We start from the raw sequence: 71647 nt of genomic DNA, 5'->3' as shown, positions 1-71647 counted from the left end.
CTTTCTTTTCGACGTTTTAATGATCTAATGTTTTTTTTGTTTTTTTGTTTTTTTTAATTTATTTATTTTTATTTTTTTTAAGTCTCTCGTTTTCTCACTGATTATTTCTGTTTTTTTTAATCATGTAAAGCACTTTGAAATGCCTTGCTGCTTAAATGTGCTATACAAATAAAATTTGATTGATTGATTGCATCATCCTGCAGCCACTTGTATCATCCTGCAGCTACTTTCATCATCCTGCAGCCTCTTGCATCATCCTGCAGCCACTTGTATCATCCTGCAGCTACTTTCATCATCCTGCAGCCACTTGCATCATCCCGCAGCGACTTGCATCATCCTGCAGCCACTTGCTTCATTCTACAGTCTCTTGCATCATCCTGCAGCCTCTTGCATCATTCTACAGTCTCTTGCATCATCCTGCAGCTACTTTCATCATCCTGCAGCCACTTGCTTCATTCTACAGTCTCTTGCATCATCCTGCAGCTACTTGCATCATTCTACAGTCTCTTACTTCATTCTACAGTCTATTGCATCATCCTGCAGCTACATTCATCATCCTGCAGCTACTTGCATCGTCCTGCAGTCTCTTGCATCATCCTGCAGCCTCTTGCTTCATTCTACAGTCTCTTGCTTCATTCTACAGTCTCTTGCTTCATTCTACAGTCTCTTGCTTCATTCTACAGTCTCTTGCTTCATTCTACAGTCTCTTGCTTCATTCTACAGTCTCTTGCATCATCCTGCAGCTACTTGCATAATTCTACAGTCTCTTACTTCATTCTACAGTCTCTTGCATGATCCTGCAGCTACATTCATCATCCTGCAGCTACTTGCATCGTCCTGCAGTCTCTTGCATCATCCTGCAGCCTCTTGCTTCATTCTACAGCCTCTTGCTTCATTCTACAGTCTCTTGCTTCATTCTGCAGCTACATTCATCATCCTGCAGCTACTTGCATCGTCCTGCAGTCTCTTGCATCATCCTGCAGCCTCTTGCTTCATTCTACAGTCTCTTGCTTCATTCTACAGTCTCTTGCTTCATTCTACAGTCTCTTGCTTCATTCTGCAGCTACATTCATCATCCTGCAGTCTCTTGCATCATCCTGCAGCCTCTTGCTTCATTCTAAAGTCTCTTGCTTCATTCTGCAGCTACATTCATCATCCTGCAGCTACTTGCATCGTCCTGCAGTCTCTTGCATCATCCTGCAGTCTCTTGCTTCATTCTACAGTCTCTTGCTTCATTCTACAGTCTCTTGCTTCATTCTACAGTCTCTTGCTTCATTCTACAGTCTCTTGCATCATCCTGCAGCTACTTGCATCATTCTACAGTCTCTTGCTTCATTCTACAGTCTCTTGCATCATCCTGCAGCCTCTTGCTTCATTCTACAGTCTCTTGCATGATCCTGCAGCTACATTCATCATCCTGCAGCTACTTGCATCGTCCTGCAGTCTCTTGCATCATCCTGCAGTCTCTTGCTTCATTCTACAGTCTCTTGCTTCATTCTCCAGTCTCTTGCTTCATTCTACAGCTACTTTCATCATCCTGCAGCCTCTTGTATCATCCTGCAGCCTCTTGTATCATCCTGCAGCTACTTTCATCATCCTGCAGCCACTTGCTTCATTCTACAGTCTCTTGCATCATCCTGCAGCTACAAACTCATCATCCTGCAGCCACTTGTATCATCCTGCAGCCACTTGCTTCATTCTACAGTCTCTTGCATCATCCTGCAGCTACTTGCATCATTCTACAGTCTCTTGCATCATCCTGCAGCTACTTTCATCATCCTGCAGCCACTTGCTTCATTCTACAGTCTCTTGCATCATCCCGCAGCTACTTGCATCATTCTACAGTCTCTTGCATCATCCTGCAGCTACTTGCATCATCCTGCAGCCACTTACTTCATTCTACAGTCTCTTGCATCATCCTGCAGCTACTTTCATCATCCTGCAGCCACTTGCTTCATTCTACAGTCTCTTGCATCATCCTGCAGCTACTTGCATCATCCTGCAGCTACTTGCATCATTCTACAGTCTCTTGCTTCATTCTACAGTCTCTTGCATCATCCTGCAGCCTCTTGCTTCATTCTACAGTCTCTTGCTTCATTCTACAGTCTCTTGCTTCATTCTACAGTCTCTTGCTTCATTCTACAGTCTCTTGCATCATCCTGCAGCTACTTTCATCATCCTGCAGCCACTTGCTTCATTCTACAGTCTCTTGCATCATCCTGCAGCTACTTTCATCATCCTGCAGCTACTTGCATCATTCTACAGTCTCTTGCTTCATTCTACAGTCTCTTGCATCATCCTGCAGCCTCTTGCTTCATTCTACAGTCTCTTGCTTCATTCTACAGTCTCTTGCTTCATTCTACAGTCTCTTGCATCATCCTGCAGCTACTTGCATCATTCTACAGTCTCTTGCTTCATTCTACAGTCTCTTGCATCATCCTGCAGCTACTTGTGTCATCCTGCAGTCTCTTGTTTTTAATATCTTCTTCTTTCTTTTCGACGTTTTAATGATCTAATGTTTTTTTTTGTTTTTTTTGTTTTTTTTTATTTATTTATTTTTATTTTTTTTTAAGTCTCTCGTTTTCTCACTGATTATTTCTGTTTTTTTTAATCATGTAAAGCACTTTGAAATGCCTTGCTGCTTAAATGTGCTATACAAATAAATTTGATTGATTAATTGCATCATCCTGCAGCCACTTGTATCATCCTGCAGCTACTTTCATCATCCTGCAGCCACTTGCATCATCCCGCAGCGACTTGCATCATCCTGCAGCCACTTGCTTCATTCTACAGTCTCTTGCATGATCCTGCAGCTACTTGCATCATCCTGCAGCCACTTGCTTCATTCTACAGTCTCTTGCATCATCCTGCAGCTACTTGCATCATCCTGCAGCCACTTGCTTCATTCTACAGTCTCTTGCATGATCCTGCAGCTACTTGCATCATCCTGCAGCCACTTGCTTCATTCTACAGTCTCTTGCATCATCCTGCAGCTACTTGCATCATCCTGCAGCCACTTGCATCATTCTACAGTCTCTTGCATCATCCTGCAGTCTCTTGCTTCATTCTACAGTCTCTTCCATCATCCTGCAGCCTCTTGCTTCATTCTACAGTCTCTTGCATCATCCTACAGTCTCTTGCTTCATTCTACAGTCTCTTGCTTCATTCTACAGTCTCTTGCATCATCCTGCAGCCTCGTGTTTTTAATTTCTTCTTCTTTCTTTTCAACGTTTTAATGATGTAATGTTTTTTTTGTTTTTTTTTGTTTTTTTTAATTTATTTTTTTTATTTTTTTTATTATTTTTTTTAAGTCTCTCGTTTTCTCACTGATTATTTCTGTTTTTTTTAATTATGTAAAGCACTTTGAAATGCCTTGCTGCTTAAATGTGCTATACAAATAAAATTTGATTGATTGATTGCATCATCCTGCAGCCACATGTATCATCCTGCAGCTACTTGCATCATCCTGCAGCCACTTGCTTCATTCTACAGTCTCTTGCATCATCCTGCAGCTACTTTCATCATCCTGCAGCCACTTGCTTCATTCTACAGTCTCTTGCATCATCCTGCAGCTACTTTCATCATCCTGCAGCCACTTGCTTCATTCTACAGTCTCTTGCATCATCCTGCAGCTACTTGCATCATCCTGCAGCCACTTGCTTCATTCTACAGTCTCTTGCTTCATTCTACAGTCTCTTGCTTCATTCTACAGTCTCTTGCTTCATTCTACAGTCTCTTGCATCATCCTGCAGCTACTTGCATCATTCTACAGTCTCTTGCTTCAATCTACAGTCTCTTGCATCATCCTGCAGCTACTTGCATCATCCTGCAGCCACTTGCATCATTCTACAGTCTCTTGCATCATCCTGCAGTCTCTTGCTTCATTCTACAGTCTCTTCCATCATCCTGCAGCCTCTTGCTTCATTCTACAGTCTCTTGCATCATCCTACAGTCTCTTGCTTCATTCTACAGTCTCTTGCTTCATTCTACAGTCTCTTGCATCATCCTGCAGCTACTTGCATCATTCTACAGTCTCTTGCTTCAATCTACAGTCTCTTGCATCATCCTGCAGCCTCTTGCATCATTCTACAGTCTCTTGCATAATCCTGCAGCTACTTTCATCATCCTGCAGCTACTTGCATCGTCCTGCAGTCTCTTGCATCATCCTGCAGTCTCTTGCTTCATTCTACAGTCTCTTGCATCATCCTGCAGCTACTTTCATCATCCTGCAGCTACTTGCAGCTACATTCATCATCCTGCAGCTACTTGCATCGTCCTGCAGCCACTTGCTTCATTCTACAGTCTCTTGCATCATCCTGCAGCCACTTGCTTCATTCTACAGTCTCTTGCATCATCCTGCAGCTACTTGCATAATCCTGCAGCCTCTTGCATCATCCTGCAGCTACTTTCATCATCCTGCAGCTACTTGCATCATTCTACAGTCTCTTGCTTCATTCTACAGTCTATTGCATCATCCTGCAGCTACATTCATCATCCTGCAGCTACTTGCATCGTCCTGCAGTCTCTTGCATCATCCTGCAGCCTCTTGCTTCATTCTACAGTCTCTTGCTTCATTCTACAGTCTCTTGCTTCATTCTACAGTCTCTTGCTTCATTCTACAGTCTCTTGCTTCATTCTACAGTCTCTTGCTTCATTCTACAGTCTCTTGCATCATCCTGCAGCTACTTGCATCATTCTACAGTCTCTTGCTTCATTCTACAGTCTATTGCATCATCCTGCAGCTACATTCATCATCCTGCAGCTACTTGCATCGTCCTGCAGTCTCTTGCATCATCCTGCAGCCTCTTGCTTCATTCTACAGCCTCTTGCTTCATTCTACAGTCTCTTGCTTCATTCTGCAGCTACATTCATCATCCTGCAGCTACTTGCATCGTCCTGCAGTCTCTTGCATCATCCTGCAGCCTCTTGCTTCATTCTACAGTCTCTTGCTTCATTCTACAGTCTCTTGCTTCATTCTACAGTCTCTTGCTTCATTCTGCAGCTACATTCATCATCCTGCAGTCTCTTGCATCATCCTGCAGCCTCTTGCTTCATTCTAAAGTCTCTTGCTTCATTCTGCAGCTACATTCATCATCCTGCAGCTACTTGCATCGTCCTGCAGTCTCTTGCATCATCCTGCAGTCTCTTGCTTCATTCTACAGTCTCTTGCTTCATTCTACAGTCTCTTGCTTCATTCTACAGTCTCTTGCTTCATTCTACAGTCTCTTGCATCATCCTGCAGCTACTTGCATCATTCTACAGTCTCTTGCTTCATTCTACAGTCTCTTGCATCATCCTGCAGCCTCTTGCTTCATTCTACAGTCTCTTGCATGATCCTGCAGCTACATTCATCATCCTGCAGCTACTTGCATCGTCCTGCAGTCTCTTGCATCATCCTGCAGTCTCTTGCTTCATTCTACAGTCTCTTGCTTCATTCTCCAGTCTCTTGCTTCATTCTACAGCTACTTTCATCATCCTGCAGCCTCTTGTATCATCCTGCAGCCTCTTGTATCATCCTGCAGCTACTTTCATCATCCTGCAGCCACTTGCTTCATTCTACAGTCTCTTGCATCATCCTGCAGCTACAAACTCATCATCCTGCAGCCACTTGTATCATCCTGCAGCCACTTGCTTCATTCTACAGTCTCTTGCATCATCCTGCAGCTACTTGCATCATTCTACAGTCTCTTGCATCATCCTGCAGCTACTTTCATCATCCTGCAGCCACTTGCTTCATTCTACAGTCTCTTGCATCATCCCGCAGCTACTTGCATCATTCTACAGTCTCTTGCATCATCCTGCAGCTACTTGCATCATCCTGCAGCCACTTACTTCATTCTACAGTCTCTTGCATCATCCTGCAGCTACTTTCATCATCCTGCAGCTACTTGCATCATCCTGCAGCTACTTGCATCATCCTGCAGCTACTTGCATCATCCTGCAGCTACTTGCATCATCCTGCAGCTACTTGCATCATCCTGCAGCCACTTGCTTCATTCTACAGTCTCTTGCATCATCCTGCAGCTACTTGCATCATCCTGCAGCTACTTGCATCATCCTGCAGCTACTTGCATCATCCTGCAGCCACTTGCTTCATTCTACAGTCTCTTGCATCATCCTGCAGCTACTTTCATCATCCTGCAGCTACTTTCATCATCCTGCAGCTACTTGCATCATCCTGCAGCTACTTGCATCATCCTGCAGCTACTTGCATCATCCTGCAGCCACTTGCTTCATTCTACAGTCTCTTGCATCATCCTGCAGCTACTTGCATCATCCTGCAGCTACTTGCATCATTCTACAGTCTCTTGCTTCATTCTACAGTCTCTTGCATCATCCTGCAGCCTCTTGCTTCATTCTACAGTCTCTTGCATCATCCTGCAGCTACTTGTGTCATCCTGCAGTCTCTTGTTTTTAATATCTTCTTCTTTCTTTTCGACGTTTTAATGATCTAATGTTTTTTTTTGTTTTTTTTGTTTTTTTTTATTTATTTATTTTTATTTTTTTAAGTCTCTCGTTTTCTCACTGATTATTTCTGTTTTTTTTAATCATGTAAAGCACTTTGAAATGCCTTGCTGCTTAAATGTGCTATACAAATAAATTTGATTGATTAATTGCATCATCCTGCAGCCACTTGTATCATCCTGCAGCTACTTTCATCATCCTGCAGCCACTTGCATCATCCCGCAGCGACTTGCATCATCCTGCAGTCTCTTGCATCATCCTGCAGCTACTTGCATCATCCTGCAGCCACTTGCATCATCCCGCAGCGACTTGCATCATCCTGCAGCCACTTGCTTCATTCTACAGTCTCTTGCATCATCCTGCAGCCTCTTGCATCATCCTGCAGCCACTTGCTTCATTCTACAGTCTCTTGCATCATCCTGCAGCTACTTGCATCATCCTGCAGCCACTTGCTTCATTCTACAGTCTCTTGCATGATCCTGCAGCTACTTGCATCATCCTGCAGCCACTTGCTTCATTCTACAGTCTCTTGCATCATCCTGCAGCTACTTGCATCATCCTGCAGCCACTTGCTTCATTCTACAGTCTCTTGCATCATCCTGCAGTCTCTTGCTTCATTCTACAGTCTCTTGCTTCATTCTACAGTCTCTTGCTTCATTCTACAGTCTCTTGCATCATCCTGCAGCCTCTTGTTTTTAATTTCTTCTTCTTTCTTTTCAACGTTTTAATGATGTAATGTTTTTTTTGTTTTTTTTTGTTTTTTTAATTTATTTTTTTTTATTTTTTTTATTATTTTTCTCTCGTTTTCTCACTGATTATTTCTGTTTTTTTTAAATTATGTAAAGCACTTTGAAATGCCTTGCTGCTTAAATGTGCTATACAAATAAAATTTGATTGATTGATTGCATCATCCTGCAGCCACATGTATCATCCTGCAGCTACTTGCATCATCCTGCAGCCACTTGCTTCATTCTACAGTCTCTTGCATCATCCTGCAGCTACTTTCATCATCCTGCAGCCACTTGCTTCATTCTACAGTCTCTTGCATCATCCTGCAGCTACTTGCATCATCCTGCAGCCACTTGCTTCATTCTACAGTCTCTTGCTTCATTCTACAGTCTCTTGCTTCATTCTACAGTCTCTTGCTTCATTCTACAGTCTCTTGCATCATCCTGCAGCCACTTGCTTCATTCTACAGTCTCTTGCATCGTCCTGCAGCTACTTGCATCATCCTGCAGCCACTTGCTTCATTCTACAGTCTCTTGCTTCATTCTACAGTCTCTTGCTTCATTCTACAGTCTCTTGCTTCATTCTACAGTCTCTTGCATCATCCTGCAGCTACTTGCATCATTCTACAGTCTCTTGCATCATCCTGCAGCTACTTGCATCATCCTGCAGCCACTTGCTTCATTCTACAGTCTCTTCCATCATCCTGCAGCCTCTTGCTTCATTCTACAGTCTCTTGCATCATCCTACAGTCTCTTGCTTCATTCTACAGTCTCTTGCTTCATTCTACAGTCTCTTGCATCATCCTGCAGCCTCGTGTTTTTAATTTCTTCTTCTTTCTTTTCAACGTTTTAATGATGTAATGTTTTTTTTTGTTTTTTTTTTGTTTTTTTTAATTTATTTTTTTTTATTTTTTTTATTATTTTTCTCTCGTTTTCTCACTGATTATTTCTGTTTTTTTTAAATTATGTAAAGCACTTTGAAATGCCTTGCTGCTTAAATGTGCTATACAAATAAAATTTGATTGATTGATTGCATCATCCTGCAGCCACATGTATCATCCTGCAGCTACTTGCATCATCCTGCAGCCACTTGCTTCATTCTACAGTCTCTTGCATCATCCTGCAGCTACTTTCATCATCCTGCAGCCACTTGCTTCATTCTACAGTCTCTTGCATCATCCTGCAGCTACTTGCATCATCCTGCAGCCTCTTGCATCATCCTGCAGCCACTTGCATCATCCTGCAGCCTCTTGCATCATCCTGCAGCCACTTGCTTCATTCTACAGTCTCTTGCATCATCCTGCAGCTACTTGCATAATCCTGCAGCCTCTTGCATCATCCTGCAGCTACTTGCATCATCCTGCAGCCACTTGCTTCATTCTACAGTCTCTTGCTTCATTCTACAGTCTCTTGCTTCATTCTACAGTCTCTTGCATCATCCTGCAGCTACTTGCATCATTCTACAGTCTCTTGCTTCAATCTACAGTCTCTTGCATCATCCTGCAGCCTCTTGCTTCATTCTACAGTCTCTTGCTTCATTCTGCAGCTACATTCATCATCCTGCAGCTACTTGCATCGTCCTGCAGTCTCTTGCATCATCCTGCAGCCTCTTGCTTCATTCTACAGTCTCTTGCTTCATTCTGCAGCTACATTCATCATCCTGCAGCTACTTGCATCGTCCTGCAGTCTCTTGCATCATCCTGCAGCCTCTTGCTTCATTCTACAGTCTCTTGCTTCATTCTGCAGCTACATTCATCATCCTGCAGCTACTTGAATCGTCCTGCAGTCTCTTGCATCATCCTGCAGCCTCTTGCTTCATTCTACAGTCTCTTGCATCATCCTGCAGCCACTTGCTTCATTCTACAGTCTCTTGCATCATCCTGCAGCTACTTGCATAATCCTGCAGCCTCTTGCATCATCCTGCAGCTACTTTCATCATCCTGCAGCTACTTGCATCATTCTACAGTCTCTTGCTTCATTCTACAGTCTCTTGCATCATCCTGCAGCTACTTGCATCGTCCTGCAGCCTCTTGCATCATTCTACAGTCTCTTGCATCGTCCTGCAGCCTCTTGCATCATTCTACAGTCTCTTGCATAATCCTGCAGCTACTTTCATCATCCTGCAGCTACTTGCATCGTCCTGCAGTCTCTTGCATCATCCTGCAGTCTCTTGCTTCATTCTACAGTCTCTTGCATCATCCTGCAGCTACTTTCATCATCCTGCAGCTACTTGCAGCTACATTCATCATCCTGCAGCTACTTGCATCGTCCTGCAGCCACTTGCTTCATTCTACAGTCTCTTGCATCATCCTGCAGCCACTTGCTTCATTCTACAGTCTCTTGCTTCATTCTACAGTCTCTTGCTTCATTCTACAGTCTCTTGCATCATCCTGCAGCTACTTGCATCATCCTGCAGCTACTTTCATCATCCTGCAGCCACTTGCTTCATTCTACAGTCTCTTGCTTCATTCTACAGTCTCTTGCATCATCCTGCAGCTACTTGCATCATCCTGCAGCCACTTGCTTCATTCTACAGTCTCTTGCATCATCCTGCAGCCACTTGCTTCATTCTACAGTCTCTTGCTTCATTCTACAGTCTCTTGCTTCATTCTACAGTCTCTTGCTTCATTCTACAGTCTCTTGCTTCATTCTACAGTCTCTTGCATCATCCTGCAGCTACTTGCATCATTCTACAGTCTCTTGCATCATCCTGCAGCCTCTTGCTTCATTCTACAGTCTCTTGCATGATCCTGCAGCTACTTTCATCATCCTGCAGCTACTTGCATCGTCCTGCAGTCTCTTGCATCATCCTGCAGTCTCTTGCTTCATTCTACAGTCTCTTGCTTCATTCTACAGCTACTTTCATCATCCTGCAGCCTCTTGTATCATCCTGCAGCTACTTTCATCATCCTGCAGCCACTTGCTTCATTCTACAGTCTCTTGCATCATCCTGCAGCTACTTTCATCATCCTGCAGCCACTTGTATCATCCTGCAGCCACTTGCTTCATTCTACAGTCTCTTGCATCATCCTGCAGCTACTTTCATCATCCTGCAGCCACTTGCTTCATTCTACAGTCTCTTGCATCATCCTGCAGCTACTTGCTTCATTCTACAGTCTCTTGCATCATCCTGCAGCTACTTTCATCATCCTGCAGCCACTTGCTTCATTCTACAGTCTCTTGCATCATCCTGCAGCTACTTGCATCATTCTACAGTCTCTTGCTTCATTCTACAGTCTCTTGCATCATCCTGCAGCTACTTTCATCATCCTGCAGCTACTTGTGTCATCCTGCAGTCTCTTGTTTTTAATTTCTTCTTCTTTCTTTTCGACGTTTTAATGATCTAATGTTTTTTTTGTTTTTTTTTTTTTTTAATTTATTTATTTTTATTTTTTTTTAAGTCTCTCGTTTTCTCACTGATAATTTCTGTTTTTTTAATCATGTAAAGCACTTTGAAATGCCTTGCTGCTTAAATGTGCTATACAAATAAAATTTGATTGATTAATTGCATCATCCTGCAGCCACTTGTATCATCCTGCAGCTACTTGCATCATCCTGCAGCCACTTGCTTCATTCTACAGTCTCTTGCATCATCCTGCAGCTACTTGCATAATCCTGCAGCCTCTTGCATCATCCTGCAGCCACTTGCTTCATTCTACAGTCTCTTGCATCATCCTGCAGTCTCTTGCTTCATTCTACAGTCTCTTGCTTCATTCTACAGTCTCTTGCATCATCCTGCAGCTACTTGCTTCATTCTACAGTCTCTTGCTTCATTCTACAGTCTCTTGCTTCATTCTACAGTCTCTTGCTTCATTCTACAGTCTCTTGCATCATCCTGCAGCTACTTGCATCATTCTACAGTCTCTTGCTTCATTCTACAGTCTCTTGCTTCATTCTACAGTCTCTTGCTTCATTCTACAGTCTCTTGCTTCATTCTACAGTCTCTTGCATCATCCTGCAGTCTCTTGCTTCATTCTACAGTCTCTTGCATCATCCTGCAGCTACTTGCTTCATTCTACAGTCTCTTGCTTCATTCTACAGTCTCTTGCATCATCCTGCAGCCACTTGCTTCATTCTACAGTCTCTTGCATCATCCTGCAGCTACTTTCATCATCCTGCAGCCACTTGCTTCATTCTACAGCCTCTTGCATCATCCTGCAGCCACTTGCTTCATTCTACAGTCTCTTGCATCATCCTGCAGTCTCTTGCTTCATTCTACAGTCTCTTGCTTCAATCTACAGCCTCTTGCATCATCCTGCAGCCACTTGCTTCATTCTACAGTCTCTTGCATCATCCTGCAGTCTCTTGCTTCATTCTACAGTCTCTTGCATCATCCTGCAGCCACTTGTATCATCCTGCAGCCACTTGCTTCATTCTACAGTCTCTTGCATCATGCTGCAGCTACTTGCATCGTCCTGCAGTCTCTTGCATCATCCTGCAGCCTCTTGCTTCATTCTACAGTCTCTTGCTTCATTCTGCAGCTACATTCATCATCCTGCAGCTACTTGCATCGTCCTGCAGTCTCTTGCATCATCCTGCAGCCTCTTGCTTCATTCTACAGTCTCTTGCTTCATTCTGCAGCTACATTCATCATCCTGCAGCTACTTGCATCGTCCTGCAGTCTCTTGCATCATCCTGCAGCCACTTGCTTCATTCTACAGTCTCTTGCATCATCCTGCAGCTACTTGCATCATTCTACAGTCTCTTGCTTCATTCTACAGTCTCTTGCTTCATTCTACAGTCTCTTGCTTCATTCTACAGTCTCTTGCATCATCCTGCAGCTACTTGCATCATTCTACAGTCTCTTGCTTCAATCTACAGTCTCTTGCATCATCCTGCAGCCTCTTGCTTCATTCTACAGTCTCTTGCATGATCCTGCAGCTACTTGCATCGTCCTGCAGTCTCTTGCATCATCCTGCAGCCTCTTGCTTCATTCTACAGTCTCTTGCTTCATTCTGCAGCTACATTCATCATCCTGCAGCTACTTGAATCGTCCTGCAGTCTCTTGCATCATCCTGCAGCCTCTTGCTTCATTCTACAGTCTCTTGCATCATCCTGCAGCCTCTTGCTTCATTCTACAGTCTCTTGCATCATCCTGCAGCTACTTGCATCATCCTGCAGCTACTTTCATCATCCTGCAGCTACTTGCATCATTCTACAGTCTCTTGCTTCATTCTACAGTCTCTTGCATCATCCTGCAGCTACTTGCATCGTCCTGCAGCCTCTTGCATCATTCTACAGTCTCTTGCATCGTCCTGCAGCCTCTTGCATCATCCTGCAGCTACTTTCATCATCCTGCAGCTACTTGCATCGTCCTGCAGTCTCTTGCTTCATTCTACAGTCTCTTGCATCATCCTGCAGCTACTTTCATCATCCTGCAGCTACTTGCAGCTACATTCATCATCCTGCAGCTACTTGCATCGTCCTGCAGCCTCTTGCATCATTCTACAGTCTCTTGCATCGTCCTGCAGCCTCTTGCATCATCCTGCAGCTACTTTCATCATCCTGCAGCTACTTGCATCATCCTGCAGTCTCTTGCTTCATTCTACAGTCTCTTGCATCATCCTGCAGCTACTTTCATCATCCTGCAGCTACTTGCAGCTATATTCATCATCCTGCAGCTACTTGCATCGTCCTGCAGCCACTTGCTTCATTCTACAGTCTCTTGCATCATCCTGCAGCTACTTTCATCATCCTGCAGCCACTTGCTTCATTCTACAGTCTCTTGCATCATCCTGCAGCTACTTTCATCATCCTGCAGCTACTTGCAGCTACATTCATCATCCTGCAGCTACTTGCATCGTCCTGCAGCCACTTGCTTCATTCTACAGTCTCTTGCATCATCCTGCAGCTACTTTCATCATCCTGCAGCCACTTGCTTCATTCTACAGTCTCTTGCATCATCCTGCAGCCACTTGCTTCATTCTACAGTCTCTTGCATCATCCTGCAGCTACTTTCATCATCCTGCAGCCACTTGCTTCATTCTACAGTCTCTTGCATCATCCTGCAGCTACTTGCATAGTCCTGCAGTCTCTTGCATAATCCTGCAGCCTCTTGCTTCATTCTACAGCCTCTTGCATGATCCTGCAGCTACTTTCATCATCCTGCAGCTACTTGCATCGTCCTGCAGTCTCTTGCTTCATTCCACAGTCTCTTGCATCATCCTGCAGCTACTTTCATCATCCTGCAGCTACTTGCAGCTACATTCATCATCCTGCAGCTACTTGCTTCATTCTACAGTCTCTTGCATCATCCTGCAGCCACTTGCTTCATTCTACAGTCTCTTGCATCATCCTGCAGCTACTTTCATCATCCTGCAGCCACTTGCTTCATTCTACAGTCTCTTGCATCATCCTGCAGCTACTTTCATCATCCTGCAGCCACTTGCTTCATTCTACAGTCTCTTGCATCATCCTGCAGCTACTTTCATCATCCTGCAGCCACTTGCTTCATTCTACAGTCTCTTGCATCATCCTGCAGCTACTTTCATCATCCTGCAGCCACTTGCATCGTCCTGCAGTCTCTTGCATAATCCTGCAGCCTCTTGCTTCATTCTACAGCCTCTTGCATGATCCTGCAGCTACTTTCATCATCCTGCAGCTACTTTCATCATCCTGCAGCTACTTTCATCATCCTGCAGCCACTTGCATCGTCCTGCAGTCTCTTGCATAATCCTGCAGCCTCTTGCTTCATTCTACAGTCTCTTGCATGATCCTGCAGCTACTTTCATCATCCTGCAGCTACTTGCATCGTCCTGCAGTCTCTTGCATAATTCTGCAGCCTCTTGCTTCATTCTACAGCCTCTTGCATCATCCTGCAGCCACTTGCTTCATTCTACAGTCTCTTGCATCATCCTGCAGCTACTTTCATCATCCTGCAGCCACTTGCTTCATTCTACAGCCTCTTGCATCATCCTGCAGCTACTTTCATCATCCTGCAGCCACTTGCTTCATTCTACAGTCTCTTGCATGATCCTGCAGCTACTTTCATCATCCTGCAGCTACTTTCATCATCCTGCAGCCACTTGCTTCATTCTACAGTCTCTTGCATCATCCTGCAGCTACTTTCATCATCCTGCAGCCACTTGCTTCATTCTACAGTCTCTTGCATGATCCTGCAGCTACTTTCATCATCCTGCAGCTACTTGCATCGTCCTGCAGTCTCTTGCATAATCCTGCAGCCACTTGCTTCATTCTACAGCCTCTTGCATCATCCTGCAGCTACTTTCATCATCCTGCAGCCACTTGCTTCATTCTACAGTCTCGTGCATGATCCTGCAGCTACTCTCATCATCCTGCAGCCACTTGCTTCATTCTACAGTCTCTTGCATCATCCTGCAGCTACTTTCATCATCCTGCAGCCACTTGCTTCATTCTACAGTCTCTTGCATGATCCTGCAGCTACTTTCATAATCCTGCAGCCACTTGCTTCATTCTACAGTCTCTTGCATGATCCTGCAGCTACTTTCATCATCCTGCAGCCACTTGCTTCATTCTACAGTCTCTTGCATCATCCTGCAGCTACTTTCATCATCCTGCAGCCACTTGCTTCATTCTACAGTCTCTTGCATCATCCTGCAGCCTCTTGCTTCATTCTACAGCCTCTTGCATCATCCTGCAGCTACTTTCATCATCCTGCAGCTACTTGCATCGTCCTGCAGTCTCTTGCATAATCCTGCAGCCTCTTGCTTCATTCTACAGCCTCTTGCATCATCCTGCAGCCACTTGTATCATCCTGCAGCCTCTTGCTTCATTCTACAGCCTCTTGCATCATCCTGCAGCCACTTGCTTCATTCTACAGTCTCTTGCATGATCCTGCAGCTACTTTCATCATCCTGCAGCTACTTGCATCGTCCTGCAGTCTCTTGCATAATCCTGCAGCCACTTGCTTCATTCTACAGCCTCTTGCATCATCCTGCAGCTACTTTCATCATCCTGCAGCCACTTGCTTCATTCTACAGTCTCTTGCATGATCCTGCAGCTACTTTCATCATCCTGCAGCCACTTGCTTCATTCTACAGTCTCTTGCATCATCCTGCAGCTACTTTCATCATCCTGCAGCCACTTGCTACATTCTACAGTCTCTTGCATCATCCTGCAGCTACTTTCATCATCCTGCAGCCACTTGCTTCATTCTACAGTCTCTTGCATCATCCTGCAGCTACTTTCATCATCCTGCAGCCACTTGCTTCATTCTACAGTCTCTTGCATCATCCTGCAGCTACTTTCATCATCCTGCAGCTACTTTCATCATCCTGCAGCTACTTTCATCATCCTGCAGCTACTTGCATCGTCCTGCAGTCTCTTGCATAATCCTGCAGCCTCTTGCTTCATTCTACAGTCTCTTGCATCATCCTGCAGCCACTTGCTTCATTCTACAGTCTCTTGCATCATCCTGCAGCTACTTTCATCATCCTGCAGCCACTTGCTTCATTCTACAGTCTCTTGCATCATCCTGCAGCTACTTTCATCATCCTGCAGCCACTTGCTTCATTCTACAGCCTCTTGCATCATCCTGCAGCTACTTTCATCATCCTGCAGCCACTTGCTTCATTCTACAGTCTCTTGCATCATCCTGCAGCTACTTTCATCATCCTGCAGCTACTTTCATCATCCTGCAGCCACTTGCTTCATTCTACAGTCTCTTGCATCATCCTGCAGCCTCTTGCTTCATTCTACAGTCTCTTGCATCATCCTGCAGCTACTTTCATCATCCTGCAGCTACTTTCATCATCCTGCAGCCACTTGCTTCATTCTACAGTCTCTTGCATCATCCTGCAGCTACTTTCATCATCCTGCAGCCACTTGCTTCATTCTACAGTCTCTTGCATGATCCTGCAGCTACTTTCATCATCCTGCAGCTACTTGCATCGTCCTGCAGTCTCTTGCATAATCCTGCAGCCACTTGCTTCATTCTACAGCCTCTTGCATCATCCTGCAGCTACTTTCATCATCCTGCAGCCACTTGCTTCATTCTACAGTCTCGTGCATGATCCTGCAGCTACTCTCATCATCCTGCAGCCACTTGCTTCATTCTACAGTCTCTTGCATCATCCTGCAGCTACTTTCATCATCCTGCAGCCACTTGCTTCATTCTACAGTCTCTTGCATGATCCTGCAGCTACTTTCATCATCCTGCAGCCACTTGCTTCATTCTACAGTCTCTTGCATGATCCTGCAGCTACTTTCATCATCCTGCAGCCACTTGCTTCATTCTACAGTCTCTTGCATCATCCTGCAGCTACTTTCATCATCCTGCAGCCACTTGCTTCATTCTACAGTCTCTTGCATCATCCTGCAGCCTCTTGCTTCATTCTACAGCCTCTTGCATCATCCTGCAGCTACTTTCATCATCCTGCAGCTACTTGCATCGTCCTGCAGTCTCTTGCATAATCCTGCAGCCTCTTGCTTCATTCTACAGCCTCTTGCATCATCCTGCAGCCACTTGTATCATCCTGCAGCCTCTTGCTTCATTCTACAGCCTCTTGCATCATCCTGCAGCCACTTGCTTCATTCTACAGTCTCTTGCATGATCCTGCAGCTACTTTCATCATCCTGCAGCTACTTGCATCGTCCTGCAGTCTCTTGCATAATCCTGCAGCCACTTGCTTCATTCTACAGCCTCTTGCATCATCCTGCAGCTACTTTCATCATCCTGCAGCCACTTGCTTCATTCTACAGTCTCTTGCATGATCCTGCAGCTACTTTCATCATCCTGCAGCCACTTGCTTCATTCTACAGTCTCTTGCATCATCCTGCAGCTACTTTCATCATCCTGCAGCCACTTGCTTCATTCTACAGTCTCTTGCATGATCCTGCAGCTACTTTCATAATCCTGCAGCCACTTGCTTCATTCTACAGTCTCTTGCATGATCCTGCAGCTACTTTCATCATCCTGCAGCCACTTGCTTCATTCTACAGTCTCTTGCATGATCCTGCAGCTACTTTCATCATCCTGCAGCCACTTGCTTCATTCTACAGTCTCTTGCATCATCCTGCAGCTACTTTCATCATCCTGCAGCCACTTGCTTCATTCTACAGTCTCTTGCATGATCCTGCAGCTACTTTCATCATCCTGCAGCTACTTGCATCGTCCTGCAGTCTCTTGCATAATCCTGCAGCCTCTTGCTTCATTCTACAGCCTCTTGCATCATCCTGCAGCCACTTGTATCATCCTGCAGCCTCTTGCTTCATTCTACAGCCTCTTGCATCATCCTGCAGCTACTTTCATCATCCTGCAGCCACTTCCTTCATTCTACAGTCTCTTGCATCATCCTGCAGCTACTTTCATCATCCTGCAGCCACTTGCTTCATTCTACAGTCTCTTGCATCATCCTGCAGCTACTTTCATCATCCTGCAGCCACTTGCTTCATTCTACAGTCTCTTGCATCATCCTGCAGCTACTTGCATCATTCTACAGTCTCTTGCTTCATTCTACAGTCTCTTGCATCATCCTGCAGCTACTTTCATCATCCTGCAGCCACTTGCTTCATTCTACAGTCTCTTGCATCATCCTGCAGCTACTTTCATCATCCTGCAGCCACTTGCTTCATTCTACAGTCTCTTGCATCATCCTGCAGCTACTTGCATCATTCTACAGTCTCTTGCTTCATTCTACAGTCTCTTGCATGATCCTGCAGCTACTTTCATCATCCTGCAGCCACTTGCTTCATTCTACAGTCTCTTGCATCATCCTGCAGCCTCTTGCTTCATTCTACAGTCTCTTGCATCATCCTGCAGCCTCTTGCTTCATTCTACAGTCTCTTGCATGATACTGCAGCTACTTTCATCATCCTGCAGTCTCTTGCTTCATCCTGCAGTCTCTTGCTTCATTCTAGAGTCTGTTGCTTCATTCTGCAGCTACATTCATCATCCTGCAGCCACTTGCTTCATTCTACAGTCTCTTGCTTCATTCTACAGTCTGTTGCTTCATTCTGCAGCTACATTCATCATCCTGCAGCCACTTGCTTCATTCTACAGTCTCTTGCTTCATTCTACAGTCTGTTGCTTCATTCTGCAGCTACATTCATCATCCTGCAGCTACTTTCATCATCCTGCAGCTACTTGCATCGTCCTGCAGTCTCTTGCATAATCCTGCAGCCTCTTGCTTCATTCTACAGCCTCTTGCATCATCCTGCAGCCACTTGTATCATCCTGCAGCCTCTTGCTTCATTCTACAGTCTCTTGCATCATCCTGCAGCTACTTGCATCATCCTGCAGCCTCTTGCTTCATTATACAGTCTCTTGCATCATCCTGCAGCTACTTGCATCATTCTACAGTCTATTGCATCATCCTGCAGCCTCTTGCTTCATTATACAGTCTCTTGCTTCATTCTACAGTCTCTTGCATCATCCTGCAGCCTCTTACTTCATTCTACAGTCTATTGCATCATCCTGCAGCCTCTTGCTTCATTATACAGTCTCTTGCTTCATTCTACAGTCTCTTGCATCATCCTGCAGCTACTTTCATCATCCTGCAGCCACTTGCTTCATTCTACAGTCTCTTGCATCATCCTGCAGCTACTTTCATCATCCTGCAGCCACTTGCTTCATTATACAGTCTCTTGCATCATCCTGCAGCTACTTGCATCATTCTACAGTCTCTTACTTCATTCTACAGTCTATTGCATCATCCTGCAGCCTCTTGCTTCATTATACAGTCTCTTGCTTCATTCTACAGTCTCTTGCATCATCCTGCAGCTACATTCATCATCCTGCAGCTACTTGCATCGTCCTGCAGTCTCTTGCATCATCCTGCAGCCTCTTGCTTCATTCTACAGCCTCTTGCTTCATTCTACAGTCTCTTGCTTCATTCTGCAGCTACTTTCATCATCCTGCAGTCTCTTGCTTCATCCTGCAGTCTCTTGCTTCATTCTAGAGTCTGTTGCTTCATTCTGCAGCTACATTCATCATCCTGCAGCCACTTGCTTCATTCTACAGTCTCTTGCTTCATTCTACAGTCTGTTGCTTCATTCTGCAGCTACATTCATCATCCTGCAGCCACTTGCTTCATTCTACAGTCTCTTGCTTCATTCTACAGTCTGTTGCTTCATTCTGCAGCTACATTCATCATCCTGCAGCTACTTTCATCATCCTGCAGCTACTTGCATCGTCCTGCAGTCTCTTGCATAATCCTGCAGCCTCTTGCTTCATTCTACAGCCTCTTGCATCATCCTGCAGCCACTTGTATCATCCTGCAGCCTCTTGCTTCATTCTACAGTCTCTTGCATCATCCTGCAGCTACTTGCATCATCCTGCAGCCTCTTGCTTCATTATACAGTCTCTTGCATCATCCTGCAGCTACTTGCATCATTCTACAGTCTATTGCATCATCCTGCAGCCTCTTGCTTCATTATACAGTCTCTTGCTTCATTCTACAGTCTCTTGCATCATCCTGCAGCCTCTTACTTCATTCTACAGTCTATTGCATCATCCTGCAGCCTCTTGCTTCATTATACAGTCTCTTGCTTCATTCTACAGTCTCTTGCATCATCCTGCAGCTACTTTCATCATCCTGCAGCCACTTGCTTCATTCTACAGTCTCTTGCATCATCCTGCAGCTACTTTCATCATCCTGCAGCCACTTGCTTCATTATACAGTCTCTTGCATCATCCTGCAGCTACTTGCATCATTCTACAGTCTCTTACTTCATTCTACAGTCTATTGCATCATCCTGCAGCCTCTTGCTTCATTATACAGTCTCTTGCTTCATTCTACAGTCTCTTGCATCATCCTGCAGCTACATTCATCATCCTGCAGCTACTTGCATCGTCCTGCAGTCTCTTGCATCATCCTGCAGCCTCTTGCTTCATTCTACAGCCTCTTGCTTCATTCTACAGCCTCTTGCTTCATTCTACAGTCTCTTGCTTCATTCTGCAGCTACATTCATCATCCTGCAGCTACTTGCATCATTCTACAGTCTATTGCATCATCCTGCAGCCTCTTGCTTCATTATACAGTCTCTTGCTTCATTCTACAGTCTCTTGCATCATCCTGCAGCCTCTTACTTCATTCTACAGTCTATTGCATCATCCTGCAGCCTCTTGCTTCATTATACAGTCTCTTGCTTCATTCTACAGTCTCTTGCATCATCCTGCAGCTACTTTCATCATCCTGCAGCCACTTGCTTCATTCTACAGTCTCTTGCATCATCCTGCAGCTACTTTCATCATCCTGCAGCCACTTGCTTCATTATACAGTCTCTTGCATCATCCTGCAGCTACTTGCATCATTCTACAGTCTCTTACTTCATTCTACAGTCTATTGCATCATCCTGCAGCCTCTTGCTTCATTATACAGTCTCTTGCTTCATTCTACAGTCTCTTGCATCATCCTGCAGCTACATTCATCATCCTGCAGCTACTTGCATCGTCCTGCAGTCTCTTGCATCATCCTGCAGCCTCTTGCTTCATTCTACAGCCTCTTGCTTCATTCTACAGTCTCTTGCATCATCTTGCAGTCTCTTGCTTCATTCTACAGTCTCTTGCTTCATTCTACAGTCTCTTGCTTCATTCTGCAGCTACATTCATCATCCTGCAGCTACTTGCATCGTCCTGCAGTCTCTTGCATCATCCTGCAGCCTCTTGCTTCATTCTAAAGTCTCTTGCTTCATTCTGCAGCTACATTCATCATCCTGCAGCAACTTGCATCGTCCTGCAGTCTCTTGCATCATCCTGCAGTCTCTTGCTTCATTCTACAGTCTCTTGCTTCATTCTACAGTCTCTTGCTTCATTCTACAGTCTCTTGCTTCATTCTACAGTCTCTTGCATCATCCTGCAGCTACTTGCATCATTCTACAGTCTCTTGCTTCATTCTACAGTCTCTTGCTTCATTCTACAGCTACTTTCATCATCCTGCAGCCTCTTGCTTCATTCTACAGTCTCTTGCATCATCCTGCAGCCACTTGCTTCATTCTACAGTCTCTTGCATCATCCTGCAGCCTCTTGCATCATCCTGCAGCCACTTGCTTCATTCTACAGTCTCTTGCATGATCCTGCAGCTACTTTCATCATCCTGCAGCCACTTGCTTCATTCTACAGTCTCTTGCTTCATTCTACAGTCTCTTGCTTCATTCTACAGTATCTTGCTTCATTCTACAGTCTTTTGCATGATCCTGCAGCTACTTTCATCATCCTGCAGCCACTTGCTTCATTCTACAGTATCTTGCATCATCCTGCAGCTACTTTCATCATCCTGCAACCACTTGCTTCATTCTACAGTCTCTTGCATCATCCTGCAGCCACTTGTATCATTCTGCAGCCACTTGCTTCATTCTACAGTCTCTTGCATCGTCCTGCAGTCTCTTGCATCATCCTGCAGCCTCTTGCTTCATTCTACAGTCTCTTGCTTCATTCTGCAACTACATTCATCATCCTGCAGCTACTTGCATCGTCCTGCAGTCTCTTGCATCATCCTGCAGTCTCTTGCTTCATTCTACAATATCTTGCTTCATTCTACAGTCTCTTGCTTCATTCTACAGTCTCTTGCTTCATTCTACAGTATCTTGCTTCATTCTACAGTCTCTTGCATGATCCTGCAGCTACTTTCTTCATCCTGCAGCTACTTGCATCATCCTGCAGCCACTTGCTTCATTCTACAGTCTCTTGCATCATCCTGCTGCTACTTTCATCATCCTGCAGCCACTTGCTTCATTCTACAGTCTCTTGCATCATCCTGCAGCTACTTTCATCATCCTGCAGCCACTTGCTTCATTCTACAGTCTCTTGCATCATCCTGCAGCTACTTGTATCATCCTGCAGCCACTTGCTTCATTCTACAGTCTCTTGCATCATCCTGCAGCTCCTTGCATAATCCTGCAGCCTCTTGCATCATCCTGCAGCCACTTGCTTCATTCTACAGTCTCTTGCATCATCCTGCAGCTACTTTCATCATCCTGCAGCCACTTGCTTCATTCTACAGTCTCTTGCATCATCCTGCAGCTACTTGCATAATCCTGCAGCCACTTGCTTCATTCTACAGTCTCTTGCATCATCCTGCAGCTACTTGCATCATCCTGCAGCCACTTGTATCATCCTGCAGCCACTTGCTTCATTCTACAGTCTCTTGCATCGTCCTGCAGTCTCTTGCATCATCCTGCAGCCTCTTGCTTCATTCTACAGTCTCTTGCTTCATTCTACAGTCTCTTGCATCATCCTGCAGCTACTTGCATAATCCTGCAGCCACTTGCTTCATTCTACAGTCTCTTGCATCATCCTGCAGCTACTTGCATCATCCTGCAGCCACTTGTATCATCCTGCAGCCACTTGCTTCATTCTACAGTCTCTTGCATCGTCCTGCAGTCTCTTGCATCATCCTGCAGCCTCTTGCTTCATTCTACAGTATCTTGCTTCATTCTACAGTCTCTTGCATGATCCTGCAGCTACTTTCATCATCCTGCAGCTACTTGCATCGTCCTGCAGTCTCTTGCATCATCCTGCAGTCTCTTGCTTCATTCTACAGTCTCTTGCTGCATTCTACAGTCTCTTGCTTCATTCTACAGTCTCTTGCTTCATTCTACAGTATCTTGCTTCATTCTACAGTATCTTGCTTCATTCTACAGTCTCTTGCATGATCCTGCAGCTACTTTCATCATCCTGCAGCCACTTGCTTCATTCTACAGACATAATACAAGAGTAGACCCCGCATTGACTGCTCCGGCTCAGGAAATACGGCGGCCATCTTGGAGCCGTCGTCCCTCCTACTTTGCTCAATCAAAACAGCAGAAGATGCCTCAGCACTGACGGATATTGTTGTTCGGATCTATGGATTATTAATGTGAGGGCTCAACAGACAACATTTCATTACATCATTACAATTCCAAAAGTGTTGATTGCAATTTTATTTTACTTAACTGAGGTTATTTTTTTTTTCCATTGAATAATTGGGAAAACAAATTTAACTTCATACTCTGTGAACCAAACCCTAAACTTAAAGTCTGGTTTGAGTTTTTTCCCTTCATTAATGTCACTTTTATTACATTCATTATATCTATCATGGTAATTCAGGGTGAGTTATTTTTAATTCTAAATTAATATCCTTGTTGGACTTTTATTTAATTGTTATTCTCCTTCAAGATACATTTACCTAATGCCAGAATAAATGAAATGTACATTATGTAGCAAAGAAAATTAGAAGATCGGATTCATTATGGAGATGATCGGTTTTGGACGGGCGATGTGCCCTTAATGCATAAGCGATACTGAAGAATGACTGATAAAATTAATGATACAGGGGAGAAGCTTTTTAGTTAATTAGTGTTACTAACAAAGTCGTTAGCTAGCAGCTAGCTAATAGCACATCAACAACAGCCTAATATCTGTATGATAAAAATACTGAATCGATAGATAACAGTTTCTCCTTACCTGGCTGTCTCCTCCCCTCAGTAGTTCTTCAGAGAAAGGCAGACGCAGAGGCCTGTCAGTGTCTGTTGTATTTCATTACCTCTCTGCTTAAACCGCGACTCCGAGCTGAAGCAGAAACAATACTTCAACGTTTTCCGTCATCTGAGAAGTAGTAAGTCTACTCCACTTTATTCACCAAAAACATTTTTTTAAAATTCATTATTTAATTCATTATTTAAAAAACTGTTCTCTAAAATGGAACATTCGCTACGTTTAGCTCCAGTTAGCCGCTTTATCACCCCTCTGCACGTGCCTGCATGGAGACCAACAGGACTCGCTGTGAACCATAGAGGTCAGACCGGAGACCCACAGGACTCCCTACCAAGTCAAGGAAGCAGGCAGAAGCAGGTCGGGAGACCGACCGGACTTGCTACGAAGCCCTGGAGGGTACAACAGGACTCACTGTGAACCCTAGAGGTCACTGGAGACCCACAGAACTCCCTACCAAGTCACGGAAGCAGGTCGGGAAACCGACGGTACTTGCTATGAAGCCCTGGAGATTAGCCCGTTGACCAACAGGACTCGCTGTGAACCCTAGAGGTAAGACCGGAGACCCACACGACTCCCTACCAAGTCACGAAAGCAGGCGTAAGCAGGACGGGAGACCGACGGGACTTGCTACGAAGCCCTGTAGGTTAGCCCGGAGACGAACAGCACTCGCTGTGAACCCTAGAGGTAAGACCGGAGACCCACACGACTCCCTACCAAGTGACGAAAGCAGGCGGAAGCAGGACGGGAGAACGACGGGACTTGCTACGATGCCCTGGAGGTTAGCCCGGAGACCAACAGGACTCGCTGTGAACCCTAGCGGTCAAACCGGAGACCCGCAGGACTCCGTAAGAAGTCACGGAAGCAGGACGGGAGACCGATGGGACTTGCTACGATGCCCTGGAGGTTAGCCCGGAGACCAACAGGACTCGCTGTGAACCCTAGAGGTCAGACCCGAGACCCACAGGACTCCGTAAGAAGTCACGGAAGCATGCAGAAGCAGGTCGGGAGACCGACGGGACTTGCTACGAAGCCCTGGAGCTTAGTCCGGAGAATAACAGGAATAGCTGTGAACCCTGGAGGTCAGACCCGAGACCCACAGGTCTCCCACCAAGTCACGGAAGCAGGCGGAAGCAGGCGGGAGACCGACAGGACTTGCTACGAAGCCCTGGAGCTTAGTCCGGAGAACAACAGGACTCGCTGTGAACCCTAGAGGTCAGACCGGAGACCCACAGGACTCCGTACGAAGTCACGGATGTAGGCGGAAGCAGGACGGGAGACCGACGAGACTTGCTACGAAGCCCTGGAGGTTTGCCCAGAGACCAACAGGACTCCGTACGAAGTCACGGATGTAGGCGGAAGCAGGACGGGAGACCGACGGGACTTGCTACGAAGCCCTGGAGCTTAGTCCGGAGAATAACAGGAATAGCTGTGAACCCTGGAGGTCAGACCCGAGACCCACAGGTCTCCCACCAAGTCACGGAAGCAGGCGGAAGCAGGCGGGAGACCGACAGGACTTGCTACGAAGCCCTGGAGCTTAGTCCGGAGAACAACAGGACTCGCTGTGAACCCTAGAGGTCAGACGGAGACCCACAGGAATCCCTACCAAGTCACGGAAGCAGGCGGAAGCAGGCCGGGAGACCGACGGGACGCCATATAAAGCCCTGGAGGTTCACTTCTTTAGTTAGAAGTACCATCTTTCAACCCAATACCTCAGAGTGCCTGTTGGATACATTATCAGCAGTGTATTGCAGACGCCTCCGATTAAACGTCTGAAAAGATGTGGCTGCTCCTGAGGCTGGTCTTTCTGGGCTTCCTCATCAGATGGCTCCTGGTTGTGCTGTTCCACCAATTTCTTGTTTTCCTGCTGCAGGGTGGCATTTTCCTCCTTCAGTGTTGTGTTTTCTTTCTCCAAGTCAGTGGTTTTCCTATGCAGATCCTTCCTTTCTTGCCTAAGGTTGGAGACTTTTTCAGTATAAACTTTTTTTTCCCCCTCCAAGATGAAGTTTTCCTGCTGCAGGGCGGTGTTTTTCTCCTCCAGGGCAGTGTTTTTCTCCTCCATTGCAGTGTTTTCCTCTTTCAGGGCGCCATTTTCTTTCTCCAAGACTGTGTTTTTCGTATCCAGACGAACCCTCCTTTCATGTCTCAGGTCGTGAACTTCCTCAGCATAAACTTTATTTTCCCCGTCCAAGATAAAGTTTACGTTCTTGAAGACAGAATTTTCCTTCTTCAGGGCGGTGTTTTTCTCCTCCAGTGTTGTGTTTTTCTCCTCCAGTGTTGTGTTTTTCTGCTCCAGTGTTGTGTTTTTCTGCTCCAGTGTTGTGTTTTTCTCCTCCAAGTCTTGCTGCTTTGACTCATTGTTAATTCTTTGTCAGGACAAATCCTTTTCAAACTGTTGTTGGGAAACAATCCTCCTTCTTGCTCTCTAGTTTCTGCAATGGTTATGACGGTAGAATTCAAGCAGCTTTTTGTGAATCACTCTTTGTGACATCACATTGTGTGATGTCACTACCTCAGCAGGACAACTAGAAAACTGCTGAAGTTTGAATAAAAACAAACTTTAAGGCTGAATGCAACTCGGTTAAGCTGATGGCCATTGGAGACAGTTCAGCTGGTAAAATATCGCCAAAGCTGAAATCCACACCTGGGAGACAGCGGCTCTTGAGGACAATGGATTGGCACAGCAAGGGTACCAGGACCAACGGTCAAAAGAAAAGTTTGTGCCCGAAACCAGAAAAAGGGGAAACGGGTGAGCATGTTTCTGGTGCCTAGGAAGCCTCCAATTCTGACTCTCTTTCTGGCTAATGTCCGCTCACTGGATAAGATAGTGGATTTGTTACATCTGAGGCTGAGAGTTTCTGCAGAGATGGCCTGTGCCATTCTTTGCCCAACGTAAACCTGGCTTACCAGCAACATGCCGTTGAGCCTTCCAGATTAACAGTATTCAGTTATTCCAAGCAGACCGCGACCAACACTCAGAAAAAATAATGTATGTCAGAAGGAGCAGGACAATGTATGTAAGTGGATGCAGATTGGTGTACGAACTGTGGACTGGTTAACAGCTGTCAGCCATCCTATCTGCCTCAGGAGTTTACTGGGGTGTTTGTCACCATTGTTTACATTCCACAGGGTGCTAACGGCAACGAAGCATCGAAGGAGCTGTATGACACCGTTAGCTCAATGCAGATGAAGCACCTGGAGGCGTTTTACATGAGCTGGGGGACTTTATCCACGTGAAACTGACGGACACTCTGCCCAGTTTTCATCCATCTTACACTCTGGACTGTGTCCACACCAACATTCACGGTGAGTACAGAGCTCTTCCTCACCCTCATCTTGGCCTCTCCAAACACATCTCCATCCTCCTGGTACCAGCACATCGTCCACTGATGAGGCGGATTAGACCAACGAAGAAGACAGTCACTGTGTGGCCCGCAGATGCAGCCTTTGTGCTCCAGGACAGTTTTCAGCCCACAGATTGGCTGATCTTCTGAGAGGCAGCTACCTATGAGGGAGAGGTAGACCTGGAGGAATATACCTCCTCTGTTCTTGGCTTCATCTCCAATTGTGCTGATGATAATGTCATCACCACCAAGACAGAAACCTGCTACCTGAACCAGAAACCCTGGCTGAATGCTGAGGTGAGAGCTCTGCTGAAAGCTAGGGACGCTGCGTTCAGGACCGGCGAGGCATCAGCACTCCGAGAAGTTGCCACCCCAAACGAGAGCCTTTCCACCCCTGTTGCCACCCAGTTAGCGACAATGAATTCAATAAATAGTTATGGCAAATCGGACATAAAGCGCATAAAACTCTTTTCCGACAACATTGAATGCAACACAATGTAACCTGACACCCACTGCTAAGTAGCGGGAAGTGCGAGAGAAAGACAGAGCGCCATAGACATAATATAAGAGTAGACCCCGCATTGACTGCTCCGGCTCAGGAAATACGGCGGCCATCTTGGAGCCGTCGTCCCTCCTACTTTGCTCAATCAAAACAGCAGAAGATGCCTCAGCACTGAGGGATATTGTTGTTCGGATTTATGGATTATTAATGTGAGGGCTCAACAGACAACATTTCATTACATCATTACAATTCCAAAAGTGTTGATTGCAATTTTATTTTACTTAATTGAGGTTAGTTTTTTTTTCCATTGAATAATTGGAAAACAAATTTAACTTCATACTTTGTGAACCAAACCCTAAACTTAAAGTCTGGTTTGAGTTTTTTCCCTTCATTAATGTCACTTTTATTACATACATTATATCTATCATGGTAATTCAGGGTGAGTTATTTTTTATTCTAAATTAATATCCTTGTTGGACTTTTATTTAATTGTTATTCTCCTTCAAGGTACATTTACCTAATGCCAGAATAAATGAAATGTACATTATGTAGCAAAGGAAATTAGAAGATCGGATTCATTATGGAGATGATCGGTTTTGGACGGGCGATGTGCCCTTAATGCATAAGCGATACTGAAGAATGACTGATAAAATTAATGATACAGGGGAGAAGCTTTTTAGTTAATTAGCGTTACTAACAAAGTCGTTAGCTAGCAGCTAGCTAATAGCACATCAACAACAGCCTAATATCTGTATGATAAAAATACTGAATCGATAGATAACAGTTTCTCCTTACCTGGCTGTCTCCTCCCCTCAGTAGTTCTTCAGAGAAAGGCAGACGCAGAGGCCTGTCAGTGTCTGTTGTATTTCATTACCTCTCTGCTTAAACCGCGACTCCGAGCTGAAGCAGAAACAATACTTCAACGTTTTCCATCATCTGAGAAGTAGTAAGTCTACTCCACTTTATTCACCAAAAACATTTTTTTTAATTCATTATTTAATTCATTATTTTAAAAACTGTTCTCTAAAATGGAACATTCGCTACGTTTAGCTCCAGTTAGCCGCTTTATCGCACTGCGCGAGAGGCAACTGCGTCATGCGTCACGGGCAAAAGGTCAAAGGTAACAAGGTGACCAGAGGGCTTATTATGTTGTACAAAAAAGAAACAAAATAGCAAAGGATTTTTTATGTGTCAGAAGAGGGCTTATGAAATAATACCAAAAAATAAAAAATGTTACCAAAAGGGCACTTGGGGGCAAGGAGCAAAAAGGGCAGGTGCTGTAGCACCCCAGCTCCCCCCTCTGCACGTGCCTGCCTGGAGACCATCAGGACTTGCTGTGAACCCTAGAGGTCAGACCGGAGACCCACAGGACTCCCTACCAAGTCACGGAAACAGGTGCAAGCAGGCTGGGAGACCGATGGGACTTGCTACGATGCCGTGGAGGTTAGCCCGGAGACCAAGAGGACTCGCTGTGAACCCTAGAGGTCAGACCGGAGACCCACAGGACTCCGTACGAAGTCAAGGAAGCAGGCAGAAGCAGGTCGGGAGACCGACCGGACTTGCTACAAAGCCCTGGAGGGTACAACAGGACTCACTGTGAACCCTAGAGGTCAGACTGGAGACCCACAGAACTCCCTACCAAGTCACGGAAGCAGGACGGGAGACCGATGGGACTTGCTACGATGCCCTGGAGGTTAGCCCGGAGACCAACAGGACTCGCTGTGAACCCTAGAGGTCAGACCCGAGACCCACAGAACTCCGTAAGAAGTCACGGAAGCATGCAGAAGCAGGTCGGGAGACCGACGGGACTTGCTACGAAGCCCTGGAGGTTAGCCCAGAGACCAACAGGACTCGCTGTGAACCCTAGAGGTCAGACGGAGACCCACAGGTCTCCCACCAAGTCACGGAAGCAGGCGGAAGCAGGCGGGAGACCGACAGGACTTGCTACGAAGCCCTGGAGGTTAGCCCAGAGACCAACAGGACTCGCTGTGAACCCTAGAGGTCAGACGGAGACCCACAGGTCTCCCACCAAGTCACGGAAGCAGGCGGAAGCAGGCGGGAGACCGACAGGACTTGCTACGAAGCCCTGGAGGTTAGCCCAGAGACCAACAGGACTCGCTGTGAACCCTAGAGGTCAGACCCGAGACCCACAGAACTCCGTAAGAAGTCACGGAAGCATGCAGAAGCAGGTCGGGAGACCGACGGGACTTGCTACGAAGCCCTGGAGCTTAGTCCGGAGAATAACAGGAATAGCTGTGAACCCTGGAGGTCAGACCGGAGACCCACAGGTCTCCCACCAAGTCACGGAAGCAGGCGGGAGACCGACAGGACTTGCTACGAAGCCCTGGAGGTTAGCCCAGAGACCAACAGGACTCGCTGTGAACCCTAGAGGTCAGACGGAGACCCACAGGAATCCCTACCAAGTCACGGAAGCAGGCAGAAGCAGGCCGGGAGACCGACGGGACGCCATATAAAGCCCTGGAGGTTCACTTCTTTAGTTAGAAGTACCATCTTTCAACCCAATACCTCAGAGTGCCTGTTGGATACATTTTCAGCAGTGTATTGCAGACGCCTCCGATTAAACGTCTGAAAAGATGTGGCTGCTCCTGAGGCTGGTCTTTCTGGGCTTCCTCATCAGATGGCTCCTGGTTGTGCTGTTCCACCAATTTCTTGTTTTCCTGCTGCAGGGTGGCATTTTCCTCCTTCAGTGTTGTGTTTTCTTTCTCCAAGTCAGTGGTTTTCCTATGCAGAACCTTCCTTTCTTGCCTAAGGTTGGAGACTTTTTCAGTATAAACTTTTTTTTCCCCCTCCAAGATGAAGTTTTCCTGCTGCAGGGCGGTGTTTTTCTCCTCCAGGGCAGTGTTTTCCTCTTTCAGGGCGCCATTTTCTTTCTCCAAGACTGTGTTTTTCGTATCCAGACGAACCCTCCTTTCATGTCTCAGGTCGTGAACTTCCTCAGCATAAACTTTATTTTCCCCGTCCAAGATAAAGTTTACGTTCTCGTAGACAGAATTTTCCTTCTTCAGGGTTGTGTTTTTCTGCTCCAGTGTTGTGTTTTTCTCCTCCAGTGTTGTGTTTTTCTGCTCCAGTGTTGTGTTTTTCTCCTCCAGTGTTGTGTTTTTCTCCTCCAAGTCTTGCTGCTTTGACTCATTGTTAATTCTTTGTCAGGACAAATCCTTTTCAAACTGTTGTTGGGAAACAATCCTCCTTCTTGCTCTCTAGGTTCTGCAATGGTTATGACGGTAGAATTCAAGCAGCTTTTTGTGAATCACTCTTTGTGACATCACATTGTGTGATGTCACTACCTCAGCAGGACAACTAGAAAACTGCTGAAGTTTGAATAAAAACAAACTTTAAGGCTGAATGCAACTCGGTTAAGCTGATGGCCATTGGAGACAGTTCAGCTGGTAAAATATCACCAAAGCTGAAATCCACACCTGGGAGACAGCGGCTCTTGACGACAATGGATTGGCACAGCAAGGGTACCAGGACCAACGGTCAAAAGAAAAGTTTGTGCCCGAAACCAGAAAAAGGGGAAACGGGCGAGCATGTTACTGGTGCCTAGGAAGCCTCCAATTCTGACTCTCTTTCTGGCTAATGTCCGCTCACTGGATAAGATAGTGGATTTGTTACATCTGAGGCTGAGAGTTTCTGCAGAGATGGCCTGTGCCATTCTTTGCCCAACGTAAACCTGGCTTACCAGCAACATGCCGTTGAGCCTTCCAGATTAACAGTATTCAGTTATTCCAAGCAGACCGCGACCAACACTCAGAAAAAACAATGTATGTCAGAAGGAGCAGGACAATGTATGTAAGTGAATGCAGATTGGTGTACGAACTGTGGACTGGTTAACAGCTGTCAGCCATCCTATCTGCCTCAGGAGTTTACTGGGGTGTTTGTCACCATTGTTTACATTCCACAGGGTGCTAACGGCAACGAAGCATCGAAGGAGCTGTATGACACCGTTAGCTCAATGCAGATGAAGCACCTGGAGGCGTTTTACATGAGCTGGGGAACTTTAACCACGTGAAACTGACGGACACTCTGCCCAGTTTTCATCCATCTTACACTCTGGACTGAGTCCACACCAACATTCACGGTGCGTACAGAGCTCTTCCTCACCCTCATCTTGGCCTTTCCAAACACATCTCCATCCTCCTGGTACCAGCACATCGTCCACTGATGAGCCGGATTAGACCAACGAAGAAGACAGTCACTGTGTGGCCCGCAGATGCAGCCTTTGTGCTCCAGGACTGTTTTCAGCCCACAGATTGGCTGATCTTCTGAGAGGCAGCTACTTGTGAGGGAGAGGTAGACCTGGAGGAATATACCTCCTCTGTTCTTGGCTTCATCTCCAATTGTGCTGATGATGATGTCATCACCACCAAGACAGAAACCTGCTACCTGAACCAGAAACCCTGGCTGAATGCTGAGGTGAGAGCTCTGCTGAAAGCTAGGGACGCTGCGTTCAGGACCGGCGAGGCATCAGCACTCCGAGAAGTTGCCACCCCAAACGAGAGCCTTTCCACCCCTGTTGCCACCCAGTTAGCGACAATGAATTCAATAAATAGTTATGGCAAATCGGACATAAAGCGCATAAAACTCTTTTCCGACAACATTGAATGCAACACAATGTAACCTGACACCCACTGCTAAGTAGCGGGAAGTGCGAGAGAAAGACAGAGCGCCATAGACATAATATAAGAGTAGACCCCGCATTGACTGCTCCGGCTCAGGAAATACGGCGGCCATCTTGGAGCGGTCTCCCTCCTACTTTGCTCAATCAAAACAGCAGAAGATGCCTCAGCACTGAGGGATATTGTTGTTCGGATTTATGGATTATTAATGTGAGGGCTCAACAGACAACATTTCATTACATCATTACATTTCCAAAAGTGTTGATTGCAATTTTATTTTACTTAATTGAGGTTAGTTTTTTTTCCATTGAATAATTGGAAAACAAATTTAACTTCATACTCTGTGAACCAGACCCTAAACTTAAAGTCTAGTTTGAGTTTTTTCCCTTCATTAATGTCACTTTTATTACATTCATTATATCTATCATGGTAATTCAGGGTGAGTTATTTTTAATTCTAAATTAATATCCTTGTTGGACTTTTATTTAATTGTTATTCTCCTTCAAGATACATTTACCTAATGCCAGAATAAATGAAATGTACATTATGTAGCAAAGAAAATTAGAAGATCGGATTCATTATGGAGATGATCGGTTTTGGACGGGCGATGTGCCCTTAATGCATAAGCGATACTGAAGAATGACTGATAAAATTAATGATACAGGGGAGAAGCTTTTTAGTTAATTAGTGTTACTAACAAAGTCGTTAGCTAGCAGCTAGCTAATAGCACATCAACAACAGCCTAATATCTGTATGATAAAAATACTGAATCGACAGATAACAGTTTCTCCTCACCTGGCTGTCTCCTCCCCTCAGTAGTTCTTCAGAGAAAGGCAGACGCAGAGGCCTGTCAGTGTCTGTTGTATTTCATTACCTCTCTGCTTAAACCGCGACTCCGAGCTGAAGCAGAAACAATTTTTCAACGTTTTCCGTCATCTGAGAAGTAGTAAGTCTACTCCACTTTATTCACCAAAAACATTTTTTTAAAATTCATTATTTAATTCATTATTTAAAAAACTGTTCTCTAAAATGGAACATTCGCTACGTTTAGCTCCAGTTAGCCGCTTTATCGCACTGCGCGAGAGGCAACTGCGTCATGCGTCAGGGGCAAAAGGTCAAAGGTAACAAGGTGACCAGAGGGCTTATTATGTTGTACAAAAAATAAACAAAATAGCAAAGGATTTTAGCACATGATTTTATGTGTCAGAAGAGGGCTTATGAAATAATACCAAAAAATAAAAAATTTTACCAAAAGGGCACTTGGGGGCAAGGAGCAAAAAGGGCAGGTGCTGTAGCACCCCAGCTCCCCCCTTTGCACGTGCCTGCATGGAGACCAACAGGACTCGCTGTGAACCATAGAGGTCAGACCGGAGACCCACAGGACTCCCTACCAAGTCAAGGAAGCAGGTCGGGAAACCGACGGTACTTGCTATGAAGCCCTGGAGATTAGCCCGTTGACCAACAGGACTCGCTGTGAACCCTAGAGGTAAGACCGGAGACCCACACGACTCCCTACCAAGTCACGAAAGCAGGCGTAAGCAGGACGGGAGACCGACGGGACTTGCTACGAAGCCCTGTAGGTTAGCCCGGAGACGAACAGCACTCGCTGTGAACCCTAGAGGTAAGACCGGAGACCCACACGACTCCCTACCAAGTGACGAAAGCAGGCGGAAGCAGGACGGGAGAACGACGGGACTTGCTACGATGCCCTGGAGGTTAGCCCGGAGACCAACAGGACTCGCTGTGAACCCTAGCGGTCAAACCGGAGACCCGCAGGACTCCGTAAGAAGTCACGGAAGCAGGACGGGAGACCGATGGGACTTGCTACGATGCCCTGGAGGTTAGCCCGGAGACCAACAGGACTCGCTGTGAACCCTAGAGGTCAGACCCGAGACCCACAGGACTCCGTAAGAAGTCACGGAAGCAGGCAGAAGCAGGTCGGGAGACCGACGGGACTTGCTACGAAGCCCTGGAGCTTAGTCCGGAGAATAACAGGAATAGCTGTGAACCCTGGAGGTCAGACCGGAGACCCACAGGTCTCCCACCAAGTCACGGAAGCAGGCGGAAGCAGGCGGGAGACCGACAGGACTTGCTACGAAGCCCTGGAGCTTAGTCCGGAGAACAACAGGACTCGCTGTGAACCCTAGAGGTCAGACCGGAGACCCACAGGATTCCGTACGAAGTCACGGATGTAGGCGGAAGCTGGACGGCAGACCGACGGGACTTGCTACGAAGCCCTGGAGGTTTGCCCAGAGACCAACAGGACTCGCTGTGAACCCTAGAGGTCAGACGGAGACCCACAGGAATCCCTACCAAGTCACGGAAGCAGGCCGGGAGACCGACGGGACGCCATATAAAGCCCTGGAGGTTCACTTCTTTAGTTAGAAGTACCATTTTTCAACCCAATACCTCAGAGTGCCTGTTGGATACATTTTCAGCAGTGTATTCCAGACGCCTCCGATTAAACGTCTGAAAAGATGTGGCTGCTCCTGAGGCTGGTCTTTCTGGGCTTCCTCATCAGATGGCTCCTGGTTGTGCTGTTCCACCAATTTCTTGTTTTCCTGCTGCAGGGTGGCATTTTCCTCCTTCAGTGTTGTGTTTTCTTTCTCCAAGTCAGTTGTTTTCCTATGCAGATCCTTCCTTTCTTGCCTAAGGTTGGAGACTTTTTCAGTATAAACTTTTTTTTCCCCCTCCAAGATGAAGTTTTCCTGCTGCAGGGCGGTGTTTTTCTCCTCCAGGGCAGTGTTTTTCTCCTCCAGGGCAGTGTTTTCCTCTTTCAGGGCGCCATTTTCTTTCTCCAAGACTGTGTTTTTCGTATCCAGACGAACCCTCCTTTCATGTCTCAGGTCGTGAACTTCCTCAGCATAAACTTTATTTTCCCCGTCCAAGATAAAGTTTACGTTCTCGTAGACAGAATTTTCCTTCTTCAGGGCGGTGTTTTTCTGCTCCAGTGTTGTGTTTTTCTCCTCCAGTGTTGTGTTTTTCTGCTCCAGTGTTGTGTTTTTCTGCTCCAGTGTTGTGTTTTTCTGCTCCAGTGTTGTGTTTTTCTGCTCCAGTGTTGTGTTTTTCTGCTCCAGTGTTGTGTTTTTCTGCTCCAGTGTTGTGTTTTTCTGCTCCAAGTCTTGCTGCTTTCACTCATTGTTAATTCTTTGTCAGGACAAATCCTTTTCAAACTGTTGTTGGGAAACAATCCTCCTTCTTGCTCTCTAGGTTCTGCAATGGTTATGACGGTAGAATTCAAGCAGCTTTTTGTGAATCACTCTTTGTGACATCACATTGTGTGATGTCACTACCTCAGCAGGACAACTAGAAAACTGCTGAAGTTTGAATAAAAACAAACTTTAAGGCTGAATGCAACTCGGTTAAGCTGATGGCCATTGGAGACAGTTCAGCTGGTAAAATATCACCAAAGCTGAAATCCACACCTGGGAGACAGCGGCTCTTGAGGACAATGGACTGGCACAGCAAGGGTGCCAGGACCAACGGTCAAAAGAAAAATTTGTGCCCGAAACCAGAAAAAGGGGAAACGGGCGAGCATGTTACTGGTGCCTAGGAAGCCTCCAATTCTGACTCTCTTTCTGGCTAATGTTCGCTCACTGGATAAGATAGAGGATTTGTTACATCTGAGGCTGAGAGTTTCTGCAGAGATGGCCTGTGCCATTCTTTGCCCAACGTAAACCTGGCTTACCAGCAACATGCCGTTGAGCCTTCCAGATTAACAGTATTCAGTTATTCCAAGCAGACCGCGACCAACACTCAGAAAAAACAATGTATGTCAGAAGGAGCAGGACAATGTATGTAAGTGAATGCAGATTGGTGTACGAACTGTGGACTGGTTAACAGCTGTCAGCCATCCTATCTGCCTCAGGAGTTTACTGGGGTGTTTGTCACCATTGTTTACATTCCACAGGGTGCTAACGGCAACGAAGCATCGAAGGAGCTGTATGACACCGTTAGCTCAATGCAGATGAAGCACCTGGAGGCGTTTTACATGAGCTGGGGAACTTTAACCACGTGAAACTGACGGACACTCTGCCCAGTTTTCATCCATCTTACACTCTGGACTGAGTCCACACCAACATTCACGGTGCGTACAGAGCTCTTCCTCACCCTCATCTTGGCCTTTCCAAACACATCTCCATCCTCCTGGTACCAGCACATCGTCCACTGATGAGCCGGATTGGACCAACGAAGAAGACAGTCACTGTGTGGCCAGCAGATGCAGCCTTTGTGCTCCAGGACTGTTTTCAGCCCACAGATTGGCTGATCTTCTGAGAGGCAGCTACCTATGAAGTAGAGGTAGACCTGGAGGAATATACCTCCTCTGTTCTTGGCTTCATCTCCAATTGTGCTGATGATGATGTCATCACCACCAAGACAGAAACCTGCTACCTGAACCAGAAACCCTGGCTGAATGCTGAGGTGAGAGCTCTGCTGAAAGCTAGGGACGCTGCGTTCAGGACCGGCGAGGCATCAGCACTCCGAGAAGTTGCCACCCCAAACGAGAGCCTTTCCACCACTGTTGCCACCCAGTTAGTGACAATGAATTCAATAAATAGTTATGGCAAATCGGACATAAAGCGCATAAAACTCTTTTCCGACAACATTGAATGCAACACAATGTAACCTGACACCCACTGCTAAGTAGCGGGAAGTGCGAGAGAAAGACAGAGCGCCATAGACATAATATAAGAGTAGACCCCGCATTGACTGCTCCGGCTCAGGAAATACGGCGGCCATCTTGGAGCGGTCTCCCTCCTACTTTGCTCAATCAAAACAGCAGAAGATGCCTCAGCACTGAGGGATATTGTTGTTCGGATCTATGGATTATTAATGTGAGGGCTCAACAGACAACATTTAACAAGTAAGATGGACACTTTATTGTGTATATATTGTGATTAGAATATTACCTTACTGTATTTATCTCCACCAGCGAGATACCAGCTAATACTAGCTACAGTGCTTGGTGTAACACAGGTTCAGCCGCTAGGAAGGATAACTGAGATTCTGTAAATCTAAAAAAATTAATTGTGATTCTTGAGAATAGGGACAAAACAGGTCCTTTGGATAAAGCACAAAATTTGAATGAAATATACACAAAATATAAATTGTATATTTTGTGTATACTTTACATGTATATTTCCATGTATACTTTCCAATGTATATTTTCCAGGTATTTGCTGAATTTTTTATTTTATTTTAAACATTGTAGTCGGTGGATGATGCCTGTAAAAGCCCTTGTCCAAGAGTAGAACTCAATACATTATAATAGTTTAAAACAATTAAAGAAATACTGAAATTAGAGAAGATCTGCATGGAGGAATGGGCCAAAATACCACCAACAGTGTGTGTCAACCTTGTGAAGAGTTACAGAAAACGTTTGATCTCTGTCATTGCCAACAAAGGGTATATAACAAAGTATTGAGATGAACTTTTGTTATTGACCAAATACTTATTTTCCACCATATATTGCCAATAAATGCTTTAAAAATCAGAAAATGTGATTTTCTGGATTTTTTTTCTCCCTTTGTCTCATAGTTGAGGTACATCTATGATGAAAATTACAGGCCTCTCTCATCTTTTTAAGTGGGAGAACTTGCACAATTGGTGGCTGACTAAATACTTTTTTGCCCCACTGTATATAAATAAAAAAAATTCCCTCAGGTCCTCTACCAGAGGCCTGGGAGCTTCAGGTTCTCCTCCAGTATCTTGGCTGTGCCTAGAACTGCACATTTCTGGACTGAGATGTCTGATGTTGTTCCTGGGATCTGTTTGAGCCACTGCTCCAGTTTGGGGGTGACTGTCTGCCCCGAGGGCCCCGATGACCACAGGCACCACTGTGGTCTTCACCTTCCAGGTCTTTTCCAGTTCCTCCCTGAGGCCCTGGTATTTATCCAGTTTCTGTATTGATGTATCTTGGATGTTTCATCGTGGACAGTGGCTCTCACACTCACTAGTCATCTGCCTCCTTCCTTGCGGCTTGTATACAGTCTCAAGCTATAAGGAAGCCGTAACTATATATATATATATATATATATATATATATATATATATATATATATATATATATATATCACGTATCCAGTATTAATCATTATTTATTTGTGTTTGTATAGTTATAAAAATATGTATTGTTATTTCTAAATAATTTATTAAAGACATTATGAACAGCTGTGTGCTTTGTAATATGCTCATCATACGTCGATATCAGAATATTCCATTCCTATTCTATTGTTATAGCCACTAATCATATTTAAATATGCTGAACTATGTATTAAAAACACTTAAAAATACAATTGTTTATAAATGTAGCTTTGATAGATGTTTGAATATGGTTTCCAGTAACAAAAAAGCGTGCTTTATTCAATTAAATGCGCTGATACGTCATTGTGCTGCTAAACACATAAGCTGAGTAGAGTGATGGACCGCTCCAAGATGGCCGCCCTAAATCTCGTCAACGACAATAGGCGAGAGCGGCCATGAGGCGTCATCCTTATATTATGTCTATGGTTATAACCATAGACATTAATACATAGACGACTCATGGAGCGGGCCGGTCCGTTGCTGCGATACGTAACAGCAACGGACCGGCCCGTTGAATGTGGCATCTCTGCCACATTCAATATGGCAGAGATGCCATATTGAATGTGGCATCTCTGCCAGTAGGCTAATACAAGTGAATGGACCGAACTTTATAAAGTGCCGTTCTACAAATTATTTTAAGTTAATTCCTGCCATTGACATATTTTCTCACACACATTAATGTATTTGGCAATCAAAGAAATTTCTAGAGAGTTTCTAACTTTTGATGTGATTAATTGTTTTGGGGCATTTCTGAATAAAGAGCACAATGTTTTATTTGATAAAAATGATTCTGATCATTTTTATATTGAAATTGATGAACGGACACCTTTACAGTGTTTTATTAAAGAATATATTTACGTATATATTTACGTGGGTTGGGGTTATGTGTCAGAGTAGCCTAGCCCTAACAAAAGCTCACGACAATTTCATAGTTCTACAATGTGAAACAGCAGTTTTAACGCTCTCTTTCCGTTAGCATGTTATAAATCACAGTTTTCTTTAACAGCTCAGGGGGTGCACCGGTCCTGGAGGTACTGCAATACCAGGTCGATGCGTGGAGTGGACGGAGCAAGCCCCTATTCCATCTCCCTGCTCCAAAAATCAATTTAATATATGGTCCCCGGGTAGGGGACGTATCAGATATTAAACTGATAAGAACAGATACTACACTTGATCTTAGCCAAAAGGCCGAGAAGCGATAACCTATTTAACTGGGGAGGTAACCATTTCAACCTCGAACATTGTGTTTTGACTCACGGTTCAAAAACTTTATTTTTTCTTTAAGCTCTAACAGAAACAAATGTATTCGTGTATTTATTATATTGTGTTCCGGTAGGTTTAATGTTGATAATTCAGCTTATTTAGCTCTTTTGGGGACTAAATAAGCCCACAAAAGGAAAATATCCGCGGTTTCAGCTGATCACGTGGTTTATTGTGTCATCCAATAGGAAGCAGAGAAGCAAAAAACGATTCCTAATAAATGTTTTTCACATATACTGTAAATAATGTATGAACTTAACTTTTACTGTTTAGTTGTAGTTAGCTAAGTAAAGTTTATCAGCAGCTATATTAAGGTTACGACATACAAATTCATTGATATATAATGTTAATATAATTGATCCAGAAACTTGTAACACAGTGCCCACTAGTGGCGAGGAGAGGCAACTGGAGCTATTCATACTTTGCTCTTTCTGGACCATAGACATGGAGCGGGTCGGCCCGTTGCTGCGATACGTAACAGCGTCCGCCATATTGAATGTGGAATATGTGCCAGTAAGCTAATACAAGTGAATGGACCGAACTTTATAAAGTGCCGTTCTACAAAGTATTTTAAATTAATTCCTGCCATTGACACATTTTCTGACACACATTAATATATTTGGCAATCAAAGAAATTACTAAAGAGAGTTTCTAACTTTTGATGTGATTATTTAATTGTTTTTGGGCATTTCTGAATAAAGAGCACAATGTTTTATTTGATAAAAATGATTCTGATCGTTTTTATATTGAAATTGCTGAACAGACACTTTTACAGTGTTTTATTAAAGAATATATTTACATAATTCCATAATTTAATTTACATTTAACATTTCAAGACAAACAAATAATTTTCCTGTATTTTTTATACGTTATTGAGAAATGACTTTTGATTTATAAATAAATCATTGTCAAAAATTAAACTACATATTTTTCTTACTTTTTTCCAGAGAATAAATATATATTACAGTATGTCAACTCTGCTACTGACAGCAGAGAGTGAAAATAATTCTAACAGAGTAAATTATTTTTATTTTATTACAAAAGCTACATTAATACACAATTAGTACATACATGTTTTCATTTATTTATTATACTGGGAACACTGGCCACATGCTTCAGTCTGCTGGTCACACTGGGAGAACTCCATGACTTCTGAGACGTTCTGGTTCACAGGCTAAAGCCAAGAATAAAAGAGAAATTATCCAGCGCTCGTACGGTGGTTATAACCATAGACATCATTACGTAGACCCCTCATGGAGCGCTGAGTCGTACGTAAACGCGTCCGCCATCTTCTGTGTGGCAGCAGGGCGATCGGAGCTCCTTAAGTCCTGTGCTGTGTGGACTTATTTCAACCGTTTTACGGAACAAACTGGATTCATTAGGATTACCTTCCACAGGTAAGAATGAAAGAACACAATTACTTGACTTTGCAGCCAGAAATTTGCTTCTAAACAACCGGAAAATATTTCCCATGTAGCTAAATTGGCCCGAAATAACCGCTGATTGTTAGCATAGCAGCTAATATAACCGCTGATTGTTAGCATAGCAGCTAACGTTTCATACTGTTTTCTAATGAGAGCTGATGAGAAACCGCTGTTAGAGGAGAAGTGAATTAAAAACCAGAGGATTTAGTGAGTAAAGATCAGTCAGGATCAGAGCTGGAGCTGCTGATCTTCAGTCTGTTTCCAGCTCAGCTTCTCCATGTCGGTATTTAGCTATAAAGATGCTACGAGTCAGAGCCCAACATGCTGAAAATGGCTTTTTATGAATGTGAAGGAAACATTTATTTTCTATTACACTTTAGGATAATTTCTCTTTTATTCTTGGCTTTAGCCTGTGAACCAGGACGTCTCAGAAGTCATTGAGTTCTCCCAGTGTGACCAGCAGACTGTGACCAGTGTTCCCAGTATAATAAATAAATGTTTCATTCTTTCACTTTTTGTGTATTTTTAAATATCTCAATCTGAAGTATTAGTGTATTAATGTAGCTTTTGTAATGAAATAAACATAATTTACTCTGTTAGAATTATTTTCACTCTTTGCTGTCAATAGCAGAGTTGACATTCTGTAATAAATATTTATTCTCTGGAAAAAAGTAAGAAAAATATGTAGTTTAATGTTTGACGATGACTGATTTATAAATCAAAAGTCATTTCTCAATAATGTATACAAAATAAATACAGGAAAATTGTTTGTCTTGAAATGTTAATTGTACATTAAATTATGGAATTATGTAAATATATTCTTTAATAAAACACTGTAAAAGTGTGTCTGTTCATCAATTCAATATAAAAATGATCAGAATCATTTCTATCAAATAAAACATTGTGCTCTTTATTCAGAAATTCCCCAAAACAATTAAATAATCACATCAAAAGTTAGAAACTCTCTTTAGTAATTTCTTTGATTGCCAAATATACTGCACAAAAAAATAAAGGGAACACTTCAGTGTTCACTTAAATGTTAAAATGTTCCCTTTATTTTTTTGAGCAGTGTATATTAATGTGTGTGAGAAAATGTGTCAATGGCAGGAATTAATTTAAAATACTTTGTAGAACGGCACTTTATAAAGTTCGGTCCATTCACTTGTATTAGCTACTGGCACATATTCCACATTCAATATGGCGGACGCTGTTACGTATCGCAGCAACGGGCCGACCTGCTCCATAAGGCGTAGCTCCAGACAAGAAGCCATGATGCTGCCTCCGCTCCTCAGGCAAACATGTCGCGGAACAAGTCAGTGTGGGCCGGGGGCGGGGCTAATGACCGGGGGTGGGGCTAATGACCGGTGGGTGGGGCTAATGACCGAGCCCAAATAATAAATCTCATGATAATTTAACTTTACAACATGGACAAGCCCGCAACAGCGGAGCTAACAAGTTTCACCACCACAGAGAGCGACTCTGTCATTCTGAATCCATCTGACATGAAGGTCAACAAACTGAGAAGAACAGAAACATCAGGTTACTGGTCACTAATGATGAAACAACACAAATTCAAAACATGTTAATGTAGTCCGTAGAAATGCTCTAGCTAGTTTGCCATTTGCTGCCAAGTGACTGATGATGACGTTGGTGACAAGCTTTACCCAGAATGCACCTGGAGAAAATAAGGTTAATTTGTAGTTTTGTGTGTCATAAAGTCAAATATAAGAGTGAAAATAAAGTCAGACATGTGGCACAACATTTTATTAAATTTTTTACACTCACTATGTCACTAAAATCAGTCAATCTGGTAAAAATTTTATCAACAATGGGTCAACAATGGGGCACCCTACTATAAAACCTACTGGGGTACCAAACAGTGTTCAACAGGAGAGGGCTCTCCTTTACACTTCATGGCAGATAATTGTAAAGAAAATTGGGATCCCTGAAAGCATGTTCTGCCTCCCATGTGGGCCCCCTGTAGGTCCAGGCTGGGGGCCCGTTACAACCCCCACCCCAACTGTTGCTCCTTCCCTGCTAATTTGTTACAGTTGTGGGAGGAACTGTCTGATGTTGATTTCTAAATCCAGACTGAGTGTTGATTTAGAAATCAACACTGGACTGGATTGCTTTTTGTTTAACTCTTTGGAACTCTTTAGTGAGTGTTGGGGAAACTAACACTCATGTTGTTGAATTAACACTGTATTTTTAACATACAACACTTGCACTGGGAATCTGACACTTCCGAATTTGCTGTGTGGAATCACCCATACTGGGGCAGCCAGGTTTCGAGTTACCAATCGAAATTCATACAGACGCCAGCAACGTTGGTTTGGGGGCCGTCCTGGTCCAACCTGTAATGAAGATTCAGTCATTTACATCTCATCTGACTCGGAAGACGGGTTTGTGCCTGAAGAAGAATCTGACCTACCTCCTGGGCAGAGAGTTGATGCCAACGGCATCACACCTCCTCCCTCGCCGCAGCAAGAAGTTACAGCGGACCCAGAACCAGAACCAAAAGCAGAAGCAGAACCAGAGAGGCCTTCTGTTTCTCCTCACATGGGTAAGTTTTATATATTTGTTTTAAATAATAATAATTATTAGCATATATACTAAACTTTAAACTTTACTCGGATGAAAGATATATATAGTATATTTAAACAAAGTGTTGAAATTAAATGCCTTTAACTCCGTGTTCCATGAGAGACACACAGGCTGACAAAGAAAGCAAAGCGGAGGGGGCCGGGAAGTGTCTTGCTCTGTGTGTGTGTGTGTGTGTGTGTGTGTGTGTGTGTGTGTGTGTGTGTGTGTGTGTGTGTGTGTGTGTGTGTGTGCGCGTGTTGACAACACTTCATCAGAATACACACAACACTAGAAGGACATTTTGATTTGTCCCTCTATTTCACCGAAACCTGTAGGGATGAGTGTGTGTGTGTGTGTGTGTGTGTGTGTGTGTGTGTGTGTGTGTGTGTGTGTGTGTGTGTGTGTGTGTGTGTGTGTGTGTGTGTGTGTGTGTGTGCATTCCCTCTGACTTCAGTCTTTGTTTGAGTGTCCACAGCAGCGGGACGTCCTGTTGGGGGGAAGAGACGGAAACCAGGCCGAGAGATGAAGAATGGAGGCTTAAAGATAAATCAACACTGCCCCCTGGTGGAGAAGTGGGAGGAGACCAGAAAACTAAGAGACTGAAGAGGAAAATGTGAAAATAAAAGAAATAAAACTGGACGGTGAAACTGACCTTCACCTTAAGCTGCATCACTAAAAAAACACTTCATTTTCCACCGCGGTGTTTCTCCATCTGCATGTTTCTCAGACTTGTGGGTTTATATATAATTTACGACATGAGATTTCTACACTTCACAAAAACTTTACAGAAAATATTTATTGCTGTTTCCCAGTGGTTTTGTTGATGAGTATTAAAGAAAATAAAGTTTTGTTTACATAAATAAACAGTTCAGGCAAACAGAAGTTTATTTAAACCACCAATAAGAGGCTAAAATTAGGTCAGAAATGTTTAAAAAGTTACATATCAGCTGCAAAAACTTCCTCTGACATCAGTGTTGCTTCATCAAAACAAATATTTACATTTATATTCACCAAATTAAACATTTTTATAAAGTTGAGTCTGAAATAATTTCTTTGTTGTTCAGGAAATAACTTGATGAATTTTAGCACATAAAATTAAATCACTGCTGTTTGGCACAAAGAAACCAAGACCTGCTGAATAATAATAATAATCTATTATTATTATTTTATTATTATTTGCTCAATTAGGGCAAATTAAATGAAGAGTTAATTCAAGCTAATTACTTCAGAGAAATGCTGCTTATCTGTTTCTGAAAAAACATCTTAAATATTTACATTCGACTTTTGGGGATTAAAAGGTCAAAATGTTATAATATATTATAATATTTGAATTTATTTTTCTGAAAAACTTTAGCCATTAATACAGTTTTTATGTTTCCACCTGATCAAGGATCCAATGAAACATGAAGAATTTCTCCATCATTCATCAGAAACTTCGTTATTTCTTGTTTTAATTTTCAACTTCAGTTTGAAAACAGCAGCAATGGATTAATACAGACATGAACATTCTGCGTTATTTTAGCTTAAAATCAGTGGTGGAGAAAATACTCAAAAAATTTACTTAAGTAAAAGTAAAACTACCACATTAACATTTGCACTTAAGTAAAAGTAAAAAAGTACTGGCTTTTAAAAATACTTAAGTATTAAAAGTAAAAGTACTTGCTGAATCGCTAATACAATATCATTAAGTGAACCGATCGTATTTAATTTTTTAATTTAATTTATTTTAAAGAAATCCAACAGAAAGGGGATGGAAAGAAGGTGGGTGGGAGAGGACAGGCAACCGAGGAGCCACGTAGCAGAGTTGTAGTCAAGACCACCAACCCAAGACCAAGTCAAGACCAGCACCCCGCGCTACATGACACAAAAAATTAAGTTTTACCTATCAAAATTACTTCTCAAATTGATCTGAAAGATCCACATTCCCATAGATATTAAATACTTAGAGCTGAAATAAATTTAATCAGTAAAGATCCGTCCAGAAGAATCGGATCGTTCCTGAATGTCATATCACTATATTGCACTTTGGTACTAGCGTTGTCCCATAAATGCGACACCTCAGTCAACACCTCCACACAATAATTCAGCGCATGAGTGACAACTGTTTTTCATCGCAGATGCAACATGTGTCTCTGTACAGCTAGCTTAGCTAGCATCACGTCCACAGATCTTACCTTTCTTTAAGCTTTCCTTTTAAAGTGACGCTAAAAGTTGGACGAAGTCCCACCGTCTGTGAAAGCGAAGCGCTGCTGATTTTACATGTCGCCATATCTATGATTTATGCAGCTATTATATTACTGACGATTAGACAGACATCTCCTCCCGCTCAGAGGAAACCACTGCGCATGTCTGGAGCTCCGCAGCGAGTAAAGGTGGAGCCGATGGGTGACAACAGACACTAAGTCACGTTATTGCTGGGATTTTACGGCGCCACCTTAAATCCCTGAACTTCACATTTTAACGGAAAAAAAGAGCAACGAGACTTGAATGTAACGAGTAACGCGACAGTTTGTAGAAATGTAGTGAAGTAGAAAGTACAGATACTTACTGTAAAATGTAGTGGAGTAAAAGTAGAAAGTATCCATTATTAAATCTACTTAAGTAAAGTACAGATACACGAAAATTGTACTTAAGTACAGTAACGAAGTACTTGTACTTCGTTACTTCCCACCACTGCTTAAAATACACAACCTTTAATATAATTTAATATAATGAACTGATACTTGTTTATTATTTCTGAAATACATTAACTCATGCCTCCTTTTATCAATTTGTTTCATGCTGTTTTTATGTTAATGTTTATTAAGAAACAACTGAATTTAAAAAATGTCTGAAAATCTCACGACTCCCTGCAGTACCTCCATGACACCCCTAGGGGTCGCAACCCTCACGTTGAAGACCTCTGGCTGAGACGGATTTATTTCCCAATAACAAGAAATCATCTGAAATTTGTATTTAATTTTTGTTTACAGGAAGGAGAAGGAAAAATAAAAGAAGAGGGAAAAAAAAAAGAAATTTATGATCGGAGCCAAAACTTTTTCACCCTGAGGTTGAATCCCAGAACCAGAACCAGGAGGAAGGGGTGGAAATGTCCCTCTCTCCCTCCGTAGTTCCCTTCTGGGCTCCTCTGCAGAACTTCTCAGATGTCAGAGGCTTATGTTGCCTTCCTCCTCCTCCTCTTCCTCCTCCTCTTCCTCCGGTTCGGAAACGGGATGTGATGTAAAAACACAGAAACTTTTTTTTGTCTTCGGAGCTGATCGCATTTTTCTGGATCCGAACGGATTGTTCCGAAACAAGCCGAATCTGATCAAATCAGGAGTTTTTCGGAAAGTCGCCGGGAGTTGAAGAGACGGATCGACTCCTCCACCATGACCCAGTGAGGGAACCCGAACCGAACCGAGCCGAGCCGGGGAGAAGCTGTGAAGCTGCTGCGTTGGACCCGGAGAGAAACAGAGGAAAACAGGTAAAAAGTCCCGAACCTCCCGGACCCGACCGGACCTAGAGGGTTCTGAGATCAGATGAGGCCTTCAGGAGACCATCGGAACTCTGGGCTTTGTTCTGACCCGGCCCGCTGGTTTTCCAGGAATTATCCAGATCCGCTCCATGAACGGGGACTAATCCTTCCCAGCAGGAGAGCAGAGACTGGACCGGGTCTGCCGGACCGAAACCCGAACCTTTCAGAGGTTTTAATGAAACAAGCAGCAGCTGGATGGTTCTGTTGGACCTGCAGCTGATCCAGAACAGAACATCTGGAATAATCTGGATTATTAATCCGGTCCATTCATTCTGTTCTCAGTCAGCTGCAGAACTCCAGATGCTTCAGGTCGGTTCCGATGTTCTGGTGGTTCTGATCCGCTGCAGCTGGACCAGCTGGACGTTCAGTCCACTGAGGAACCAGACTGCATGCTGGGACGTTGTCATGACAACAGCGGTGCAGATCCTCCTGTTCCTGCTGGATGTTCTGCAGGAACCAGGTTCTGTGTGACGGGTTCTGCTGTGCTGCTGGTTCTGTTTCCTGTTCTTCCGGAACCAGCTCTGCAGGTTCTGCAGAGCTGACCTGGTGCTGGTTCTGGATCATGTTTGGGTTCATTTTCTTCACCAGCAGAACAAACTCCCACTGAGAGACGGTTCTGATCCGTTTGCAGAACCAGAACCAGGTTAATACAAACAGACCAGAACAAAAAACAAGATAAACCTCAGAGACAGAAACAGGTGATGGATGGATGGATGGATGGATGGATGGATGGATGGATGGATGGATGGATGGATGGATGGATGGAAGATGGATGGATGGATGGATGGATGGAAGATGGATGGATGGATGGATGGATGGATGGATGGATGGATGGATGATGGATGGATGAGTGGATGGATGGATGGATGGATGGATGGATGGATGGATGGATGGGTGGATGGATGGATGGATGGGTGGAATCGCCCTAAACATCCAGTTACCTGCTGATGGATCCACTGGTTGCTATGGCGACGTGGAGAACCGTCCTCCTGGCTCCTGGTTCTGCTCTGACTCAGAACCAGACGGCTGCATGTTCTCCTGTCTTTCCCATGTTGCCTCTTTTTGCTTCATGTTCTTTTTGAGCAAACAGTCTGACATCTGCGCTGGTTGTCATGGTAACTCAAAGCCTCCTTAATCTCTAATCTGATCCAGTTATTAAAGTTATTAAATCCATGGAAACCTGCAGGTTCCAACCTGCCGTCTTCCTGAGAAGCATTTTTAGCTCTAATATGAATTTTATTTCTCTGTGTTTCGGTTTTTCTGGGATGTTTCGTTTTCTTCTCCTGGTTTCTAATCGGGTTTGTTGTCACATGTTTCTGCTATCGGAGCGTTCTGCTGACTCAGCAGCTCCACGTCTGGAAGTTTGAAACGCTTCATCATCGGGCTGTGAGGGAAACGTGTCTGCAGCCTCAGAGCGGCTCCATCAGAACCAGAACACAAAAGGTTCTGTTTGTGTTCTGGTTCTGATGGAGCCCGAGGCTCTTCTGGACTCCTTCCTCATCATCATCATCATAACAAACTTTATTTAGCATCAGCTGTTTGTCAGCAGTGAGTTCTCTGAGCGGGTCGGCGGTTCTGATCCGGCTTCAGGCCGGGGCGTGTCTGTTGGGCCGATTCTGGTGATTCAGAGCTGGAACACCTGGTGTTCTGGATGAAGAGGCGCCGTCCTGAGCCTGGACGCTCCACATGTCTTCTCCCAGGCTTGTTGTCATGGGAACGGTCTGAGGCGGGGCCTGTTGACATGCTAACCTCATCATGCTAGCTTAGCATGCTGATGTCGTCTGGCAGCAGGAAGTGAGGTCGTGGTCTGAGGCGAGCTGCTGGTGGGCAGGAAGTGGCAGCATCATGCTGGTTCTGGTCAGCATGCTGAGGTTCTTCATGGTGAGAAGGAACCAAACTCTGGTCTGTCTGGACCGGTTCTGTGAGTTCAGAGGAAACGCTCTGAGCCTCACTCTGTCACAGAGGAGTGACCTCTTGACCTCCAGCTGACCTCCAGCTGACCTCCAGCCCCCTGCTGCCTGTCAGGCGTCTGCATGTTTCAGCCTGCAGTCAGAAATCAGGAGTAAAATGAGGATGTGTGTGCGTGTGTGTGTGTATGTGTTCTCTCCAGAAAACATGACTTCCTTGGCCTCTGGTTGTCATCAGGACTTAGTGATTTCCTGTTGGGTTGTTTGTCGTTATGAGCAACATAAACTATAATTAATAATCAATAATTATCAGAAACGTTTCACACATCCAGCCTGTTTTACCGTTTAACTTTCCTCAACCTGAGCAGCTTCATGTTCACCTCAGCTGGATGTGAAGCAGCTCAGTTTGTGGCCCCATCAGAACCAGTCTCTGGTCCAGAACCAGTCTCTGGTTCTTTGGGTCTCCACGCTCAGGTTCCCAGGTGGCTCTGATTCCTGAGCTGTCGGTTCAAATCCCTGCATGTTAAATCAGGCTCTGCACATTCCTGCAGCTCAGCTTTGACCCGGTGAGCAGCTCGGTGCCGGACGGCCTCCTCTAAGATTTCAGCTCTCCATGCCAGGCCGGCCGTCTCGGGTCGCTGCCCAAACCCAAACTGGAGCAGGACCTGCAGATGAACTCAGGCTGCCTGCCGTCTGCTCAGTTTCAATCCATGAACTGAAGGAGCTCAACTTGCTGCCAGGCTGCTGATTCTGTCTTTTCTTCAGGTTGTCCCTGAATGTAACACAGGTGACGCTCTGCAGGGATTAACTTTAATATCAACATTCATTTATTAGTAATCATTCCTAAAACAATAAGGCTTCTGCAGCTGTTTTAAACCCTCCTCAGTCGTCCTGGACGCTGGAACTGGACGTCTCTTGTGTCTTTAGGGTGAAATGATACTTAATGCTGGAGCCATAAGTCATTTTTTAAACTTCCTGGTTTTCATTTAACTCAAACCTCCAACATTTTTCTAAATTAAAATGAAATATTTTCCCGTCTAAAAGCTAAAATTCCTCTGATATCTGATTTTAATTTCAGTTGTGGATCTGATTCAGTTACAACTAAAGGAGGCATCATTAGTTTTAGTCAGCAGAGACGTAAAGTTGCAAACATAAGTAAATAATCTTTGGTGTATTTTCAGCCTGACCCAAATAAAGACCAGAACCTCTGATTTGTGTTTGGTTTCCTGGGAAACGATTTAAAGCTGCGGTTGGTTAACTAACTGCTGCTGCACTTCAACTTTCATCTGAAACTTTATGAATCTCCCTCAACATGTCCGCCTCCTCAGGCGTTTATTAACATGTCCATGAATATGAGAGTCACTTTTATGGAGGAAACAAACTGAAGCAGAAAGTTGAGAACATCTGAACTTCCCTGCGTTTGCTTCAGAGTTTGATAAGAGAATCTGTTTGTTTTTGATAAGGACGTTTTCTTCCTGTCCTGGTCCAACAGCTGGGACTCCTCCTCGGCTGACAGCGTTCAGCACATCTGGAACAAACTGTTTGCTGTTGCATAATCAGAGCAGCAGCACCGACACACAAACACTAAGCATCAGCAGGGCAGCGTTCACTCTGAGACACGTTGACGTGAAGTCAGCTGAAACCTCGAACAGCAGGAAGTTAAAGACGAGTTTATTCACCACCAAAAGCAACCAGCCTGGTTTAATGCCTGGTGAAACCAGGTTTATCTCCATCTGGTCGTTCTCGTCTCTGACTGGTTGGTTTGGTTCAGTCCAGCTGAGGGAGAAATAAAAACATGTTGGATGCTTCCTGTGAATCCAGTGATCTGCACCAGTTCTGGTTTCACAGCATCACATCCAGTCTGTTCATGGAAAGTCACAACATTCCTGGGGGAGGGGAAAATGTTTCGCTTTACTTCATGATGTAGTGTCAAAAATCTGTTATTTATTTACGGCTCTAACCAGATGAACACGTTCATGGCGAAGCAAATGAAACGGGACAGGAAGTGAAGCAACAGGAGAAACGTTGATCTGGAAAAACGTTAATCTGGAGGAACATTAATCTGAAGGAACGTTAATCTGAAGGAACGATAATCTGGAGAAACATTAATCTGAAGGAACTTTAATCTGAAAGAACGTTAATCTGGAGAAACATTAATCTGAAGGAACGTTGATCTGAAGGAACGTTGATCTGAAAGAACGTTGATCTGGAGAAACATTGATCTGAAGGAACGTTGATCTGGAGAAACGTTGATCTGGAGAAACATTAATCTGAAGGAACGTTAATCTGGAGAAACATTAATCTGAAGGAACGTTGATCTGAAGGAACGTTGATCTGAAGGAACGTTGATCTTAAGGAACGTTGATCTGGAGAAACGTTGATCTGAAGGAACGTTGATCTGGAGAAACGTTGATCTGGAGAAACTTTAATCTGAAAGAACGTTAATCTGGAGAAACATTAATCTGAAGGAACGTTAATCTGAAGGAACGTTAATCTGAAGGAACGTTAATCTGAAGGAACGTTAATCTGAAGGAACGTTGATCTGGAGGAACGTTGATCTGAAGGAACGTTGATCTGGAGGAACGTTGATCTGGAGGAACGTTGATCTGGAGGAACGTTGATCTGAAGGAACGTTGATCTGGAGGAACGTTGATCTGAAGGAACGTTAATCTGGAGGAACGTTGATCTGAAGGAACGTTAATCTGGAGGAACGTTGATCTGAAGGAACGTTAATCTGGAGGAACGTTGATCTGGAGGAACGTTGATCTGAAGGAACGTTAATCTGGAGGAACGTTGATCTGGAGGAACGTTGATCTGAAGGAACGTTGATCTGAAGGAACGTTGATCTGAAGGAACGTTAATCTGGAGGAACGTTGATCTGGAGGAACGTTGATCTGAAGGAACGTTGATCTGAAGGAACGTTAATCTGAAGGAATGTTAATCTGAAGGAACGTTGATCTGAAGGAACGTTGATCTGAAGGAACGTTGATCTGGAGAAACATTAATCTGAAGGAACGTTGATCTGAAGGAACGTTGATCTGAAGGAACGTTGATCTGAAGGAACGTTGATCTGAAGGAACGTTGATCTGGAGGAACGTTAATCTGAAGGAACGTTGATCTGAAGGAACGTTGATCTGAAGGAACGTTGATCTGAAGGAACGTTGATCTGAAGGAACGTTGATCTGAAGTGCCTGGACAGAAAGTTTCCTGAGATGTTAAAACAGAGACAGAATCATGTTGACCGTTTCACCTGATGCTGTTTTTGCTAATCCAACATGGAGGGGGACGCGTCGCTCAGCTTTGAGTGGTTTCATACTAAATGTGCTGCTTACATCAAAAGAGACAACAGAGATTTAATCACATCAGACTCAGTTCAGGTTTTATATCTATAAATCTCTCTCTGCTCTCTCCAGATGTTCCTCCTGTGTGTTAACCTGCAGCTAAAACCTTTTTCTTCCCAGTGTCTGAGCCAAGTGAAGCAGAGATGGTCTGAGATTTAACTTGTCTTATCCACCACATGATGAGACTTTCTGGGTCTGGGTCACTTTGGTGGAATAGCGTTTTGACGGCTACATGCTAAAGCTAGCTAAACCCTCACAAGGCAAAATCAGACTGAAAAGTGAGACTTTCAGCTGCTTTCCTTCACCATAACTTGCTAGTATTTTACCAAACCCGGTTGCTAAGGGTAACGGCGGGCTAGTCAGAGTAAGAATGCTGGTCAGAACTGGAGCAGAAGTTTTAATGTCCATCTGAATTTGAGTTTTGATGAAAGCAGTTGTTCTGTGCTGTTATTGACTGGTTTCCCTCAGAGCTCTTTTAAACCATTTGTTGCTTGCTGGTTTGTTAGGTTTCCTCCTGTCTTTCTAATCTTTCATGGTGTTGCGTACTGATGCCTCCTTCCCATTTAACAATCCGTGCCGCGTTGTTTCAGCTGCTGTGTTCTCTGTCTGCACCAAGAGCTAAAACCCAAAAACAGAAAGCAGAGAGAGGATTAAATATTCCCTGCAGTTGGTATAAAGCATATTTATGATTTCATAGAGAAAGAAAAACCAGAGATGAACCCGGATGGAGTCAGCCTGTCCTCCAACGCCCCAAAATAAAAACAAAATAACTTCAACTAAATCTCTGAAAATCAGCATCTTAACCAGATAAATTTAAACTAACGTTATGAGGACACACTAAGGATAAATGCTCTAATACACTTTGACCTTTAACCTTAGACTTTAGGTTCAGGATTATTGTAAGAAGCAAAATGCTCCAGACTGAGTAAACGGTTCTGGGCGTGTTGCGCTGCTGGACCTGGGTCTGTTCTGGCCTTTTGTCCGGCCGTCAGCCGGATTGAACGCAGGTCCCTCTGCTGCTCTGCTCCCAGTGAACTCTGCCTCCTTCACCCCGATAAGCTGGGATCTGGTGAGGAGCAGAGCAGAGGAACGGATTCCTGTGTGTTTGTGTGAGCCGGAGACGGGCCGGGAAAAGGAGCAGAGAGAAATCTGGGTTGCGTTGAATGTTTGGAATGTTGAGGCTTTTGGCTTCAGTTCGTTCTGACGAAGGAGGAGGAGGAGGAAGAGGAGGGAGGAGGAGGAGGAGGAGGACGAAGAGAAGGGAGGAGGAGGAAGAGGAGGGAGGAGGAGGAAGAAGGAGGAAGAGGAGGAAGGAGGAGGGGCGCGAGGACGAGGAAGCCTAACCCTAACAGACAAAGGAGATAAGAAGAGAAGAGTGAAGAAGGAAAGGAGAAAAAACTCTGGAAAATGTTGAGCAAACAGAGAAACTGTGTTAATTAACCAGAACCAGAGTTATTTTAGGTGATTACTGCAGCAGGGCGGCTGAAGTCGATCCATAAATCATCTGAAGCAGCTGAAAGAAATGTTTTAAACCTGGAGACTTTAATAATCTTAATAGAATGAATGTTGTTCTTGTTGTTCAGGTTCTGGTTCCTTCATCAGTTCATAGAAACTGAACAGAAGTTTGGTTTCATTCATCGCAGGAAGTCAAACCGTTTAACGTCTGACTTGTTCTGGGTTGAAGTGGGTTCTGGACCAACCGAAGCCGTTGGTTCTGGTTTGTCCCGGGTTCTGCTCACAGCCCGGCCCGTTTGCTGCTGGTTTCCTGTCAGCACAGTAAAGCTACCGGAGCCTGTAAGGAACATTTACAGCGAGCCTTCACCATGTTCATGTTTACTGTCTGGTTTTACTGAAGTATTTTATTTATCTGGGCACCAAACGTCGTCTGACTTTATTCAGGGATTAGAGATGAAATGGACCAGTTTGTGTCTGAAACGTCAGTCATGTTCAGTAAATTATGGTTTTTCTTTCAGTTTGTTTTCCTTGTTTTGTTGGGAGGATTCATGAAGGTGAACGTGTTGCTGAGTTAAATGTCAGCAGATAGAGTCAGGAATCAAAATGTTCCTTCATCCCAAATCGTCACTGTTTTCATCAGAAGTGTCCAGGATTTCAGCCTAAATAAATAATCTGCTGCCTGGTTGTTGGTTTGGGGAAAATAACGGATAAATCTTCATGTTTTTAAGGCTCCACCTCAGAACATGATGCACACCAAGCCGAACCTGCAGAGGTTCTGCTGCATGTTTAACCAGAGCCAAACTGTAGGGGTGTAATACCACGAGCTGCCAGGCGTGGCGCTGTTTCAGGCCTGGTCTTGCCCCTCACTGAAGCAGCAACATGCTGAGATACATTCTTATTATTTCTTTTATGGCTCCTAGAGGAGTTTTATTTCCCGCTGTGGAAAGTATGCTTCAAATTATTTAAAAATGTTTGAGATGATGTTTTGTTTGCAGATGTTTGGTCACCTCATCTGGATCCGGTTTGTTTTCTGTCCCCCATGTCTTTCCCTCTGCTGTCATGTGATTTGAGCTGCAGAGATGAGCAACGGTGCAGGAATCTGAGCTCCAGCCAGAATATTACATAAAGCCGCTTCCTCTCCCTCGCTCTGCCTCCGGCTCGGCCTTTTCCTCTGGACCGAGTCCATAAAGTCACTTCCTGAGACCAACACGGACATTTCTGACTGAAATAAAGAGATTGTTCCAGGAGCTTTCAGGTCACCAGATATATTCAGGTTCAGTTTTGTTGAATAAGCAGCAGAATAATCTGAGGCTTGACTGGAACCGACCCCAACATGTTGCTGCAGGTTTGGTTGTTGGGAGTTTCTGTGCTGAATGAGACGGAGGTGAACCTGGAATCTGGAACCTGGAACCTGGAACCTGAGCTGCAGCAGCTTTCAGGTCAAACATGCAGAGACTCAGTTTGACAGGATTAGAGACGTTAGTCAGAAGCTAAAGGGGTTTTATTTTTCAAGCTCATATTTTCAGCATGTTTATCATTTATAAATTCCACAGTTTCAAATTAATTTAGTTATCAAGATAAATATTTCATTTACAAATTTTATTGAACTCTAAACTACATTGTTAGTAAGGAAGATAAACATTTATCTCTGAGCTACTTGGTTTGCTAACTAAACATTTAGTTTAGAGCTAAATATTTAGCAAGTGAATCTGCATGTTAGCTAAACATGAAAGAATAAAATATTTCATAAAACTTTGATGAATTTTGGTCTTTAAAACCTCCATGTTTATTGGTAACGATGTGAAATGAATCCTCCGTTGCTGTTGCCTGCTTGTTGCAACAGAAACGATTCACATGTTTTGTTATATGTTTTATGTTTTGTTATAACTTTATGCTAATGTAATTTCCATTTTTTCCACTCATCAGTTAAATACAAAGTTTTTGTGTTTCTCCTCAGTCAAACTGATCCAGATGATTTTACCCGTCTGGTGGCTGAATTGGTTTGTTCCTCATTTACTTTGGTTTTTACGTTAAACTTTAGGATTTTGTCTGCATTGTTAAAATTCCATGCCAAGTTGAAAGAGTTTTGGTTGTTAAATTATGAAAGTTGTAATATCTGAGTGTCCAGAAACATTTTAATCAAAGTTCAGCTTCCTGCTCTTCTTCTTCCCTTCTTTGTTCTCTGGACTTTTCCTCCTTCCTTCGTTTCTTTCTGCCTGTTTTTCTTTTACTTCTTATCAGCTCAGCGTTCCTTCTTCCTGTCTTTGTGTCCGTCCCTCTCTCCCGGTCCGTCCAGCTGTGTTCCCTGGAGAGACGTCCGTCCCTCTGAAACGGCGCCTCGGCAGCAGAGAGGGGGATGTGATCAGAAGTGAAATGTGGAGCCTGACATGTTTCTGTTGTGTAACCTCAGTGAGCGCTGACATGATGAAATCACTCAGAAACCGTTGAGAGACGCTGACCTGCAGCAGCAGGAGACACTCAGAACCAAACAGTTCTGCTTGTCCTGGACCGGGTCTGACTGTAATTAAATAAAACCCGTCTGTCGCTGCGTGTCGTAAAAGGAATGTTGGATCTTTGTCTGAGATGTTCGAAGGCTGAAGAGTTTCTGCAGAACCCTGAACCCGTCTCAGCTCTGTGGGATTTTTATGTTTCTAAACGTTAAGGTCAGAAAATCCCACATCAGGATGAAACTTTCTGGATTACTGGTCACCGTGGCAACAAACACAAAACATGCTGAGGATGCACGGCTCACATCCTGCTCATTACTGGACGGATCATGGAAGCTAAGATTTTCTGTTTCTGTGAATTGACTTCATTAACTCCTGGTTCTGGTTCTGGTTCTGGTTAAAAGACAAATTAAAACTGTTCAGAGGAAAATTTCTCTCTAAAAACGTCAGAAAGTTTCCATAAGTAAAGCAAATGGTTCTAAAAGCTCTGCTTCAGTTCTGTTCTGTGTTCTGTAACTTCAGTCCAACCATCGTCTGTCACTGAATAACAATAAATATCTTTTATGTAACAGTCGAATGATTTTTCCTGTTTTCCTCTCAGAGATGTAGCACGCCTGCTGGTGTGACCGTTGGACCATCATGCACCTCTTCCTGCTGCTGATCCTTCAGCTTCCAGCAGCCATTGGACAGATCGATCCAGGTGAACACGCTGAGACAAGATGGCCGCCGTGACGTGGCCCAAACCCCCACGGTTCTGGAACCTCTGAGTAAAACGGCTCCGTGTGTGATTCTGTGTTCAGAACATTGTCGCTATGCGCTGGGCATGGAGGACGGACGGATCCCCGATGAGGACCTGACGGCGTCCAGCCGGTGGTACGAGACCACCGGGCCGCAGTACGGCAGGTCAGCCAGGCTTCATGGAGGCTGGAAGGAAAATCGCTTTATCATTTTTAATGTCGTTTTCTATCATCCCATTGAATAAAATGCAATGAACCTGAACACAAAAATAAAATGGTGGCTCTAGGAGAATCTGTTTTACTGTGAAAGGTTGTTGTGAATGTGATGGGGCAGCAGAACACAGTGGAGGTTCTGGGTTCGAATCCCAGCCTGGGTTCTTCCTACATGCCGTTTCAAATTAAACCTTTTTTACCAACATGTTTGACTCGCAGGCTGAACTCTGAGGACGGAGACGGAGCCTGGTGTCCTGAAGGGCAGCTGGAGCCTTCAGACTCTCAGTACCTGCAGGTTGGTTTCAAAAGGGTCAAAGGTCAATCTGAACAGCAGCTCTGCTCTGGCTCTACATGGTTTAGATGAGGTGGAGGCGGTGAGGAGTGGAAGGTGGAGCAGGAAGTGATGCTGAACGGTTTGAACTGACGCTCTGCTGCAGATCCACCTGCGCAGACTCACCTTCCTGACGCTGTTCGGGACTCAGGGTCGCTACGCCAGAGGTCTGGGGAAGGAGTTCGCCGCGCATTACCGCCTGAACTACAGCCGAGACGGACAGCTGTGGAAGTCCTGGAAGAACCGGCTGGGAAAGGAGGTGAGACCCGAATACGACAGAACCAAACAGCTGGAGCTGGACGGGATGGAGGGAACCAGTTCAGACTGGTTCACTGAGTCAGAACCAGGTTTTACTCTGTCAGTAAATTTTATTTTAGTTTTGTTTCCTTCATATTTGCTCTCAGGTCCTGGACGGAAACAAAGACACCTACGGCGTTTTCTCCAACGACCTGAAGCCTCCGATCATCGCGCGCTTCGTCCGCGTCATCCCCGTCACCAGGCTGTCCACCACCGTCTGCATGAGGGTGGAGCTGTACGGCTGTCCCTGGGACGGTACGCCGCACGCTGGGCTGAGACCCGTTTCAGATGTTGATCATGATGCAGCATGAAGCAGAACCTTCAGGTTTCTCCCTGCTGTCTGCAGACGGGCTGCTGTCCTACAGCGCTCCAGAGGGTCAGCTCATGGTGTCGCCTGGTAACCCGTCAGTAATCAGCCTCAACGACTCCACGTACGACGGCGTCCACGAGAAAAGGTCAGTATGTTTAAACACCAGCTGGTCCAGCTCCCCGGTTCCCTCCGACTGACGGCGTCGCTCCTAACAGGAAGCTGTCCGGAGGCCTGGGTCAGCTGACGGACGGCGTGACGGGGCGCGACGACTTCCTGGCAACCCGCCAGTACAACGTGTGGCAGGGATACGACTACCTGGGCTGGAGGAACGACACGCCGGGGACTCAGGGATATGTGGAGATGGAGTTTGTGTTCGACAGGCTGAGGAACTTCACCTCCATGAAGGTCTGCAGCTCAGCTCTCTTCTCATCTCACTCAGACATGCAGACGTTCTTTAAAACATCCACAGAGTTCACAGTTACACTGTCATGAAGAAAATCATCAAATAAATTCAAACATCAGACAAAACTGACCAGAGAAAACTCAGGAAGTTATCCTGACCTCACCAGCCCTGGGTGAAAAGTAATTCCTTCCCTCTTAAATTGTGAATTAACTGGGATTAACCACTTTCTCTGGTTGCATTTAACTAACCACAACCAGACCTACAGACCAGATGAGACACAAAGTCCCTGACATGTCAGTGTGGAGACATTACAGAGACTCTGAGGCTTTGGGACAAACATGATCCAAACATGGAGGAGACGAGAAAGACTGGAGAACCTTCCCAGGTCGGGCCGACCCACCAGAATCACTCCAACAGCTCATCAGTGACTCAGGAGGTCCAGAAAAAACCAGAACATTCAAAGCTTTAAAGGCCTCAGGGCCTCAGTTAGAGTGGAACTAAACCCTGCTGTGAGCGCGTGGCCCCGAACGCCCGAATGTGTGGACCCGACCCGTGGCCCAGAACCCGTGGCTCTCAACGCGTGGCCCTGAACCTGTGGCCCCGAACGCGTGGCCCAGAACCCGTGGCTTTCAACGCATGGCCCCGAACCCGTGGCCCCAGACGCGTGGCCCCGAATGCGTGGCGCCCGAACGCGTGGCCCCGAACGTGTGGCCCCGCCTCTAGAGAAATGTAAAAATATTTCACCACAGTGGGCGGAGCCAAGAGACTCCGAGGGGCGGAGCCAAGTGTGGGGCTGAACAGAGGGATGTGGTCTGACCCTCTTATTTTACAAAAAATAAGAGGGTCAAACTGTTCAGTGACTCTTGAACAGTTTGTCTTGAAACAGATATTTGTTTTTCCCACCATTGACTCATTTGTCCTCCTCTGTCTTTCTGTCCAACTCTTCACCGGTGTCCTGATGCAGGTTCACAGTAACAACATGTACACCCGCGGTGTGAAGATCTTCTCCTCCGTGTCCTGCTGGTTCAAACCTTCCCTCAGCTGGGAGCCGGAGCCCGTTTCCTTCTCCACCATTCTGGACGACAGGAACCCGAGCGCCCGTTACGTCACGGTGCCGCTGAGCCGCCGGGCCGCCAGGGCGCTCCGCTGCCGCTTCTACTACGCAGACGTCTGGATGATGTTCAGTGAGATCTCATTTCAGTCAGGTAAATATTCAGCCTGTCGGCATTCCTCAGGGCTGAGTGTTTGGTTCTCTGCTTTTTAGCAATTTACCACAAAGTCAAACTTTGTGCAGGTTGTAAGACATAAATAATGACCATGTTTTTGTTTACTAGAAGACATCGTCCTGCCAACACAACAGCCACTGATGGGGACGTCTGTTCCAGGTGGACATAGGGACATCACCATGACAACCGTACCAAAGACCGATAACACAGGTTAGACGTCATGTTCCTTTAGATTCCTTAGCTTCCTGCAGAAACCTTCATGTTCTCTCCGGTTCTCCTCAGCTGCTGCTCCGTCCGCCAGCAGCAGCTCCGACGAAGGGAACACGCCCATCCTGATTGGCTGCCTGGTGACCATCATCCTCCTGCTGGTCATCATCATCTTCCTCATCCTCTGGTGCCAGTGTGTCTGCAAGGTGCTGGAGAAGGTGCAAAGATAAAAAAAACAACATTTCTCTCTTGAACTGATCTTAGTTAGAATACAGATCCTGTGAATTGAAAAGTAAAAGTTTGTTTTTTCGGACCCAGGCTCCTCGTCAGATCCTGGATGAGGAGGTGACGGTCCGCCTGTCGTCCTGCAGCGACACCATAATCCTGCAGACGCCCCCGGTGCCGCCGCGGTCCCGGCATCCTCCAGCAGGTAGCGCTGTCACTGGGATGCCACAGAGGTTTACCTGTTCAGGTCTTAAGATTCAATACTCCTTCATCCCAACAAACATTCAGCGCTGAAGCCTCTTATGTTCTGAAGAGCCGGCAGCTGCTTCATGTCTTATCACAGAAAAACACAAGTTTTTTCCAGAAGAACACATTTTGACTGCTTGTAGGGATGAGATGAGACATAATTCATTTAGAGGTCATCAGAGGAAACATCTAGAGCTCAGATGGAGGAAACATTTGTCAGCAGAAGGCCAACAACACACAGTCTGTCAGGACAAACGGTTTTCCAGCTGCCGCCTCAAACCTTCCAGCACAAAGAGCAACACGACTGTCGGATCCGAAGCCCGACTCACTCAGGCTTCGTGCTTCTGTTTATCCAGGAAGTGATGCCAGTCTTAAGTACAGGAAGTCATGTTGGCTGCAGGGTGAAGCAGAGGTTTAGTCCCAGATATCTGAAGTCTGTTTGCATGTTCAGCTTCCTGTCAGAGAAACATGGACGTCAAACTGGGCCTCAGATTGACCAGTGGCATCGCTCTGAAATCCCACTGAGCCTCTAGAATCTGGATTTAGCATCAAGGCCGACTGATGACCTTTAGCATGTGAATGTCATTCATTCACCTATTGACATGAGTGAATGCTTAGTTTTCCCGTAACCCTGATTTGGTAGATTTCACCAAAGTTTATAAAACACTGGAACAGACAGATGATGGGCAATGCTAACTAAAAAGTTAGCTATGCTAACCTTAAAACACTAATCATAAACATTAGCTCGGCTAACGCTAAAGCACTACAACAACATGGTATTTGCAGAAGCTAACACTCAAATGCTAAATTCAAATGTGTTGAAAACATGTGTGCCAACATATGATATCGCCCTCAACAGTTCAGATTTGTTATTGCGCCTCAGGAAGTGATTCTTAGGAACAGAACTCCTGGTTTCAGTCCGATTGTTGTTGAGTTTTTCTAACCAGCTGACCTCAGCAGAGCTTCAGTCAGAAAGAGCAGCAGTGGATTTTAAAGTGTTTACTGCAGAACGATTCATTCTGGGTTTGGGATAAACGTCATTTGTTGCACCGTAGCTCAGGTAGAGAAAGTGAGGAGAGGAAACAGACGTAAGCAGTGTTCACCCACTTCAAAATAAGAGCATGAATATGAATGTTTAACTATTTGAAGGACTAATAAAACTCCAGCGTTGATGTCAGACTTCATTTGCTCATGTTGTATTTTTGCCCCCAGGCCCGACCAACACCGACCCCCACTATGAGAGGGTCTTCCTGCTGGACCCTCAGTACCAGAACCCGGCCGTCCTGAGGAACAAGCTGCCGGAGCTGTCGCAGAGCGCCGAGGCTTCAGGTAGACCAGATCCTAACTCACTTTGACCAACCCAAAGTGAATCCGCTCCATTTGGCAGAACCAGAACCTTTCTGTCTGCTGTAACTGGATCCCAGCTGGATGCTGATGGGATTTCTGTCCTCTGATGTTTTCCTGGTTTTTGGAAACATCATGAGCTACTAATTAGACTCATTTAAATAGTTTGCTTTCAAATAAAGGTTTGAATTTCCTGTTCATACCAGTAAAACTTTGGGTAATGTCCCTTTAATATTTCTACTCTGTAGACCAGAGAGGACAGATTATTCTTCTGTTCACTTTTCAATTAATTTTATTTTTAACTTATAATCTCTTCTGGTTTATTTTTTGATCATTTCTATTTTATTTGCGTGTTTTAGACTTTTAGCTTCCAGATCTGAAGGGTTTCTGTAAATCAGGGTTTCTGCTCCACTTTGCCCCCTGGTGGCCATTAGAAGCAGCTCACCCACCCAGCAGGGGAACATCTGGTTCACCTCCTTCACTTTTCTCAGACTTTCTGTCGGTTCTGTTTCTTCTTCTCGTCTGGATCTTCCTGCATGCTCATTCTCCTCTCCTCCTCCTGCAGCTCTCTGCCTCTTTCCGTGTCTCCTCTTCCTCCAGCGCTCTTCCTCGGTAACCCTCTCTATGACCTGCTGCTGCTGACTTCCTGTCGCCAGACGTCAGGATGGCTTGGTGGTAAGAGATGAAAGGTGTGACGAGTCGAGACGTTTATCAGGTGGAAGAGCAGAGCGGGGGTTCAGAGCTTTAACGCTCTGCTACGCTAACCTTCAAACAGCTCGGCTAACGCTAAAGCACTACAACAACATGGTACCTGGTACCTGCAAATCAACTCAAAGTTAAACAACTGAAAACAAAAGGCCAAAAATATAAAAAGTATTTTTGGGTATTCTGTAAAATATTAGTTAGTAGAACCATCTTCACTAGTACAGATACTTTAATAAAAAAAGTATTGATATTTCATACATTAGTTTAAGCATTTATTATCTTGTTACAACATAATTATTAGAATTTACTAATAATTACTCAACAACTTAATTAGATATCTGTGTAATAATACTGCAACCTCTGTATTAATATCATATTAACTGAAATGTGATTAACTGGTTTTTACATTTATAATAATTTTGTTCTTCCCCATTACCATCTTATTATTGAAGTATTAGATTCTATTTTTGTCTTTACATAATAAAACTCTGTAAAAAAGATAGAAATATTATCTAAAATTGAGCCATAATTACATGTTTATATAATATTTTATATTTTTATAAATATGATATTATAATGTTATAATATTATATTTTATATGTTTATAATATATATATATATATATATATATTTTCCCCAACAAATTTCAAGTTGCTATTTCATTTGGTGTGTTTTTCATTATGCATGTTAAAATAATAAATAATTTATCTAAAATGACCAACTTGTTTCACCATCCTTCTCTCTAAATCATATGGTGTCACATAATTATTACACCTTTACAATAATTTAGTCACTGACCTATCAATTGATTCTTATTATTGATTTAAGAATCAATAATAATAATAATAAATTGTGTTTATTGTTATGAACCTTTTACTCCTTTTTCAATCTTATCTCCAAGTTAAAATGACTTTAATTTGGTACTAAACTGTAGGTAGTTTGGTAATATATAATCCCTCAGTCATTTATTTAATCAAAATGCTTTATAGCTTTAATGTGTTCATATTGTCTTTTTAACTAAGCTGTAATTACTGCTTATTACTCTGTAACTACATGACGTCTGATCAGGATATATTTAGTGGTTCTTCTACCTTTTTCTCACATTATTTCTTTGTTGCTTTATATTCCTGCAAAGTTCATTGTGTTGCATATTTAATCTATTTTTTCCTGTCTAATCTCTGATTTTACTAATTCCTGGATATTTTTATACTGAAGTAAAATCTTCTTGTTTAGTCGTGATGATGATGATGATGGTGATGATGAAGGCTGTGTGTCTGACAGCGTGCGGCGGCGGCTACGCCGAGCCGGACGTCACCCAGTGCACGCCTCACCAGTCCTTCAACAGCAACGCGCCGCACTACGCCGAGACGGACATCGTCCGGCTGCAGGGCGTCACCGGTAGCAACATGTACGCCGTCCCCGCCCTGACCGTCGACTCCCTCACCAGGAAGGACATCTCCGCCGCAGAGTTCCCGCGGCACCAGCTCATCTTCAGGGAGAAGCTGGGAGAGGGGCAGTTTGGAGAGGTACGACACTGACCTGGTTTTTAGATTTATTTCTTTTCAGTGAATATTAATCAACATGTTAATTGTAATAAATTACGACTAACATGCAGAGCATTGTACATGGGCTATGATTCATCTGTTAATAAAGTTTATTTGCAGAACATATTTTACACTGAAAAATGAAAGAGAATCAGAAACTCGGCTCCTCTCTGCAGGTCCACCTGTGTGAGGCCGAGGGACTCCCAGAATTCCTTGGGGAAGGCTCGCCTCTTCCCGACAGAGACGGACGCTCGGTTCTGGTGGCGGTGAAGCAGCTGAGGGCCGACGCCACGAGCCAGGCCAGGTACGCAGAGAGAGGGACAGGGTCAGAGGTCAAACCCTGACCCTGCACACAGAGAGGGACGGGGTCAGAGGTCAAACACTGACCCTGCACACAGAGAGGGACAGGGTCAGAGGTCAAACCCTGACCCCGCACACAGAGAGGGACAGGGTCAGAGGTCAAACCCTGACCCTGCACACAGAGAGGGACAGGGTCAAACCCTGACCCTGCACACAGAGAGGGACAGGGTCAAACCCTGACCCTGCACACAGAGAGGGACAGGGTCAGAGGTCAAACCCTGACCCTGCACAGAGAGAGAGGGACAGGGTCAGAGGTCAAACTCTGACCCCACACAGAGAGAGGGTCAGAGGTCAGAGGTCAAACCCTGACCCTGCACTGATGCAGACATTCATGCAAAAGGAGCTCAGACCAGAACTGGGAACATGGAAAACATCAGTTTTCAGAAACTGATCATTTATTTTTTATTGATGTGATTTAATGTTCTGGGAGCCATAGATCATCAATATTACCAATAATCTGTAATAAAATACATCACTTGGTATAATTTATGAGTTTTCCTGAAACTTTTCAGTATTAATCTCACTGATTGGGATTTTTCCAGTCTGCAGCTTCTGGGTTCAGCCTCCATCAGCCGGATCCAGATGGAGACTTTAGTTTGTGTCTGAAGGTCCAACGTTTACTGAAGACGTCTTTGCTGTCCTCTGTCTGACCTCTGTCTGACCTCTGTCTGCCCTCTGTCTGACCTCCAGGAACGACTTCCTGAAGGAAATCAAGATCATGTCCCGGCTGGACGACCCGAACATCATCCGGCTGCTGTGTGTGTGTGTGTCGTCCGACCCGCTGTGCATGGTGACCGAGTACATGGAGAACGGAGACCTGAACATGTTCCTGTGTCAGCGTGAGATCGAGAGCACGCTGACGCACGCCAACAACATTCCCTCTGTCAGGTGCGACGCCGCGGCGCGTGAAAACGACATGTGATGATGTCATCAAATCTGCTTCAGAATGCATGCAAACGGAGCCCGGACCTTTAGCGGTTCTGAAGCTCCATCAGAACCGCAGCGCGTCATAAACACAAAACCTAATAAAAGCTTTGAGCACATTTTGCAAAATTCAGTTCAATTCAGTTTATTTATGCAGCTCTAATTTACAACAAATCAAATCAACAGAACATTATTACATTTTGTGCTGATTATTACAAAATGTGGAGATAATTCTGTTTTAGAAATTATAATGTAATAATCTGGTGCATTATGTAATAAACACAAACCGTGTTCATCCTAATCATTATAGCTGTAATATTGATCTTGTATCAGAAACACATTTCAATGTAAACTCTGGTTAATAAATCCTGAACTTTTAGTCATTTAGTTTCCTTTTCAGACTAAAATCCAGAACATTTGATATTAACCTTCATGTCGTTCAGAGCAAAACGATTCAAAATGCGTTCAAGGATTTTATTACAATAATGCAGTTTTAATGATGTTTTGTTACAGTTTAAAGTTGATTTAAATGCATCACTGCATATTGCAGCGAGGCTCTTCCTGCCCAGGTTGGACTTTAACCCTTTGCTCCTCCTGTTCCTCTCCAATGACTCCGCCTCCTCCCCATCCGACTCCACCCCCTCTATTCTGACTCCACCCCCACCCTTCTGGCTCCTCTTCCTCTCCTCTGACTCCGCCTCCTCCCCATCTGACTCCACCCCCTCCATTCTGACTCCGCCTCCTCCCCATCTGACTCCACCCCCTCTATTCTGTCTCCACCCCCACCCTTCTGGCTCCTCTTCCTCTCCTCTGGCTCCACCTCCTCCCCATCTGGTTCCACCCCCTCTATTCTGACTCCACCCCCTCCCATCTGACTCCGCCTCCTCCCCATCTGACTCCACCCCATCCCTTCTGGCTCCACCTCCTCCCCATCTGGTTCCACCCCCTCTATTCTGACTCTGCCTCCTCCCCTTCTGGCTCCACCTCCTCCCCTCTGGTTCCACCCCTTTATTCTGACTCCGCCTCCTCTCCATATGGCTCCGCCCCCTTCCTTCTTACTCCTCCTCCCCCTGCAGCCTGTCGGACCTCCTCCACATGGCCGTCCAGATCTCCTCTGGGATGAAGTACCTGGCGTCTCTGAACTTCGTCCATCGCGATCTGGCCACCAGGAACTGCCTGCTGGACCGCCGCCTCACCATCAAGATCGCCGACTTCGGGATGAGCAGGAACCTGTACAGCAGCGACTACTACCGGATCCAGGGCCGGGCCGTGCTGCCCATCCGCTGGATGGCCTGGGAGAGCATCCTGCTGGTGAGGAGGTGAAACCCAACAGGCCTTCAGATCAACTGATCCGATTAAACATCCTGCTGCCTCCTGCAGGGGAAATTCACCACGGCGAGCGACGTGTGGGCGTTCGGCGTGACGCTGTGGGAAATCTTCACTCTGTGTAAGGAGCAGCCGTACAGCCTGCTGTCCGACGAACAGGTCATCGAGAACTCGGGCGAGTTCTTCCGGAACCAGGGCCGACAGGTGAGACGGGTCCATCAGAACCAGGCTGGGAGTTCTGCTCTGCCCAGGGTGTAAGAAGAAATCTGACCACCAGGGGGAGCTGCTGTCATTTTGCTGCTGTTTTCCTGAACTTTAATTGTGATTCATGTGTTTTATAGGTTTGTTTCTTTAAAGAGAAGTTCATCTAGGATGAAAGTTATCAGTTAATGAGTTAATCTAAACTTGATTTTGACTGACTAACAATTAATTGATTAATTTGATTAAGAACAATTAATGTTCTTAAAATCTAGAGTTTTCTGTTGTATTAAGAAGGCTGACCATAACATGGAGGGCTGCATTTTTCATAATATGCTAAATTTAAAAAAACCATTAACTTTAATGTTGTATTGTGTCAGCTGTATGAAACACTGACTGAATAAACAGAAGATTGGGATTTCCATACATTATCAATATTAGACATATTTACAAAATATAATAAAACTAATCTAGGACTAGAAAAGATAAGAATGAAACACTCAAGGAGTTTGTTGAGAGTTTATATTTCTAAACAGAATCACGTGAAATACATTTTGCATCCGACACCAAAGTCTCTTTCCTGCTCTGGGATGCCTCCGCCATCATTATTTCTCTTACAACTGTCAACTGGCTCCGTTTAAGGATGACCGGTGGCGCCCTCTGCAGGATGAAAGAATGTCTAAGTGATGTTTTAGCTGATCGATTGGAAATATTTTGCATCTAAAAAAAACCATTAAACGACAATTAATCATGAGCTGTTTGGTCCAACAGAACCAAGTCTGACTGATTTCACCGTAGCCTGATGTTTTGTTGCCATGGTGACTGAGTGCTGTTCTCCTGATCTCCAGATCTTCCTGTACGCCCCTCCTCTCTGCCCGCCGTCTCTATTCGAGCTGATGATGCGCTGCTGGAGCCGCAACATCACGGACCGACCCACGTTTGAGGGACTTTACCAAGCCCTGAGGCCCCACGTCAACCAGTGAGCCGCTGGGACCCGCTGGGCCCTGCTGGGGCCCCGCTCCGGCTCAGGGCCCCGGGGCTGCTGGGACTCCTGTATGGTGACTGACATGAACATGATGGACCAGAACTACTCTGCTGGCTGAGGTCCGATCTGAGAGGAGGAGGGAGAAGAACCCGACAGTCTGTCTGAACCTCATCAGTCCCTTTAGGAACCAGATGAACTTTTATCGTTTGTTTTTGTGCCAGATGTTGCCTGAAACCTGATTTCCTTCCCGTCTTCGGTTCCCTTGGAGCCCAGAACCCGACGGCTTTCAGCCTGTGGTGTTTCTGTCTGTCTGCGTGGTTCTGGTTGTTGTAAAGCACTGTGTCTGTGTCTCAGTTATTCATGTTCGTAGATAATAACCCACACTGGAGCTAAAGTCAAAGTGTAGCGTAGACTTTTTGTTGTTAAGGTTTTGTTGTTTTTTTCATATTTTGACATTTGTTTGGTCGTTTACACAGAAGACAGTCGAGTCCAAGTTCAGCCTCCCAAAAACTAAAGTGTCTAAATCATATTAAACTTCCCGTTTCTATGTACAGACACAAGGACAGCTCAGAAAATTCCTAGATTGTGAAAAATGTTTTTGTTCCTCTTTGCAGAAAATGAAACCAATGATGTAGATTTATTATGGAGTGAAACATTTCAAGCCTTTAGTTCTTGTAATTTAGACTTGGAGAAAATGAAACCCCAACATTTTTAACATATTAAATATTGGAAACTTATGTCGAGTTTCAAATGAATTTATATAGCATGTTTCCATTGATTCAAGCTGCATAAAGTGTTTTATGAGGAAAAATAACCAAAAGACAATTTGCTAAAAGCCTTTTCAGACAGTGAAAAAGGTCATTACTAGCAGGTTGTTCTCAGAGTGGTGTCCAAGCAGACTCATGGAAAGTTGGGTGGAAGAAAAAAGTGTGGTAGGAAAAGATGCAACAGGAATAACCACAGCCTGAGAGGCTTGTTGGTCATAATCCATTCAAGAGTCTGAGAGAGCTTCACATGGTGGACTAAGGCTGAAGTCACAGAGACAACGAGCCTCACATGGGCTGAGGACCAGAACCAGAACTGGACTAGGAAAACCAGAACTGGACTAGGAGAACCAGAACTGGACACAGGAGAACCAGAACTGGACTAGGAGAACCAGAACTGGACTAGGAGAACCAGAACTGGACTCAGGAGAACCAGAACTGGACTCAGGAGAACCAGAACTGGACTAGGGGAACCAGAACTGGACTAGGGGAACCAGAACTGGACTCAGGAGAACCAGAACTGGACTCAGGAGAACCAGAACTGGACTAGGGGAACCAGAACTGGACACAGGAGAACCAGAACTGGACACAGGAGAACCAGAACTGGAAACAGGAGAACCAGAACTGGACTAGGGGAACCAGAACTGGACTCAGGAGAACCAGAACTGGACTAGGGGAACCAGAACTGGACTCAGGAGAACCAGAGCTGGACTAGGGGAACCAGAACGCAGATGGTTTTCATTTCATTTGGAAATCAAGGTCCCAGAATCTGGAGGAAGAGTGGAGAGAACCAGAATGAAGTTCCCACAGTCGGTGATAAACTCGGGTCATCTGCTGGTACCAATAGTTCAGTCACCATGGTAACAACAGCAAACTGGCCTGACCTTTAACCCCGTAGAGAATCAGTGGAGTTTGGTTTTGAGGAAGATGAGTGACACCAGAACCAACGATGCAGATGACCTGAACGTTTTACTGGAACCTGGACCTCCAGAACCTCAGCAGAACCTCAGGTTGATCTTCATGCTGCTGCATCAACCCTGGAGCCCAGACTGAGATCTACACTCCAGATATTTCTGCTTTTAACGATCTGATGTAATATTCTGGTTTCCTGAGACGCTGAATGTTGGGTTTTTATTCCATGTGAACAAAAACCATCAAAACTACCAGAAATAAAATCTGGAACATTTCACTCTGTGTAATGAATACAGGAGATATACGAGTTTCACTTTTTGAAATGATGAAAAATATGAAGCTTGTACTTTGGAGATTAAAGCAAATGTTTGATGCAAACAGGAAGTCCAAACGTAGAGTCCAATCTGTGTTCTGGGTTCTGCTGAGCAGCTGTGAACCGGATCTGGAGCTCAGATCCCAATCGCCTCAGGAATCATGCTGAAACTTTCCTAAACACCATGAAACTGTAGAACTGAGGCTGTTTCTATAGGAGCTGTAAATTCTCTACTGTCATTGAACACATCAGTGATGAAACGTGTGTTTGAACCAAACCTGATTATTTCTGTGTTTGATGGAGACGGATCGGCCTGATCTGAAGAAATTGATTCTTCTGTTTGAAGCAGCAGATCACCTGGAAACTGAGGGAGAGTTTCCTACCTTCATGTGAGGGAGACGCTGAATCCTGTCTGATAAAGTTACAACATTAAAAAGTCTATGTTAAAGCTCTTATTTTATAACTAAACTTGTAGTTTCATTTCTAATGGTTTTGATCAATAATTGTGTCGGTGCCTCCATGAGACGATGACAATGTTCCAACTTCAGCCACCAGACGAGGCTGGAGCTGCAGAGACGACACAAACAAACTTCCTCTCTTCTTCACGTCCGTTTACACTGCTGGATTTTTACCTGAAAAGGTTCAAACTCATCTTAGAGAAGCTCAAACTGTTTTCATGTTTTCTAGGTTTTCAGATGAGGTGAGAAACATCCTGGTCAATGAAGAACAGAAACATCATCCAATCAGCGATGTTTCAGGTTTCCCACAGGGACCGACCGGCCTTTTCTGTTTTAATGTTGTGTTTTTGAGTATGTAGTTGTCTTTAGCACTTCAAGGCCTTATACACACACACACACACACACACACACACACACACACACACACACACACACACACACACACACACACACACGCACCTTCCTGTTGATTAAACATTGATTGAATAAACTATAAAAGAAGAAGCTTCTGATCAGAAAGGAGTCACGCTGCATTTCCTTAGTTCCTCTTTAAATAAACCAGGAGGGAACAGAATCTGTGATGAACAAATAGTGGCAGAACTGGGCAGCTGTGAATATGCCACATAAAGTCATGATTAAAAAGAGAACAACAGATTCAGCAGTTGAATTAGCTGATATTATATCACCGTATTTTCCGCATTAGAAGGCGCATAGAATAGATGCCACAGTAGGGGCTGGAGTTATGTTATGCATCCACTAGATGGAGCTGCACCACAGGGAATGTCAACTAAACAGTCCGTGACTGGGCCATGGCATGGCCAGAAGATGGTCACCCTTCTCCGTTTGAGCACAGCATGTTCATGGACAACCTGGTATTAAATGACCTGCAGACGACCTGAGTCTAGACCAGGGGTGGGTAACTCCAGGCCTGGAGGGCCGGACTCCTGCAACTTTTATATGTGTCTCAACTTCAACACACCTGAGTTAAAATATGCTAGTTTTAAAAACTTAACATGTCTTGATTGAAAATAGCCTAATTATAGTTTTAAAATTAATAACTTATTCTGCCTTATTGACCTTTAGGTTACCTGTAGTTACAGCAGATTGTTGAGATCTTTTGAACTGCCCTTTGTCTGTGTGGGAAACAATCAGGAGGAGTTCCAGCTTTAACAGTGATCTGTGAAAAGTCGTAAAACAGCAGGAGTTCAGGCCAATAGAGGAGACGCTCTGCTTCCACTTTGTTTAGATAAAGGAGACAACTGGTGTTTGATCTTGCAAACAAATTGCAGGGAGTTTCTAACTTTAAAGAGGGTCAGAGACAGCTACTGGTTGGATGAGCAAAGATACCCCTTATTTGAATAAATTAAAGACAAGAATACTCCTTTACTATAAAACTTTGTACACATGAGTAACAAATCAGATTTGCTTTTGCAACTCTCCAAAGACGTCTTTGCTTTTCTTTCTTTCTTTCTTTCTTTCTTTCTTTCTTTCTTTCTTCTTCTTTTCTATTTGACTCAGGTAAATGAATGTATGCTTTA

The 71647-nt window shown here is 44.6% G+C and overlaps 1 protein-coding gene, 3 long non-coding RNA genes and 1 other non-coding gene across 6 annotated transcripts; 4 read left to right on the top strand and 1 right to left on the bottom strand.

Annotated features, from left to right (window-relative positions):
- The first annotated feature begins 29891 nt into the window (after positions 1-29891).
- LOC145552920 (uncharacterized) lies at positions 29892-31924 on the top strand. The gene is made up of 3 exons (XR_014089054.1): positions 29892-31239; positions 31352-31528; positions 31598-31924. It is a non-coding gene; the product is annotated as an uncharacterized LOC145552920 (long non-coding RNA).
- Positions 31925-34817: 2893 nt separating this feature from the next.
- Positions 34818-36755, top strand: LOC145552923 (uncharacterized). The gene is made up of 3 exons (XR_014089057.1): positions 34818-35864; positions 35977-36153; positions 36223-36755. It is a non-coding gene; the product is annotated as an uncharacterized LOC145552923 (long non-coding RNA).
- A 2404-nt stretch (positions 36756-39159) lies between these two features.
- On the bottom strand, positions 39160-39350 carry LOC145553014 (U2 spliceosomal RNA). Its single transcript, XR_014089187.1, has one exon. It is a non-coding gene; the product is annotated as a U2 spliceosomal RNA (small nuclear RNA).
- A 1309-nt stretch (positions 39351-40659) lies between these two features.
- Positions 40660-41613, top strand: LOC145552918 (uncharacterized). The gene is made up of 2 exons (XR_014089052.1): positions 40660-40807; positions 41244-41613. It is a non-coding gene; the product is annotated as an uncharacterized LOC145552918 (long non-coding RNA).
- A 4875-nt stretch (positions 41614-46488) lies between these two features.
- Positions 46489-68399, top strand: ddr2l (discoidin domain receptor family, member 2, like). Of its 2 annotated transcripts, none has more exons than XM_008419486.3 (20): positions 46489-46880; positions 56683-56781; positions 56882-56984; positions 57251-57326; positions 57469-57621; positions 57767-57914; positions 58006-58114; positions 58185-58374; positions 59337-59577; positions 59707-59808; positions 59881-60023; positions 60124-60235; positions 61489-61605; positions 62221-62295; positions 63607-63851; positions 64046-64173; positions 64920-65117; positions 66230-66464; positions 66534-66683; positions 67526-68399. In XM_008419486.3, exons 2-20 carry the CDS (start codon positions 56721-56723, stop codon positions 67658-67660), a joined length of 2721 nt encoding a protein of 906 aa, XP_008417708.1. In that variant the 5' UTR covers positions 46489-46880; positions 56683-56720; the 3' UTR covers positions 67661-68399. The 2 variants fall into 2 exon arrangements, with proteins under 2 accessions (XP_008417708.1, XP_081467120.1); XM_081610994.1 differs by lacking the exon at positions 46489-46880 and adding an exon at positions 55876-56043.
- The last annotated feature ends 3248 nt before the right edge of the window (positions 68400-71647 follow it).

The sequence above is a fragment of the Poecilia reticulata genome, chromosome 9 (assembly GCF_904066995.2).
Source record: "Poecilia reticulata chromosome 9, P_reticulata-male-v2, whole genome shotgun sequence".
Taxonomy (NCBI): Eukaryota; Metazoa; Chordata; class Actinopteri; order Cyprinodontiformes; family Poeciliidae; genus Poecilia; species Poecilia reticulata.
Note: the sequence above shows the minus strand (reverse complement) of the source record. Positions and strands in the feature narration are given on the sequence as shown.

What these genes read in the sequence shown, in the direction of transcription:
- ddr2l (XM_008419486.3), top strand. Translation starts at nt 56,721, where the DNA reads ATGCACCTCTTCCTGCTGCTGATCCTTCAGCTTCCAGCAGCCATTGGA. An exon ending in GTCCCGGCATCCTCCAGCAG is followed by an intron (nt 60,236 to 61,488) that starts GTAGCGCTGTCA and finishes TTTTGCCCCCAG; the next exon opens with GCCCGACCAACACCGACCCC. An exon ending in GACGCCACGAGCCAGGCCAG is followed by an intron (nt 64,174 to 64,919) that starts GTACGCAGAGAG and finishes TCTGACCTCCAG; the next exon opens with GAACGACTTCCTGAAGGAAA.